We start from the raw sequence: 72,089 nt of genomic DNA, 5'->3' as shown, positions 1-72,089 counted from the left end.
TGCAGTTTCCAAAGTTGGCAAAAAAATTCCTGTATTAAAAGAGAATTTGAATCCAGAGATAGAGAGAGCAATATTCTTGCCCCTTATAAACCATTAGTAAGACTTTATCTAAAATGAAACATGCAGTATAGTTTTGGGCACCTGTTTCAGAATTGGAGAGGATGAAGAAGGGCTAAATAAACTAATAGGCAGCATGGAGGAGCTCAATTATGAATAAAGATTTAAAGAGCTAAATGTATTCCCCCTTGAGAAAAGGCATTTAGTAGGGAAAAAAAAATCACCATTTATAATTACATAAATGGGCCATATAGTGAACCTGGTGCAAAGTTGTTCACCTTAGGGTCATTGATGACAAGGGGGCACTCTGCATCTTGGGGAAAATGTATTTAGATAGAACTATGAAATGAAAGTTTAGACATCTTCAAACAAAAAGTAGAAAAAAGTATAGTAAATGTATAGTACAGAGCTGGTCTGTGTGGCTCTATACCCTGTGGTTGCTTTGATAACCAGTCATTGCAATCACAGATGTAATCAGTACTCAGTTTGAAAGCCTGCCCCTTCTTATCACAAGGAATTAATGAGGTACTAACTAATGAATGAATGGTCAGGTTTAAACTCCATATGTAGAAAAATGCTTCACAGTGTCTCTGGCCACAGATTATACAATTTTCATGTACAATTTTCCTTTAGATTTAGGCTGGTCATACATTATACAATGTTCTTGTAAGTTTTTCCTTTAGATTTACCAAAACCATATAATTTGAGGTCAAATCTGAACACTTTCAGGTTGTTTGCACTCAGGCTGGCCCTTGCACTACATAGTTGAAGGTAAATCTAAAGAAATTTGAATAAGAAAATTGTATAATGTATGGCCAGCTTTAGAGATGAGAGAATGTGGAATACACTGCCACAGAAGTTAGTTCTAGCAAACCTAATTGTATATATATATATTTTTTTATATATATATATATATATATATAAAGCTGGATGAGCTTCTAAATGCATTGGACATAACTGTTGAATAATATTTATAAGTAATAACAGCAGAGATTGTTGCTTTAAGGATTATCTAGGGGATATTTAGGGGAGCAGAAAGGACTTTTCTTTTTCCATGCTGGAGAAAATTGGACCATGTTTAACGTTTTTGCCTTCTTCCGGATCAAATGTGGATTTGGGGTTCTGTATAGGAAAGGTTTTCAATGTATGTCTTTACTCATTTTTTTCTGATGGTTTAATCTGACTGACTTGCATCTTTTTTCAAGAAAACCAACCATGTATTTTATAAATTGTAGACATTTGTGGTTATTTGCCATTACAGCAAGGTGGTGGCTACACTTCTGTATCAGTGGAGACTTCTTTGCTGATTCACTTCTGTGAATCAAATTCTCTTGCAAATCCCCATTTTTATTTATGGATTGTCTTCATATTTGATAGTCATTTCTTTAGCATGTGTGCGCTATTCTTTTTTAATATGCATGTCGCTTGGTTCATAGCTGTACCAGCTTTAGAAATACATGTTCAGGGTGTGCTCCCCCAACTTTTTGCTTGTTTATTATAAATTCTCTTGCATGCCATGTTTATGACTCTTTTAAAATGAGTTAGCTAACATCAATAAAGCCTTGTGTATACATCTAAGAATTTTCACTAAGGAAACTACGATAGATTATAAACTGCATATTTTACATGCTGGATTTAACCTGATGCCACCTCTCACCGGTCAACAGTCACAGAAGTACAAAAAGATGAACAATGAAAAAATGAGTATTCATTGGTTGCAGAGGTTTACTGCTCTAAGCATATTAGTTTTAGATTTATTAAATCAGGGATAGGCAACCCTTGAGAGGTGGAGGTCTACCTGAATAACATGGAAAAGATAAAAGATCCCTAAGGTGTAGCATGCATTTTTTCTTTTTTAAGAATTCCTTTAAGTGCTGCGCAAACTGTTGACGCTATATAATAATATGCTGTATAATAATAATAATATTAGTAATAACTTATCAGCACCCCAATAAGAAGTAAAGTGTGAAGAGTTCGGGGGTCAGTACTATGTATTGCAGAGTTCAGGGGTCAATGGTAAGTAAAACAATGTTCAGGTGCCAATATTGTATAATGCAGAGTCCAGACATCAGGAGTAAGTAACGCAGAGTGCTGAGGTCAGAAGTAAGTAACACACAGTGCAGGAGTCAGGAGTAAGTAACCCAGAGGACAGAGGTCTGTAGTATTTAGTGCAGAGGTCAGGTGTAATGGAGAGTGCCAAAATCAGAAGGAATTAGCGCATAGTGATGGAGTTAGAAGTAAAAAACCCAGAATGCAGAAGCCAGCAATATGTAATTCAGACTGCAAGGATCAGTACTACATTAAGCATAGTTCAGAGGTCAGTACTACATAATGCATAGTGCAGAGGTCAGTACTACATAATGCATAGTGCAGAGGTTAGTACTACATAACACACTGTTCAGAGATTAGGAGTAACTAACAACACAATCCCCAGCAGAACGAGGGAAATCCTCCCAGTTCTCCCTTTAACTGTGTCAAATGACATACCAGAGCTGAGGAATAACCTAGGAACTTCAGCTCTGCAATGCCTATTGTCACTCTAATTGAAGATCTGAGAGGTGGCTACCACTTCTGAAGGATGGATCGCATGGCAGGGTCCGGATCTACCCATCACATGGCAGGTAGATTGCAACTGACCCGTTGCTGACCTTTGTATTAAATAATCCTGATAGTGATAATAAAAAAATGAACTTTGTCATCTCCACTTTTGTGCAATTTAATGAAAACATAAACGAATAATCGGTACATTCATTTCAGTCAACAACAGCAAATTTTGCCAAGACACCAATATATACAGTATACTGCATCATTTTTGTTTTTATTAATGATTTACCTGTATATGCATCGTTGTTTGAAAAATCCATCAGAAAAAAAACCCATGAGGGATTCACACATGCTGTTTTGAAGTGCAGCCCAGGTCAGGAGGTAATGCCAAAATTCCAATTCTTTGGCAGCTATTTAAATCTTATTAGAATTAATCGACATATGCTTTGGGTTCTGACAATGTACAGTTAGATGAGCACTAGCCTTAGATTAAATTGAAACATATATATAATGGAATAAATCATTGATGATAACTATCAGTTTGTCATTTTTTTTTTTGTCAAATAGGTTTAAAAGAGGAGAAAAACAAAAGAGGTAAATACATCAACAAACTATAAAAGTATTTACTACCTACCATATGCCAAATGAATACTATATGCAGCAAAACTCCACCATCAAACATTTTGAGAATGTTTCAAAATGTTACTTATTTGCGGAAACCTTCTAACCCTCCATTTTCCAAGCAATTCTTTTAGTGTTATCAATATTAAAAAGTTACCAAGTCTTTCCCTGGGGCTTGGTAAGTATACAATCCTTCCAAAAGTGCAGTTTATATATCACCCCAACAGGCCACTTATCCACTGCACAATCCTATTCCACATCCTCTTAACTTTTCTATGTAATATAACATATGATTTAGATTGGGAGAGGGAGCACTAAATGTCATATGATGTGAGTTGCTCTCACCCTTTCATTCCCAATATGTTGAAATAAAAATGAAATTGATTGATTTTAAAGCACACTTTTCTAAGATCCATTCCCACAATTGTTTTCACAACTTGTTATAGCTGTTCTCTATCAATCTCCCTAGGTCTCCCACTTAAAAGAAAGTATTTTTTCCTTTTCTTTTTATATTGCCTTAGAATAAAATCTTTATAATGTCTAAACCTTTTTGATGATTAAAACTAATTATTAACCACTTTACCACCGGAGGATTTTGCTGTCTTACGTCCAGGCCACTTTTTGCAATTCGGCACTGTGCGAATTTAACTGACAGTTGCGCAGTCGTGCGACGCCGTACCCAAACGAAATTTACGTCCTTTTTTTCCCCCTAACAGAGCTTTCTTTTAGTGGTATTTGATCACCTGTGCGATTTTTACTTTTTGCGCTATAAACAAAAAAAGTGAGTACATTTTGAAAAAATAACAATATTTTTCACATTTTTTATATGAAATCCCCCCCCCCCAAAAAAAAAATGTAAAAATCAAAATTTTTGGCCAATTTGTTTTCTGCTACCTATGTTTGGTAAAAAAAATCATAATAAGCGTATTTTGATTGGTTTGCGTAAATGTTATTGCGTTTACTAACTAAGGGAAAGATTTCTGTAATTTTTGTTTTTTTTTAACGAGTAATGGCGGCAATCTGCGATTTTTTTGCGGGACTGCGACATTGCGGCGGACATATCGGACCCTTGACTGACATTTTTGACTTTTTTGGGGGTACCAGTGACATTACTACAGTAATCAGTGCTATAAATATGCACTGTTACTGTAAAAATGACACTGGCAGGGAAGGGGTTCATTTTATTGGAGAGGGAGGGGTTAATGTATGCCTGGTGCTTACTGACGTGTGTGGGGGGAGGTGACTGAGTGACACAGGGACAGATCGCAGGTTCATCTATGCTGAACCCTGCAATCTGACCCTGCCTGTCACTTAGGAGATCCGCCCCCTTTGTTTACACAAGCGGGCGGATCTCCAGACTCGATTCCCCGACGATCGGGGAAGAACGGCGGCGATCGCCGCTGCTCCTCCCCTGGCCCGACTCCCGCTGTGACTGAATACAGCGGGAGCAAGCCTCCGGCGGCGCGCGCGCGCCGCCCACAAGGCGAGGAGTCCAGCGACGTAGGTCTACATCGCTGGACGGGAACGAGCCACTTTGCCGCAGTACGGTCAACGTGACCGGTCGGCAAGTGGTTAAGTCATACACAACCCTAATAGGGAGTTTTTTTTTCCCAAGTCCCGCTTCAACTGGAAGATGTTCCAAGATAAGACTTAGTTTATTCTGGCTATTTTGACACTCAGTATACTTAAATATTCCCCTATTTGCCTAAAAAAATAAAAATGATCATAAACAGTGTGTTTTTTTAGTGTCACAAATGGAATAGGCTCTCTATTCTCCTTCAAAAGTTTCAGAAATGAGTAATAACCTCACATTCCCCATCCATCAAAAATATTATAATTACATTCTTCTTGGTACTATCCATGGGTTCTCTCTAATAGGGAGGCAATGTGAGTTCTCAAACTTATAGTCCAAATGTTTACAAAACAACTTCCGAGACTTTAGTGCTGGTTCACACTGCAGCGGCACGACTTCGGGGGTGACCTGTGAAGTCGCATGCACCGCGACTACTGCACGACTTGCACGGACTTCATAAAATGAATGTCTATGCAAGTCGCTCCAGGTCGCCCCGAAGTAGTACAGGACCCATTTTCTAAGTTTGAGCGACTTGTGTCGCTCCTATTAGAACGGTTCCTGTACCAGTCAATGGACCGCGACAGTGCGTGACCTGTCAGGTTGACCAAGTCGCCTGACAAGTCGTACTAGTATGAATGGACACTTAGAGTATCTGCAAAAAAATGTCAATCCCCAAATATTCCTGCGGAATTCATTTTGTTTTTTTTTCTGTAGTACAATTTCCAAAGAAACTCTCTCAGATAGTTATTGCCCCAACTCCAAAATATTAAAACTACCATTATTTAGGAGGCAAGCTAAAGCAGTTTATTTCGATGCTACCATAATAAAGAATAAAATATTTGGGAGTCCCAACCCACTCCATCTAAAATGTAATGCTAATCTATTTATTCTGCTTATTTTCTTTTCCCATAAGGAACATTCAATTTTCTTATGAACCCCTGAGCCTCTAAATGCCATTTCGCAAATGTTTTGCTATAGTGGACATCATGATTTTAAAATTACCATTAAACAATAATACTGTATAGGTTGATAAGTGACAGAAAAGGAAGGGAGGGGGAGGCACATCTAAGTGTAGTATTAAAATGCAGGGTTTATTGCATACGATTTAAAACACTTACAAGAGGTAAGGTTATACACACTTTCATGAAATTATCATCAATCTCGGGGCTAAAGCTGTCCAGCAAATCCATCAGGGGACTTAGGTGCGCCTCCCCCTTCCTTCCTTTTCTGTCATTTCTTACAGAGCCTTTGGACACACTCTTGGGATGGCTGGCACCTAATTTATTCATCATATTAGTATTTCTCCTGGACCTATGGACTTTTTGCATACATTTTATGGATTCAATTTATCCATGCTATTGTGGTATCCATTAACCACTTGTTGTGCACCAGATAATCTTTGCCTTTATGGGTTGATAAGAAGACACATTTTCTGGGTCCATGCCTGGTTTCAAAATGAATGGTAATTTAGTATTTTGTTTTCTCTAAAATTCTGAATTATATCAATCAGGTCCCAAAGTCTTAAAGTCTGGAAGGTATTAGGTATGTTATCTACTTCCTGTAAATCAAATTATTTAACTTATCTAACAGGAAGTCATCTAAATGTAATTGTCACCGTGATCACATAGGACACGCCCAATCACGGAGGCCCTGTACCATGTAATAGCTGTGGCCAGTAACAGCAATCACAATGGTAAACAATGGCATCATGAATGGATGCCAAACAAAGATAGAAAGAAATGCTTATACAGTGAACATCACTGTAATAGATGATCATAGTGTTAAAAAATCACCCTCCCCACAGCAGTACAATGTCACTATGGTGACACTGCACTGCTCTAGTGACCATATGTTAAAAAAAAAATGTTTTTGCATACTGTCAGCAGATCAGGTGCAGTGTCACTATGATAACATTGAACTGCTGTGCCAGTGATCATGTACAATGGCTCTGATATCACTGTATGTCAGTGGCAAAAGCTATTATCTCTGATCATCACCACAGCAGTACAATGTCACCAGAACAGTGCTGCCAGTCAGTGTCCCTAATTACTGCTGTCCACTCAGTGTCCCTAATCACCACAGCACCACTCACAGTGTCCCTGATCACTGTCAGACCAGTCATATTGCCCATGATCCCCTTCACACCAGTCATATTGTCCCTGATCTCCGCTACACCAGTCATATTGTCCCTAATCACTGCTACACCATTTACAGTGTCCCTGATCACCGCCTCACCAGTCATGCTGCCCCTAATCATCACCATACCGGTTAAAGTGTCACTGATCACCACCACACCAAACATAATGTCCCTGTCACCAGACCAGTGTATGTCAGCAACAGTGTTTCTAATCACTGTCACACCAGTCACATTGTCACCACACCAGTGTAGCCCAGCAACTGTGTCCCTGATTGTCATTACACCAGTCCCATTGTCACCAGACCAGTGTAAGTTAGCAGCAGTGTTCCTGATTGTTGACACACTAGTCCCTAATGTCCCCAGACCAATGAAAACCAAAAACAGCGTTCCTGATCACTGCCACACCAGTACCGCATTGCCTCTGCCTGCTGCCTATGCTAACCTTGGCTTGTATATTGACTGACTGGTTTATTGACCACATTTCTGCCTGTTGCTTGGACGGATCTCCTGTGGACAACTACACCTCTGGAACCACAGTACCTCTTTTGCTCTTCCTTTATTTAGGCTCCTGTACTTTCTGGCAAGTAAATATGGCATTCCTGGGGACAGCCGTTAACCAGTAGGCTAGGCTTGCTTAGCTTTTAGGGGGACTGCTATAGGTGATGCCACACTAAGCTACATTCCTTTACCCTTCATACACACGTGGCCATTACAGTACATAGTCTTTGAAATAATTGGTTGATTTGTGTGATACACAAGATGCAATGTCCTGTTACATATTTAGTGCAAATAGTGAACTTGCACAGTTGGTATTGCACAATTGGTATCCCTATACTCAGGAGGAGGAGGAGGAGCATAATGTGTTTTGGCTACGCCCATGCTAAAAAATATCTTATTAAGCTGACAACTTTGTGTAAAAAAAACACATTTGCATTTTCTTTCTGCATTTTCCAAAAACTTGTGGCAAAAAAATAAGTCCTCAAAAGAGTCACCATCCCTTGGGAGGTTTGCTTTCCAAAATGTTGTAAATTTGTGTGTGTTTCCACTGTCCTGTTGCTCCAGGGCTTCCAAAAATGTAATAGGTAATCAGAAAATTAAATGTGAGATTTATGCATAATTTATACTCCTTAAAGCCTAAAGGTGCTCCTTGTTTTTTGGACTCCTCTATGCATCTAAGCTGTGAAAAATGGACATAAACAATTTCAAAAACCCCACCATGCTTCCTATGAATTACCTTGGGATGTATACTTTCCAAAAAGGTGTAATTTGAGGGGTATTTGTCTTGTTATGGAAATTTTAGGGCCTCAAAAAATGAGAGGCAGTCAGTACATCAGGAGTGATCAATTATCATCTATACCATAGATTGTAGGCTCTATAACTTTCATATAGTCTGAGTCTACATAATATACACTGATTTGGGTTATTTTTGCCAAAGAAATGTAGCATAATACATTTTGGCCTAAATTTTATAACAGAAACTTAGAAGTATGTGTTGGGGTTTTTTTTTTTTTCAAAATTTTTTATATTTTATCTCTTATATAACAAAAAGCAAAAACCCAGTTGTGATTAAATACCTCCAAAAGATAGCTATATCTGTCTCAAAAATAGCAAAAGTTAAATTTGTGTACAGTTTTGCATGAATGAGTAATTGTCATTCAAAGTGTGTCAGAGCTGAAAATTGAAAAATGGCCTCGGCAGAAAGGGGGTGAAAGTGTCTGATCTTGAGTAAAACCTGGTGAAATTTATTATGATCAGTTGTTCTACTGCACTTTGAACTTATCATTTTGCTCCTTGCACTGTTTTTTGACTTAGACGTTTATAGGAATAAATCAAATATGCATATTAACCATTTCCTAAGTCTTTCAGTTTTAAAAAAATATTTCACTGTTTTGCTTGCTATCTAAACTTTCTGGAGGTTCAAGAGAGACATCGCCAATTTCTGGCAAAAGTTATCATACAGTTGTCACAGAGAGAATCAAGTCTTTAGCTTGTTTGTCACACTGATTGCAAAGCTGTGCGCTGGCCTTATGCAAAACCTCTTGTTATGAGAAATTTAGTTTACAGGAAAATATTATTTCCAGATAAGCAGCTTGTGAAATCTGAAAAAAGATTTAATTTCTGTTTAATTTAATTTTGTTAACAATTCTAAAAAATAAAAATGTTACAGATGCAGATCTGGTCCTTTGGGACTAATAAAAAGCTATCAGTTTACCATTTGTTTAAAACTATGATTGCAGTTATACGTGCTCATTGTTTAGTGTTTCAGCTAATGTTGGCATTTAATAAGGACTCTGTAGAACATTCTAGGAAAAGTCTTCCTATGCTCTGAATGACAATAGAGGCAGACATATGAAAAGTGTTAGGTTTATAAATATTCACTGAAGCAAACCCCCTTAAATAAAGGTGTATATGTATGTGCTGTATCTCCAATTTTTCCTACAAACCATACTATTTTTACCCAGTGTGGTAGCTATTGAAAGTAGTGTGGTAATAATGATTCCACCTTAGTTAAATGTAATGACAAATGTTACTTCAGTTTGTGTCTGAGCATAGTCTTTCTTAGTAGAAACATTAACATTATTCACAATATATGATGTGTATGTATGGAAATATAATACTTTTACTGAGCATAAGCTGGCAGAACATTTAAACTTATAGCTTTAATTATAAAGAGAAAATATTTGATTGGTTCCAGTCCAGTATGTTAGTTCATATGTGGGTGTAACAGCAACATACAAGTACTAGAGAAATAACTTTAGAATAAATGAATTACAAATCAGTTGGATTTCATATTAGCTCATGTGAAAAAAATGAAACAGTAAAAACTTAAAATAAAACCTTGAATTAAATATGTCTAGCTGGAAATACATATAAATATCACAAGCCGACTGTTGGGTTTCAGATCGAAGCAATCTGGCGGAGCCCGAAAATGTGCATCATCCGACCCCCTTATGCGACCCCCCTCATCATTTTTCTGATCTCTGCTATCCCACCCACATCACCTAGGATGGCAAGGTGGGTGTCACTGGGTAGAGGGGAGATAGATCAGTGGACATCCTTTTTCTGATCTCCTCTAACTAGAAAAAAACCTCAGGAGTGTTGTGTATTACCTCTCACTTCTGGTTTCAGCTTATTTTCCTCCCATTTTACTGCAGCCGAAGAAGAAAATACTGAAGCATGATCTGTTCAGCTTCAGTGGAGTGCAGGGGAGACATTAGGGGTTGAATAGACTCCTAAACGGATGTTTCCTTAAAGAGAACTATTGGTTTTGGTCAATAAAAACCGGCTACCGGCTGGACCGGCTATAAAAATAAAAATGAAAAATTCTTAATGCTTGACGTGTTGGGTATCTTTTTACTTTGCACAACCTCATCTTTTGATACTTTATCAAACATTTGGGTAATATAATGCATTTGTGTGCACTAAGAATGTACTTTAGTGTATATTTTGAAGAAAATGTTAATATCATGTGACCTAAAAATTGAAATGACAACCATTTTATTCTGCTGGGTCTCTGTTTTCAGAAAATATCTAATGTTTGGAGGTTTTAACCAATCTTTTTAATTTTAACTAATCTAAAATCATCATATATACCAGTGGTCTCTGACCTGTGGCCCAGGGGCCAGATGTAGCCCTTGGGGAACTATTTCTCCCATTGATAGGAGACATTATTCAGCCGCAGGACACCAACAATGGGGCACCATTTCTCCCACTGACACCAATAATGAAGCACTATTCCTCCCTTTGAGCAACGGGGTACTATTCCAACCTCCTAATACTAAATGTGACTATGTTTACCCCCACTGATGCTAGGAAAATTTCCACTCCTGCTGGCCACAGTCCGGCCCCCTAAAGTCTGTAGACCAATAAACTGGCCCTTTGTTTAGAAAGTTTGGAGACCCCTGATATATACTGTACATTCTTGTACATGGTCTGCTACAGAGTAACAAGCAGCACTAACGATGCTAATAACTTTAATTATGTTTAGTCGATTTAAAAAAATTGTCATTAAAAGCTCAGTTCCTAGAAAGTGATATTTCAAATATCTATGTGAAGACTATCATCTTTTAGGCAGCTAGAGATATTCATGAGCCTTAGAATATGATTGGCCAATGTATCAGTAGTGTAAAAAAAAAACTTTGATGTTTGTTGTTCACTATTTGTCACTGATTCTGATAACAACAGAAAAGCTGTAAAAAAATGTAATTTTTTTGTTTTAAGACCTAATGCCCCCTAACAAGGATTCAAAAGTAACTTCTTTATATATAAAAATTGACAAATAGTGCCTTGAAAAGATATTCATACCCCTTGAAATTTTCCACATTTTGTCATGTTACAACCACAAATGTAAATGTATTTTATTGGGATTTTTTGTAGACCAACACAAAGTGGCACATAATTGTGAAGTGGAAGGAAAACGATAAATAGTTTTTTTTTCAACATTTTTTACAAATAAATATGTGAAAAGTATGTCGTGCATTTGTATTCAGCCCCCTTGAGTCAACACTCAAGGAGGCCTCCATCAGCTACCAGTATGCCTCTACCAGCTTTGCACATTTAGAGAGTGAAATTGTTGCCCATTCTTTTTTGCAAAATAGCTCAAGCTCTGTCAGATTGGATGGAGAGCATCTGTGAACAGCAATTGTTAAGTCTTGCCACAGATTCAATTGGATTTAGATCTGGACTTTGACTGGGCCACTCTAACACATGAATATGCTTTGATCTAAACCAAACCATTGTAGCTCTGACTGTATGTTTAGGGTCGTTGTCCTGCTGGAAGGTAAACCTCTGCCCCAGTTTCAAGTTTTTCTTGCAGACTCTAACAGGTTTTCTTCTGTATTTGGCTCCATCCATCTTCCCATCATCTCTGACCAGCTTCCCTGTCCCTGCTGAACAAAAGCATCCCTACAGCATGTGACTGCCACCACCATGGTGTGTTCAGGGTGATGTGCGGTGTTAGTTTTCCGCCACACATAGTGTTTTGCTTTTAGGCCAAAAAGTTTGATTTTGGTCTTAGCTGTACAGAGCACCTTCCTCCACATGTTTGCTGTGTCCCCCACATGGCTTCTTGCAAACTGCAAAAAGGACTTATTATGGCTTTCTTTCAACAATGGCTTTCTTCTTGCCACTCTTCCATAAAGGACATACTGTATTTGTGGAGTGCACAACTAATAGTTGCCCTGTGGACAGATTCTCCTTGAGCTGTGGATCTCTGCAGCTCCTCCAGAGTTACCATGGGCCTCTTGGCTGCTTCTCTAATTAATGCTGTCCTTGCCCTGCCTGTCAGTTTAGGTGGACAGCCATGTCTTGGTAGGTTTGCAGTTGTGCCATACTCTTTTTGGATGATGGACTGAACAGTGCTCCATGAGATGTTCAAAGCGTGGGATATTTTTTTTAAAACCTAACCCTGTATTAACCACTTCAATACTAGGCACCTGCACCCCCTTCCTGCCCAGACCAATTTTCAGCTTTCATCGTTGTCACACTTTGAATTACAATTGCGCTGTCATGCAACACTGTACCCCTGTTATATTTTTATCACTTTTTTCCACAAATAGAGTTTTTTTGGGGGGGGGGGGGGTTAAACCACTAGATTTTTTTATTTTTTGCTAAACAATTTAAGAAAAGACCATCATTTTTGAAAAAAAAAAAAAGAAGCTTTTCTTCATTTCTGTTATATAATTTTTTTAAATAACAACGTTTTCTCCTTCACTGACAGGCACTGATAAGGCTGCACTAACGGGCACTGATGAGGTGGCACTGATAAGGTGGCATTGATGAGCACTGATGAGGAGGCACTAATATGCAGCACTGATGGGCACTGATAGGCGGCACTGTTATGCCGCACTGATGGGCACTGATACGTGGCACTGATGGGGACTGATAGGCGGCACTAATAGGCAATGATGGACACTGATGGAGGGCACTGATGGGCACTAATATATATTCACTGATAGGCAGAACTGATGATGCATTACTGAAGGGGCACCGATTGGCATCTGTGATGGGCACTGATTGGCATATGATGGTCATTGATTGACATCTGGAGTGGGCACCTCTGTTGGGGGCTGCGCTGATAATCAATGCGCTGATTATCAGTGCAGACCCCCCCCCCCGTCAGGAGAGCCGCTGATCGGCTCCCCTTTACTTCTCTCGCATTGTCAGCGTGAACTACGGAAAGCCTGGTTACCAATCTGATCAGCTGTGATTGGTAACAGCTGATCACGTGGTAAAGAGCCTACGTCATAGGCTCTTTACTGAAATCAGACATGTGTTTCGCTCTGATCCCTCGGGGGCGCGCATGAGCAGCTTATCCTGCTGAATGTCATATGACATCCAGTCAGGATAACTGATCACCTACCCAGTCATCATTCTGCTATAGGCCTGGCAGGAAGGGGACTCTCCACAACTTTATCCCTGACCTGTCTAGTATGTTCCTTGGCCATCATGATGCTATTTGTTCACTAAGGTTTTTTTTAACAAACCTCTGAGGGCTTCACAGAACAGCTGTATTTATACTGAGATTAAATTACACATAGGTAGACTCTTTTTACCAAATGGGTGACTTCTCAAGGAAATTGGTTCCATTAGATTTTAGTTAGGGGTATCAGAGTAAAGGGGGCTGAATACAAATGCAACCCACACTTTTCAGATACTTACTGTATTTGTAAAAAAATTTGAAAACTATTTATCATTTTCCTTTCACTTCACAATTGTGTGCCACTTTGTGTTGGTCTATCACATAAAATCCCAATAAAATGTATTTAGGTTTTTGATTGTAACATGACAAAATGTGGAAAATTTCAAGGAGTATGAATACTTTTTAAGGCACTGTATGTTGGATTTGGCTATGTATGATAGACAGCAGTTTATTCACTTCTCAATATCCAGTTATAGACTAAGGCTGCTAAAAATACAATTTTGGCATGATTAGGCAACAATCACGATGTCTATGAGAGACATTTGATTGAAACCAAAACCAGTGGATTTTGGTGGAAAAGCTCAACTATTAGTCCCAGGAATCACTGCTGCACTTAAAACCATCCATGTTCATAGAATAAAAGTGTACCAGTCTCTTTAATGTTTGGGAACCCAAGATATCTTTAGGCAATTCAGTAGTTTCATAATATTCAACCATTGCCAGATTTCTTTGAATGGCGTGTTTAAGATGAGATCCATCAATTCTTTTGCTGTTTTTTATTTCCCATATTGCTCACAGTACGTGCTTGCGGTATTTTCCAAAATTGTAGCTTGGGGATACGCTGATGCTGTAATGGTAGTACAATAGTGGTAGTTCAATACAGTATATGACTATTTCTGCATTTAATTATCCTCTGTTTGTTTTGGACATTTTCAATTAATGTTTCAATGCCTTAGCGATGTCAGCTTTTTAATTCATCTGTTTCTAATTATAAAATGGCTTGTTAACACATCAGTAGTAAGGAAGCGCCAACAGGCAAAGATCACATATTATTTCATTTTTTATTTGGGCTGGTTTGACCCAGAGTTTTGTATTAGTGCTCCTTTCATTCATATGCACACCCATATTGTTCTCTCATATTTCAAATCTGGATTTTGCCAAGTCCTAATAAAAAACAGTTTATGAGCTAGCAAAGCATATCATGGAAAGTACAAGAAAAAAAAAAAAAAAAAAAAAAATATATATATATATATAAATATATATATATATATATATATATATATATATATATAACATGCCTTCCAACCAGTTTGGTGTTAAAATTGATGTGTTTGAGTTTAAAGCTTTCCACAGTTTTTCAGCCCTGTCGGTACGCAACATTTACCATCCTGTGTATTTTAATTCAGAATTTTTCAGACAAATACCAACTTTGTTTAAGTTAAATAGAACTGACCTGATTTTAAGTTCAACTTGGCACTGGTATTGTTCTTGGCTGGAAAATTGTACAGCAGTACTGTTTATGAAGTGTTATTTAGTGCCACCCTGGAATTCTATTATAATACTGGTGTCCTATGTGTTCCTGTGTTTTCCTCAGGAGAGCCAAATATTTTTTAATAAAAGTCTTGTGGAATAATTACTTTTGTGTCTTCTACTGTAGCTACTATTATTAACCTTCCTACTACTGTTTGTAGAAGTAATTATTACTATAATTGTTATGTGTAACATCATAATAATCACTAGTTCTATATTGATTATACACTATATTACCAAAAGTATTGGGGCCCCTGCTTTTACATGCACATGCATTTTGACCACTTTGTGCAAACGGACGTACCTGTACGTCAGCTTGAAGAAGTGGTTGTACCGGGGTGATGCCTGCAGCTAGAGGTATCACATGGGTATTGTTTTTTAGAGCCGGCGGTTGGGTTTCTGGTGATAGCAACCGATGCGGCTCAGCAGCCGTCAGCCGTTATCCCAGCAAGTGGGAGGGGACATGGAGGGGACACCCCCCCCTTCTGCCGCATTCCACTGCTCTGCCCGGGTCTCCCATCCCACTGGGAGACCCGAGCAACCAGCCGGCATGTCCACCAGCTGGTTAGAGTCCCGAACAAAGCCGTATTCAGCTTTAATTGGGTCTCTGATCATGTAATCCGGAAGCGACCTTACAACGTCACTTCCGGTTTACTCGGCTGCCAACGGCACCGATTTAAAAAAATTGTCGATTTCAACCTTTTGAATACTTTGAAGTGTAGTGGAGGGGTGCTGGGTATTTTAGACCCCAGATCCCTCCATAAAGAGTACCTGTCACTGCCTATTACTGTCACAAGGGATGTTTACATACTTGTGACAGCAATAAAAGTGATCAGATTTTTATTTATTTTTTTTTTAAAACCGTGTTAAAAATAAAAAATAAAATAAATAGGAATTTTTTTTTTTTTTTAAAGCGACCTGTCCCCGTGAGCTCGTGCACCAAAGAAAATGCATACGTAAGTCATGCCCGCAAATGTAAACGGTGTTCAAATCACACATGTGAGGTATTGCCGCGATCGTCAGAGTGGGAGAAATAATTCTAATACAAACTTCCTCTGTAACTCTAAACTGGTAACTGTTAGAAATTTTTAAAGCATTGCCTATGGAGATTTTTAAGTACCGTAGTATGTCGCCATTCCACGAGTGTGTGCAATTTTTAACTGTAACATGTTAGGTATCTATTTACTTGGCATGACATTATCTTTCACAATATAATTAAAAATTGCGCTAACTTTACTGTTTAACTTTTTTAAATTCAGTGAAATTTATTTTTTCCCAAAAAAATTGCATTTGAAAGACTGCAGCACAAATACCGCATGACAAAAAATATTGCAACGACAGCCATTTTATTCTCCAGAGATTTTGCTAAATATACAGTATTTATATGTATATACATATAAATATATCTAGCAAAAATTACTGATTTTAGACCCTCCCTTCTAGATTGTAAGCTCTAACGAGCAGGGCCCTCTGATTCCTCCTGTTTTGAATTGTACTGTAACTGTACTGTCTTTCCCCACACTGTAAAGCGCTGCGCAAACTGTTGGCCCTATATAAATCCTGTATGATAATAATAATAATTTTAACTTGTAAACAACATGTGTCAGAAATAGGCTTGGTCCTTAAGTGACTAATGGCATCCTATTCTTAGTTCAGAGGGTTTAATATTGAGTTGACTTACCCTTTGCAGCTATAACAGCTTCAACTCTTCTGCAAAGGCTGTCCACAAGGTTTAGGAGTGTGTCTATGGGAATGTTTGACCATTATTCCAGAAGTGCATTTATGAGGTCATGTACTGACGTGGATGAGAAGGTGTCGCAGTGTCCACTCTAAACCATCCTAAAGGTGTTCGGGTTTAGGTCAGGACGGGCCAGTCTAGTTCCTCCACCCCAAAATCTCTTATCCACATCAGTGCCTGACCTCACAAATGCGCCTCTGGAAGAATGGTCAAACATTTCCATAGACATACTTCTAAACATTGTGGGTTGGGTAGCCTTCCCAGGAGGGTTGAAGCTCTTATAGCTGCAAAGGGTAGGCCAACTCAATATTGAACCCTATGGACAAAGACTGGGATGCTATTAAAGTTCATGTGCGTGTAAAATCAGGTGTCCCAATACTTTTGGTAATTTAATGTATGTTTCAGCTGCTTCTAGTTCCATTGCTAATGAATGTCCTTTTTTAAAAATGAAAAATATATGAAAGAAAAATGCTAAGGGATCACCAAAGTATGGTGCCTTCCTTCCAGAACATGTTGCATCTGGTGATCTACTCAGAAAGAACAGATGTAAGTAGTAATTTTTGACTTTTTTTTATTAAAACCAGTATAATTGCTGCAGATCTCAGTGACTTTTCATGGGTTTAATTGGTTCCTTGACAATAGTTATATTACCACTTATCTTAAATTGATAGGTGAAAGTGCATTACTTTACTCATAAACACATCACAAAATCTGACTATTTAGACTGGTCATATGAAAAAAAGAAACAGACCAACTTCTTAACTTTATCCAAGGAAGTTAAACATGGTCTGCTCCTGAAAAGCTTGGTCAAAACAAAGTAGAGAAATTCTTCCAAGCCTTACCCCTTCCCTGAATTTTAGAACCCTCTTTAACTAATCTTAAACGACATATCTCAATAAAGGAAATACAATCTGCATACAATTCCTTAAAGAATTACAAGGCTCCAGTAACTGATGTCCAAAAAAAATTTGTGGACATTTTGGGCCACACCCTGCCAAAATATATAACATTTAAAAGATAAAATACTCATATGAATCCACATTCCTTACTGGCTCATATTGCAATGATTCCAAAACAAAGTAAAGGTGCACACACATTGACATTTTTTTGGCTAATAAGATAAGCCTGAGATGATATAAATAAAGTAATAAAACTATTTATCCCATGACCTCTCATAAATTGAAGGGCCTTCTTTAAGAACTTGATATCCATCCACAAGACTTTTGATAGTAAAACTTAGGTTGCTTTTTTGTGTGAACAAAATGGGGTTTCAAATAGAACTTTATTAAAATTAACTCTTTATTATTGAAAGATCCAACAGTGCTTGTTTGTATTGTTCCAGAAGCTGTTCCTCAAAGAGGGTAATGTTAGGAACATGAAATATGCTCCTGTGTCTGTCACAGCCTCAAAGCTCCTACTGGTGGTTAATTGCTGCTACTGCACCTTTCCCAGATCTGTCATAGCGTCATATGCTATTTCTTCGGAGTATGTGGATACCACATTGTTGCTTCTGATGCAGCCAGTTGGAACTGGAGAAACCAGCCAGGCTCATTCCACCTTCCATTGACCCCTTTTTTTCCCTGACTACCATTACGGGGAGTTGATAAGTATATAGGAAGCACTAATGAGCTATGCATTTACTTGGTTTTGGCTGCTTGGAGGGCATGATGGGGTAGTCTAATTTAATGGATGCTTTTGCCTTGGACTGTTGCATTATCTAAAGAAGTTGTTGCCAGTGGTTTTTTTTTTGGAACACATAACTGCCTGTGTTAGGGAGGTTAATTGAGGTAAAGGTAAACTACTTGATGAATGTTCTTCATACGCACAGTACATGATACAGACCTCATTTTCTCCTCTGGACCACAGGGACTGGCTTTATATCTGCTCTTTACAGTAAGTCTTCAAGCTGCATGTTGTTACCTTGGATATATAAGGACTTCTCTTTCTTTGGAGTTCCTTTATGTGGCTATTTACTGCTTCAAACGTGAGGAACCATGCATACGTATCCATTTATAAGTGATGGACTTTGAATGTCCACTAGCCACACTCCTCCTCTGGATTGCATCGTTATAGCCACTTTGGATTATCACCGTATACGTAATGACCTTTTTTTATCCTTTGATTTCAGCAAGGTCACTTTTCACCACAAGGCATATTTTAAGAAACATATTTGTCTCTTTAGCAGCCTATCCAACTTTATTTTTCCTTGCTATTTGTATATCTCCGATATACATTATTATTCCAGAATTGTCAAAAAAGTATATTATTGGGGGACATGATGGGTGGAGCCTTTATGATTCACCAGTTAATGTTTGTCATGTGTCTTTATTCTTCATTTTATTTGAGAGATGGGCCAATAAAGGTTATTGTAAAGACATCTGTCAGGGATTATTTATTTTGTTGAGAATATGGAATATTACACTTATAATGACTGACGTGGAATTACACTTCTTGTAATTTTGGTTTAAAGGTTTTTGTGGATGGGTCCTACTCCATAACATTAAGGACTATCAGACCTGGTAGGATACAATTTTCTGATACTTTAGCTGACAGATGTTGATGGTGCACTGGTGTGTGACAGTTTATATTAGTGTGGCTGCCATCAGGGCTGTAGATGGCTTTTTCCTCACACACACTATCTATGTGAGGAGAAGGAATGATAATGGCTGCAATATGCAGCCTGTGTTTACATTTCTGATCACAGTTATTGGCCACAACAGAGATCACATTGGTGACCTGCTGAGTCCAAAGGAAGCATAGACTTAAAATGAATGGAAGACACAAACATATATTAGAAAATATACTCATTATTTCTTTTTTTTTTTTACTCATTTTTTTAATTTTTCACAGGTAAAGCAATGGATTACAATTTCATTATCCAATTAAAGCATCAGGACCAATGGCAACTGGGAAGATAATGCAAGCAATTGACTTAACTGTACACAAAGCACGTGGATTGTGCTATTGGATCCTATTTCCTTAAGGTCCTTATTTTGCTGCATCCTGGAAAGACTTTGGAAACAATGGGAAACTATGTCCTGTTTGTTTGGATTTCTGCAATCTCCCTGGGATCATTATTAATTAGCGCAGACAGTAAAAAGAGCAACGCTTTCCTCACTGAATCAGATCCAGACCGGTGTATGCGGCACCACTATGTGGATTCTATAAATCACCCACAGCACAAATGCACTGCAAAGGTATGTCTAAGTTTGCTTCAATCCTGTTTTATTAAAAGATTGGCTGTTTATGACTTTGCTTTGCAAATAGTGTAAGCCTGTGCAATATGTACCTGTAAATAAATGACTGTATTTATTGCACTAGAATTTTGTTCAAGCGTCAGCAGATCTGTAGCTTTCCTTTAATGGAAAATGCCTAATGGCTCGCACACGATCTGAAAATCAGACAAAAAATACCACTTTCAAAGTGATCGTAGGATAATCTGATTGTTAGTACAGAGCTTTTGAGAGACGATCAAGACAGTTCATCCGATATTATACGATCTGACAAGTACGAAAATGTTTCTCGTATGATTCCAGATTGTACGATTTTCATTTACTTAGTACAGTTGTTGTTCAAAAATACAATACAAATACACTACAACACATTACATCACTTCCAATTTTTTATTCTGCTACAAGAATTTTTATGACTTTAGCAAACTCTTCATTCTCGATATGCCACTAGCATGCACAGAAAGCAGGTGATCTGTCATCTGATTTTCAGATTGTGTGTATGGGCCATAAGAGCCTCTTTTAAAAGGCTTTGGGCTTGTGTTGATGGACAAATCCTTTGTTTCTTTAGGAGTATTTTCCTTGCATTAAGGAAAAATTTTAGTTGCTTCTCGGATCATTTAGAGTTAACATACAGGTGCAGTTGGTCCACAGTTGTCCACCTTCTGACCTGCATTTGACCTTCCTTACTGCATCAGACAAAGCTTTTGGGGAAAGAAACTCCTAGCAAAAAGTTCTGGCGCTACTCCAAAATTGGAAAGTCCTGGGATGTCCCTTCACGGAGAGTGCACAAAGGCATATATAAAGAGTTATGTGTTGGTATATGTATTTGAATGGCAACACTGTTCGCCCAATCCCAAATGCAAGACAGCATGAAAAATGAACTTAAAAGAAAATAAGGGATGGCGCTCAGATGTGCATATAGCTGGTAATGAACCCCAGTGCAGACTTGGGTGAATAGTCTCATGAAAACTTTATTAGCATTGATCCAATGGTTAAAACATGGTATGGGTTAAGCAGAAACAGTCCTACCGCCCCTTGAAGCCTCTGAACCTTCTTACCGATGGTATAAGGAGATCCTTTGGGACCCGGTGACTACTGTGGGGAACTGGCTGGCAGATGGAAGGGCAGATTCGGTCGCAGGCAGGAAGGCTCAAACGATCTGGAATGTGGCCCCTTTTTCAGACCGGAGCCTCTGTGTTAAACTCCCTCGGCGCCTAGTGTGAGCATTTGGAGTCGCACTTCGATGACGTCACTGCGTGGGACCGGAAATCCGCTGACGGCCGGCTACGGAGTCACCCGGAGGTCGAGGAGGACGGGGGACTGACTTGATTCACTTCTGCAGAGCCTCCCGGTCGCCACAACGACATGTTTCGCTACGATAGTAGCTTTGTCAAGTTTAACACAGAGGCTCCGGTCTGAAGAAGCGGCCACATACCAGACCGTTTGAGCCTTCCTGCCTGCGACCGAATCTGCCCTTCCATCTGCCAGCCAGTTCCCCACAGTAGTCAACGGGTCCCAAAGGATCTCCTTATACCATTGGTGAGAAGGTTCAGAGGCTTCAAGGGGCGGTAGGACTGTTTCTGCCTAACCCATACCATGTTTTAACCATTGGATCAATGCTAATAAAGTTTTCATGAGACTATTCACCCAAGTCTGCACTGGGGTTCATTAACAGCTATATGCACATCTGAGCGCCATCTCTTATTTTCTTCTAAGTTCATTTTGGGGAAAGAAGCAACTTCTGAAGGAAACAAAAATTCTTCAAAGCAGATCTTAAAATGTCAAATAATTGCTGAAAGCTGATATTATATGGATTTACTGTTGCTGACCCTTTAAGAAAATGATGTTTGGATGTCTGTCTATGAATTTGGAACCTTCTGATCTACTGACCCAGAATAAGCATGTAACTATTATACACGTTCTGTAACAAACAAATGGCCCCTGCCTACACCTCTAACTTGCCTTCACAGCAAGGAGTACATGAAAGAGCAATGCATGCAAAACAAAACCAAAAGTTTCCATCTCAACTCACCAGCCAGTCTGCAACCCACCAAATTATCCTGTCTACCAATTTGCATTAAAATCAGGGGTTTAGTTAGCAAATATTTGCAAATACATGTGTAAGCTGCAGAACAGCTTCAAGGCACCCCAGTATTATCTGCAGTCCTAACTCTTGTAAATGTATAAGAACCTCTTATTAGAAGCACATGCATTCTAATGGATAGATAGAGGGCAGGTGAGCCTGGAGGTAGCCCACCCCTCCTTCACGGCATGGGGCACATTGGACACCCAGCACATAGCACAATGGCAGAAAAGGTGTCCAGTGTGTCCCTTCACCAATAATACATCAGTAACAAACAACTGGAGGCAGTCCACCCCTCCTAAAAGGCAAGGGGGCACACTGGGCACCCAGCACATAGCACAATGGCAGCAAAGGTGTCCAGTGTGTCCCTTCACCAATATTACGTCAGTAACAAACAACTGGAGGTAGCTCACCCCTCCTAAAAGGCAGAGGGGCAAACTGGACACCCAGCACATAGCACAATAGCAGCAAAGGTGTTCAGTGTATCCCCTCACCACTATTACATCAGTAACAAATAACTGGAGGTAGCCCACTCCTCCTAAAAGGCAAAGCGGCACACTGGACACCTAGCACATAGCACAATGGCAGCAAAGGTGTCCAGTGTGTCCCTTCACCAATATTACATCACTAAAAAACAACTGGAGGTAGCCCATCCCTCCTAAAAGGCAAGGGGGCACACTGGGCACCCAGCACATAGCACAATGGCAGCAAAGGTGTCCAGTGTCTCCCCTCACCAATATTACATCACTAACAAACAACTGGAGGTAGCCCATCCCTCCTAAAAGGCAAAGGGGCACACTGGTCACATAGCACAATGGCAGCGAAGGTGTGCAGTGTATCCCCTCACCAATATTACAACGGTAACAAATAATTGGCCACTGCCCCCAACTATAACTGGCCTTCACAGCAAGGAGAACATTGAAGGGCAACACATGTAAAACAAAACCAAAGTCTGCAACCAACCAAATTATCCTGTCAGTTGGGTAAAACAGGGTTTAGATTAGCACACATTTAGCACACATTTGCAAATACATGTATAAGCTGCAGAGCATCTCCAAGGTACCCCAGTATTATCTGCAATTCTAACTCTTGTAAATTTATAAGAGCCTCCATAGTAGAATCACATGCATTCTAATGGATAGATAGATGGCAGGTGACCCTGGAGGTAGCCCACTCCTCCTTAAAGGCACAGGGCCACACTGGACACCCAGCATACAGCACAATGGCAGCAAAAGTGTCCAGTATGTCCCCTCCCCAATATTACATCAGTAACAAACAACTGGCCCCTGCCTCCTATGACTGGCCTTTTCAGAAAGAAGCACATGGAAGGGTCTGTGACTTAGAAAGTATTAAAACCCTGGATAAGAATGACAGTCAATCTACTAGTATTTTAAAGTGTATGTATAGCCAAACTTTTTTTTTTACTTTTAGACAGAGTAGGGAAGGGTAAAACCGCTATCAGGTTATTTTTGCTGTGCCATGCTGAGGATATTTCTCTTCGCTGCCTGTATTACAGATGCAACAAAAAATGAGAGGAAATCTCCCCAAAGTGAATGTAATTACTTCTTTGAGTGTTGTCATCAAAACAGTTGTCCCTATTGGATAAATTATCCTCACCACTTCCTCTGGTGACAGCTTCAGAATTTTGGATTTCCCATCACTTTTTGTTTCAGTAACAACAGTCATCAGGACAAAGAGAGGTATGACTCGTCATAGAGGGGGAATGCAATAAAAATGTGTCTGTATCCCTATTAGGGAGATTCACTGTCTCTAAGTGTCCTGATCACCAGTGTCACCAGGAATGAAAGCGAGGGTAAATCCACAATTATGAGTTGTCACCAGAACAGGTATACATGAGAAAACTTTCAGTGGAGCATTGGAAAAATATTCTCTCACTTTCTGTTGAGTCTACATGAAAGGAAGTGAAGGGAAATCTGTCTAATAATACACAGATGGCAAAAAAAAAAATACCAATAGCAGTTTGAATCCTCCACTCTATCCAAAATAAAAATAAAAGTTTTGGCTTTAGATACACTTTAGGGAGGGCAGCAGTAGCAGCTCACTATTTATTTTATGTCAGTACAGGTTTGCTTTAAGATATGTAATACAATGTATGACTTTTATTGCTAATCCTTTGCATGAAAATTTGGATATACAGTATAAGAAATATAGCTATTTGTTTTGGCTCTTAAATATGTGCCTTGTAGCCACCAGATTGTAGTTCTAAAATTATAAGGCAAATATTATTTTTTGGCTGAGCATACTCTAGCTAACATAAACAGTATAGAATAGAACTTCCGTAAGCATGTTTTCAAGTGTCCAATAAATGGGTGAATTTCTATCTTGCGGTATAACAGGAAGCTAGTTGATTGCAATCTATGAGTTTAAAGATAGCCATACATGGATGAAAGTTCGGCCAGTTCAGCAGGGAAAGGAATTTTGATCAATGTATGGGTAAGCTGGCTGTATAGAAGTACTACTGATCGACTTCTATACAATCAGCCTGTCTGGTTTTTCCCAAACAATCAGTGCCGCCGGTTCTAGCCTACACTGATTAGTATTTTCTGACAGTGAGGAAGTCTTCCCACTGCCAGCATACAATAACTCAGAGGGAAGGATTTCCCCATCCACATCAAGTGCGTGAATTGGAATTTCTTTTTTTTTTTTACAAACTGGTTGAATGAAAAAAAAAAAAAAAGACTAATATATGGGCTGCTTAAAATGTGTACTTCTTATCTCATACAAAGTCCTAGAAGAGAATTTCAGCAATAAAATGGTAGGCAGGGGAAAGAAAAGTTAAAGTGCTACATTATTACTTACAGGATGCATGAGCACACCGCTGGCAAATAAGTAAGTGGAAAACTGATGTAGCACCCTCTTAGGTAGGTGCTAGGATAGATAAGTGTTAGTGTGTTTTTGATTGGCAGTGTGGCCATAATTTTGTGTAGTTAAAAGCATAGTTTGGTTCACTGTACCCAGTGAGCTGTGATTGATTAGTTAGGTATGAATCATACCTAACTAATCAATCACAGCTCACTGGGTACAGTGAACCAAACTATGATATGTGTGCTCTGCTGCTGCCAGTCTACTGGATAGCCCCCTCTGTATCCAGGTAGGTTCTGGATGATAGGTGTGTAGCTATGCAGATGTCAGCATGAATATTGATACAGCCCCAGCCTATCCCAGTGAGGCAGGATCTGAAGGCGTGCTGGGAGACTGTATTTATTCTGAGAGCACCCAGAGCTCTTGGTCATTTCCCAGAGGAGAGGAGTGAAGACACAAGCTGCAGTGAGGAGGCCTCACTGCACCCTCTTAGGTAGGTGCTAGGATAGATAAGTGTTAGAGTGTGTTTTTGATTGGCAGTGTGGCCATAATTTTGTGTAGGTAAAAGCATAGTTTGGTTCACTGTACCCAGTGAGCTGTGACTGATTAGTTAGGTATGATCTGTGTGCTCTGCTTCTGGCAGTCTACTGAATAGCCCCCTCTGTATCCAGGTAGGTTCTGGATGATAGGTGTGTAGCTATGCAGATGTCAGCATGAATATTGATACAGCCCCAGCCTATCTCAGTGAGGCAGGCTCTGAAGGCATGCTGGGAGACTGTATTTATTTTGAGAGTACCCAGAGCTCTTGGTCATTTCCCAGAGGAGAGGAGTGAAGACACAAGCTGCAGTGAGGAGGCCTCAGTTGAGGCCTCAATACTGAGACCCAGGTGCTTGGAAGAAGTTGACTGAGGGGAGCTCTTTGCCATAGATAGGTCTGGTATCACTGAAAGGCATCACTTGGAAGATTTGTCCTCGGGCCTTGTGAGTACAGATGTTGAAAGATTTTGGAAATCTTGTGCTTTAGCTACCCCCTATAGTCAGCTGTGGGTCTGTTAAAGGGGACACTGACTGGTGTCCTGATGAGCTCTGTCCAAACATTTCTTATTTAAAAGGACTTTGCTCTAATGGCTCTACTACTACTTAAGCTGAAGTCTATTGTGGGTTCAAGCCCAGATGTCATCAGAGTTTGTTCAGAAAGAAAGATTAGGTCCTCAGTTGTACATAGTTCTTTTTTTTTTTGAGTATCCCACCACTTTCCTCATCCCTATCCAAGTTCTCCAAAAATACAACAAAAAAAACATCCCCTAGACTGGTCTTTGGAGAAAGAATGAATAAGCCTGTTGTGAGCCTAGCTGCCGGGCAGAAGTTAGGAAGACCTGGACAGTAATTCCTGCAGCTTCTACAGAAGTAGCACTACACTTATGTAAGGGTTCTATATCTGTATGTGTACAGGTGAAGTTAACCTCTAATTTTTCCTCTATTTAAACTTTGATGAAGTGATTTTATACACTGCACCAGACACTATTGTTAAAACCTCAGTAAATTTAATTTATTTTGATGCACGACAAACATACAACCAAAGTCATAAATAGCTATCTCTAGTGAAAAGAAAAACAAGCAATCCTCCTGATCTTTACATCACTGGGTCTGACCGGGATTACATAAAAAGAAGAAACCTGACAGCCTAAATTCACACACAAACAGTAGTTAGTTCTAGATGTTTGGAACAGCCTACCTGCTGACTTTCTTAAAAACGTTCTTAAAAACTGTGTGCAAGTATGCCTAGGAGAATGTATGCAGTTTTATAGGCCATGGTTGGACACACCAATATTAGTTTGATTAAGCTCTTTTTCCATTTATGCACCTTGTAGGTTGTTAGCTGTAAACAAAAACTGTCTATCCCACAGCATTTTTTCACAAGTACCTAAAACATTTGCACAGTACTGTTATAAAAAAAAAAAAAAATATATATATATATATATATATATATATATATATATATGGTTGGGCTTTACATTTTTTGCTCCTAGTTAAGGTTGTATTATTTTAATTTTTTTATGCTTTTTTATATAATTTTCCAGCCTGTAAGCCTGTTATTTTTCAACTTACTTTAAGAGACCAAGCTGTGCAGGAAGAGTGTCAGTAAGAGGATTAAGACAAACCACTTACCACTGACAGGGGTGTTTACAATGGTCAGCTTGTATTCATTTATTTTAAATCTTTATTCCAAAAGAAAAAAAACATTGCTGTAACTGAATGTCAGCTAACACTTTACATGTATAAGCAGTTTATTGGTCAAGTCCATCTAAATCTGCTAGTCTAGCACTACCCCCCCCCCCCCCCCCCAGACTGACAATGATGCTATGATTACTACTTCATCTAGAATGCAGACACCCTAACACGGGAAATGGGATACAGGCTGAAACACCAGGTGAAATAAAGGAAAAAAAAGAAAATGGATGCAGCTACCACTTCTAAGGACTGTTAAGCTGCAATGTATCACATTTTTGTTTTTGGGTTTGAGGTTAGGAGAATATCTCTCATAGCAACACAGACAACAATAAAATTCTGTTTGAGATTATATACCTTGCCCACTCTACTAGAAAAACTGATCTGAACTGTACCTATATTCTTATTAGGAAATGTACTCCATCCTGTCTGACAGGGATTAGGAGTAAGTAATTCACAGAGTGCATTGATCAGGAGTAAGTATTGCAGAGAGTGTAGGGGTCAGGACGGAGTAAGAAACACACAGAGTACAGGGGTCAGGAGTAAGAAACACACACAGTGTGCAGGGGTCAGGAGTAAGTAATGCAGAGAGTGTAGGGGTCAGGAGTAAGAAACACACAAAGTACTGGGGTCAGGAGTAAGAAACACACAGAGTACAGGGGTCAGGAGTAAGAAACACACAGAGTACAGGGGTCAGGAGTAAGAAACACACAGAGTACAGGGGTCAGGAGTAAGAAACACACAGAGTACAGGGGTCAGGAGTAAAACACACACAGGGTACAGGGGTCAGGAGTAAGTAATGCAGAGAGTGTAGGGGTCAGGAGTAAGAAACACACAAAGTACCGGGGACAGAAGTAAGTAATGCAGAGAGTGTAGGGGTCAGGAGCAATAACCACACAGAGTACAGGGGTCAGGAGTAAACCCCACAGAGAGTGCAGGAGTCAGGAGTAAGAAACACACAGAGTACAGGGGTCAGGAGTAAGTCACACAGGGAGTGCAGGGGTCAGGAGTAAGAAACACACAGAGTACAGGGGTCAGGAGTAAAACACACACAGAGTACAGGGGTCAGGAGTAAGTAATGCAGAGAGTGTAGGGGTCAGGAGTAAGAAACACACAAAGTACCGGGGACAGAAGTAAGTAATGCAGAGAGTGTAGGGGTCAGGAGCAATAACCACACAGAGTACAGGGGTCAGGAGTAAACCCCACAGAGAGTTCAGGGGTCAGGAGTAAGAAACACACAGAGTACAGGGGTCAGGAGTAAGTCACGCAGGGAGTGCAGGGGTCAGGAGTAAGAAACACACAGATTACAGGGGTCAGGAGTAAGCCACGCAGAGAGCGCAGGGGTCAGGAATAAGAAACACACAGAGAACAGGGGCCAGGGGTAGGTCATGCAGGGAGTGCAGGGGTCAGGAGTAAGAAACACACAGATTACAGGGGTCAGGAGTAAGCCACGCAGAGAGCGCAGGGGTCAGGAGTAAGAAACACACAGAGTACAGTGGCCAGGGGTAAGTCACACAGGGAGTGCAGGGGTCAGGAATAAGAAGCACACAGATTACAGGGGTCAGGAGGAAGAAACACACAGAGTACGGGGGTCAGGAGTAAGTAATGCAGAGAGTGTCGGGGTCAGGAATAAGAAACACACAGAGTACAGGGGTCAGGAGTTAGTCACACAGAGGTTGCAGGGGTCAGGAGTAAGTAATGCATAGGCCACTGTAGAGAATACAGCCAGAAATGACCCCCTCCAGCCAGTATGAATCCCTTTCTCTTAGCCCATATCCGCCCCAGTTCAGATCTCACCCAACAGCCCCAATCCCCCCTCTGCCTCCTGTAAAGATCACCTGCCCTCCCCCCTGCAGCCGTAAGGCCTCTTTCACATGGGGCAATTTGATCCATTCTCCATGCAGGCCCATGTCTGTGCATTCCCTTGCGGGCAGTTCCCATTCATGTCTATTGGGATGCAGCAGCTGCACAAACACAGATACTGTGTGTGGGTGCGATGTGTGTCTCCAGACTTACCCAGGGTCCTTTTATTTCAAAAATCAGATTTTCTGTCAGTTTTCTGTATGCTTAAATGTCTCTAAATTGTTTTAAAATTTCAGCTTCATATCAAGTAAAGTCCATTACAGGAACTGAGCCCCCTTTTCTCCAGGTTTGACAACACTATCTTGCTGTGCAGACAAGGACATAAAGGATCACTTTCACCATTGGCAAAATGTTTAAGCATTGTGATATTTCTTTCTTCATGCTTTTAAAGAAAATTTAAACAGGTGAAAAAGTAGTAAAAGTAGTTAAAATATTATTTTAAAGCGGAGTTCCGGCCACAAAATCGACATAATCGATTTTGTGGCCATCCACTTGCTTTTCTTCACCTGAAAAGGAAATGGATAGTTAGGATTTTTATTTTTTTTTACTTACCTTGTTATTGTAGAAAGATATACTCACCTTTCTTCCACTTCCTCCCTCGGCAGCCGCGGCCCGCGCCGTCACTTCCGGTTTGCAATGATTCCTGGGAGCTGAACGTCATCGCTCCCAGGAATCAATGCGACGGCACCGGCCCCGCTCGTCACTTCAGGTGCGATGCCGCATTCCCTGCTAAACAGCTTCTGGGCATGCCCAGAAGCTGTGGAGGAATGCGGCGCTGCACTGGAAGTGACTAGAGGGGCCGGTGCAGGCACATTCTGGGAGAAGAAGACACGGAAGAGGATGCAGAAGAGGATCGCGCTGGCTTCCGCTGCCCACAACAGAGATGGCAACGCTGGAGAAGAAATTTTAAAAGTGAGTATTTCTTCTTGCAGGTAAGTGCGAACCGGGACAGATCAGAGTCTAGCCATTGTGGAATGTACTAGCCCTGACTGTCCCGGGGGTATTTTCATTGAAAATATTTTTTTGTGGCCGGAACTCCACTTTAAGTTTAAGCAGCACTTTACAACTGGAGGGTAGACAGTACAAATAAAATAATCATTAATACAGTAGGAATCAGAGGGCCCTGCTCCTTAGAGCTTACAATCTAAGAGGGAGGGTCAAGAGATACACGAGGTAATAATAGTGGGGGGATGTGCTGATGGAGAAAATAAAGGTACAGTTGTTAGGTGGGGGCCCGATAGGCTTCTCTGAAGAGATATGTTTTCAAGGATCGTCTGAAAGTGGGAAAAGTAGGAGATAGTCAGACAGATTGGGGTAGAGCATTCCAGAGGATGGAAGAGGCTCAAGGTTGCAAGAAACCTGCCAGGAGAAAACAATGGTTATTGCTAGCAGGTATAGCCGCTGGCAGTAATTGCATGCTACAAATTTCCGGGTCAGATATGGGTAAAGGTGAAATATTTTGCACCACATTTACATTATTTATAATTATTGCCCCTTCCTCACCCTGGGAGAATCCCACATTATACACCTTGGGAGAATAAGGAGGAATCCCCCACAGTGAGGAAGGGTCAAAAATTATGAAAATTGTGAGTGTGCTACATAATATTTTGTCTTTAGGTTATCTTACCGAGAGATGTCAGCGTCTGATGTGTTCGCTATCTGGGAGGGCAACACATAATCTGTGCACCAATTCTATGAGACATTAAATATAATGGTACAGGACTTAAAATTTAACAGCTCATTTAGTGATGAGGATATACCATTTTTTGATACGTGTTTCCAAGTGGGTAATTCTATTGTGAGTGATCTGTATCTTAAATATGGAGATTGCAATACATTATTACACTTTTCTCATTTTCAGCCACTGAATGCCTTTAGGTCAATTCTTTGAGTACAGTCTAGGAGAGAATATCCAATAATCTCTGAATTTTCCGCACCACTGATGCAGTATTTTAGAAAAGGTAGAACTATATACAACAAGCTAGTGAGGTTGGCTTACCAACCTGGGACTACACCTCCAGTATTATCATGTTTGAGATCTAAGTATACTGGGTCCTTTACTATGCTACATACATTGTAATACCATGGTTAAGGGAGAAACATTTAGTCATCCCCTTTAGAAGTTACTTCTTAAACATTGGGAGGTAAAATGGATACTCAATCTTAGAATTGTTCAGCCATATAGTAGAAATGTAGGTTTTGCCTTACATTGGTTTTCGTAGAGTGTAATGTATTATATTATAGGCAACTATTATTTTTGGTCTTTTTTTTTTTTTTTTTTTTAGTCATCCTGTATGTATGTTATACTTTGTGATCAGCCTATTGATGAAATGTTCAACAGCTGAGGAGACAGTTGAGGACGCCTGCAATCATTGTGTTGTACATTGACAGTGCAGCTGTGAAGACATTATATATAAACGCATACATGCATTAATAAAGCGCTAAAAATAGTGCCACCCCAAAACATTTTGGAAACAATAAACTAAAAATAAATTCATATGCTAAGGGGTTTCCCCCCAAAAATATATGTAAACAAAATTAGTTCTTATAAAAAGTGATTTTAGTGCAAAATGAATAGTCCCAAAATCAACATATATGAACTTCAATCTTCTTCATCAAATAGTGCATGCAAAGATTCTCCACTCTGTCACCAAAACCAAAACCTCCACCCCCTATATGCACTCACCATATAGATTAAATATTATGGCATGTAGGTAACTAATCCTGTATCATAAGGCAATCCTCAGCAGTCCAAACCCCATGTTACAAAGAGGATCTTCCTAAGTGAAAAAGCTTATCCCCTGGTCACATGATCATCCAGCACTGGGTCCTTCTCCTCACTGTTTACTTCCTGGGAGGGTCCTTCTTCCTGTTACCATTGGCCGGCCAGTGGAGGGGTTCTGTTGGAATCCTTTGCCAATATATGTGAAAGCCATACTGTCTCACCAAAGCTCTTCTGTAAAGTACGGTCCATACCTCTTCTGTAAAGTGCGGTCCATAACTAAAAAAAAAACCTGGTTGATCCTGCCAGTTTCTACACTCCCCCCTGTACACTGACCTTGGTGTATCATGGCTGCTGAGCCCTGATATCGTGGTCAGTGTACCTGCTTCCATCACTTGCATCTCTCCTGTCTGCTGTCCCATGTCCTCCTCCCCTCTCCCTGCCTGTCAGCTCCTGTGTGTGAGCCGTGTCCTCCCCTTTCCTCCTCTGCTGCTATACATTGTAAAAAAAAAAGATCTGTCCTTTGTAGAATCCCCTCTGTTATAGCCTTTGTTTTATAAAAATGATACGACACAATACCTTATTGAAGACCGCCACTGACCGGTCCAAGGCTCTCCTCCTCTTTCCCGGCTGATGTCAGAGACAACCTCAGCCCCTCCCTCTGCAGTCCTTGGTGTGGGGCAGGAGAGCGGACATCAGCTGACTGCACAGCGGTGCTTCAAAATAGGTATTGCGCCACATTATTTTTATAAAACAAAGGCACTGAGCAATATAACAGGTTATAATAGAAGGGATTCTACTAAGAACCCATAATGGCTTAACCATTCTCTTTTAGCAACACATTTATTTTATGCCTCATTTGGTGCCCAAGAGTGGTATGTTATGTTGCAGTGCTAGTACCTTGGTTCCTATGTCAATTTAGAGCAAAGATAGGGGCGTTCTTTGTGCTAAAACGTGACAGGCTGGCACCATAATGACGCTGCTCCTAAATTCCCACACTGGAGAAACATGTTTTAGCCCCAGGTAAATAATATAGCAACAGCCTTGTTGTGGTTGTAGTAAAAAAAGGTATTGTTAGTAGTAAAAGCAGTTAAAGTGAATATTTACTTTTGAGGAACATAAATCTATGACTAAATGTATTGGAAATATTTGATTTTAATGCTGATAACTCCTTATAGTATGTTTTGGAACTTACTGAAGTATCTAGTGAAAGTATCATTGCAAATGTTGTAGCCCTTTAGACTTTTAGCACCACTAAACCTTTCTGTTTAGTGTAATCATTTTTGTGGACTTCTAAAGAGTTTGACAGTGTTTATGATAATGTGTTTAACAATTGGGTTTACTGTTGGTTAGGACTTCAAATTCTTAGTTTTGTGTGTTCTCAATGTCTCCGCCTTTTTCTATTCTGTTTATCTATCCAAATTGTAGAATTCCCCTAAATTCCTACAAACACCCTGGGTACTCTTGTAAAGGTTAGGCTTGAACATAAAACACTGCACATAACATAGAGGGTTTATTCTGCCAAAAAGCTGAAATAAGTTTATTCCTTTAAAGACAGCAGAATGGAAAACCATAGCCATGGCACAAGTGCTAGACAATATACATACAGTTGTGCTCATAAATTTTCATACCCTGGCAGAATTCATGATTTCTTTTTTCATTTTTCAGAGAATATGAATTATAACACATGGTTAGTGTTTGGCTGAAGCCATTTATTATCACTCAACTGTGTTTACTTTTTTAAATCATAATGACAACAGAAACTACCCAAATGTCCCTGATCAAAAGTTTACATACCCCAGTTCTTAATACCGTGTATTGCCCCCTTTAACATCAATGACAGCTTGAAGTCTTTTGTGGTATTTGTGGATGAAGTTCTTTATCTTCTCACATGGTAAAGCTGCCCATTCTTTCTGGAAAAAAGCCTCCAGTTACTGTAAATTCTTGGGCTGTCTTGCGTGAACTACACATTTGGGATCTCCCCAGAGTGGCTCAATGATATTGAGGTCAGGAGACTGAGATGGCCACTCCAGAACCTTCACTTTATTCTGCTGTAGCCAATGACAGGTCAACTTGGCTTTGTGTTTAGGATCATTGTCATGTTGGAATGTCCAAGTACGTCCCATGCGCAGCTTCCGGGCTGATGAATGCAAATTTTCCTCCAGTATTTTTTGATAACATACTGCATTCATCTTGCCATCAATTCTGACCAAATTTATTGTGCCTTTGTAGCTCACACATTCCCAAAACATCAGTGATCCACATCAGTGGTGGGATTCAAAAATTTTAGTAACCATTTCCGACTTTCCCAGCAGAATGACCAGCGTGCCCCCTTTCAATGCACAGTGACCAGCGTTCCCCCTTTCAATGCAGAGAGACCAGCGTGCCCCCCTTTCAATGCACAGTGACCAGCGTGCCCCCCTTTCAATGCACAGTGACCAGTGTACATGCCCCCTTCAATGCACAGTGACCAGAGTGCCCCCTTTCAATGCAGAGAGACCAGCGTGCCCCCTTTCAATGCAGTGACCAGTGTACATGCCCCCTTTAATGCACAGTGACCAGCGTGCCCCCCTTTCAATGCAGAGAGACCAGCGTGCCCCTTTCAATGCAGTGACCAGTGTACATGCCCCCTTTAATGCACAGTGACCAGCGTGTCCCCCTTTCAATGCAGAGAGACCAGCGTGCCCCCCTTTCAATGCACAGTGACCACAGCATTGCCCCCAATGATTGCAGAGTGCCAGCCACAGCATTGCCCCCAATGATTGCAGAGTGCCAGCCACAGCATTGCCCCCAATGATTGCAGAGTGCCAGCCACAGCATTGCCCCCAATGATTGCAGAGTGCCAGCCACAGCATTGCTCCCAAATTGCAGAGTGCCAGCCACAGCATTGCCCCCAATGATTGCAGAGTGCCAGCCACAGCATTGCTCCCAAATTGCAGAGTGCCAGCCACAGCATTGCCCCCAATGATTGCAGAGTGCCAGCCACAGCATTGCCCCCAATGATTGCAGAGTGCCAGCCACAGCATTGCCCCCAATGATTGCAGAGTGCCAGCCAGAGTATTGCCCCCAATTGCAGAGCGCCAGCCACAGCATTGCCCCCAATTGCAGAGTGCCAGCCCCAGCATTGCCCCAAATTGCAGAGCGCCAGCCAGAGTATTGCCCCCAATTGCAGAGCGCCAGCCAGAGTATTGCCCCCAATTGCAGAGCGCCAGCCACAGCATTGCCCCCAATTGCAGAGCACCAGCCACAGCATTGCCCCAAATTGCAGAGTGCCAGCCACAACATTGCCCCCAATTGCAGAGTGCCAGCCAGAGTATTGCCCCCAATTGCAGAGTGCCAGCCAGAGTATTGCCCCCAATTGCAGAGTGCCAGCCACAACATTGCCCCCAATTGCAGAGTGCCAGCCACAGCATTGCCCCAAATTGCAGAGTGCCAGCCAGAGTATTGCCCCCAATTGCAGAGTGCCAGCCAGAGTATTGCCCCCAATTGCAGAGTGCCAGCCAGAGTATTGCCCCCAATTGCAGAGTGCCAGCCAGAGTATTGCCCCCAATTGCAGAGTGCCAGCCAGAGTATTGCCCCCAATTGCAGAGTGCCAGCTAGAGTATTGCCCCCAATTGCAGAGTGCCAGCTAGAGTATTGCCCCCAATTGCAGAGTGCCAGCCACAACATTGCCCCCAATTGCAGAGTGCCAGCCAGAGTATTGCCCCCAATTGCAGAGTGCCAGCCACAGCATTGCCCCAAATTGCAGAGTGCCAGCCACAACATTGCCCCCAATTGCAGAGTGCCAGCCAGAGTATTGCCCCCAATTGCAGAGTGCCAGCCAGAGTATTGCCCCCAATTGCAGAGTGCCAGCCAGAGTATTGCCCCCAATTGCAGAGTGCCAGCCACAGCATTGCCCCAAATTGCAGAGTGCCAGCCACAGCATTGCCCCAAATTGCAGAGTGCCAGCCACAACATTGCCCCCAATTGCAGAGTGCCAGCCAGAGTATTGCCCCCAATTGCAGAGTGCCAGCCACAACATTGCCCCCAATTGCAGAGTGCCAGCCACAGCATTGCCCCAAATTGCAGAGTGCCAGCCAGAGTATTGCCCCCAATTGCAGAGTGCCAGCCAGAGTATTGCCCCCAATTGCAGAGTGCCAGCCAGAGTATTGCCCCCAATTGCAGAGTGCCAGCCAGAGTATTGCCCCCAATTGCAGAGTGCCAGCCAGAGTATTGCCCCCAATTGCAGAGTGCCAGCCAGAGTATTGCCCCCAATTGCAGAGTGCCAGCTAGAGTATTGCCCCCAATTGCAGAGTGCCAGCTAGAGTATTGCCCCCAATTGCAGAGTGCCAGCCACAACATTGCCCCCAATTGCAGAGTGCCAGCCAGAGTATTGCCCCCAATTGCAGAGTGCCAGCCACAGCATTGCCCCAAATTGCAGAGTGCCAGCCACAACATTGCCCCCAATTGCAGAGTGCCAGCCACAACATTGCCCCCAATTGCAGAGTGCCAGCCAGAGTATTGCCCCCAATTGCAGAGTGCCAGCCACAGCATTGCCCCAAATTGCAGAGTGCCAGCCACAACATTGCCCCCAATTGCAGAGTGCCAGCCAGAGTATTGCCCCCAATTGCAGAGTGCCAGCCAGAGTATTGCCCCCAATTGCAGAGTGCCAGCCAGAGTATTGCCCCCAATTGCAGAGTGCCAGCCACAGCATTGCCCCAAATTGCAGAGTGCCAGCCACAGCATTGCCCCAAATTGCAGAGTGCCAGCCAGAGTATTGCCCCCAATTGCAGAGTGCCAGCCACAACATTGCCCCCCAATTGCAGAGTGCCAGCGATCCCCCCCCCCGCGAGACCCATGCACTTACCTCATGGACGGTCTCGCAGTCGGCTCCCCGCGTCTCCGAGTCCTCCCGCGGCGCCTCCTCCTCATCCAATGGCACGGTGTTTGCCTTTCAGCCAATCAGGAAGCGGGAGGACCCGCTCCCTGATTGGCCAGGAGGAGGATCATGTGACAATAGCTAATTCTCATTCGCTATTGTCACAGAATGGGCGGGGAGGAGCGCACTGCTCCGCCCCCCGGCCGCCACGTCTGTCCGAGCGCGGGACATTCAATTGTCCTGCGCTTCCTCAGACGCGCAGAGGGATTCAGCCGGTTCTGCGAACTTGCAGAAAGTTAGCAACCGGTTCTATGGAACCGGTGCGAACCGGCTGAATCCCACCACTGATCCACATCCATGTTTCACAGTAGGAATGGTGTACCTTTCATCATAGGCCTTCTTGACTACTCTCCAAATGTAGCATTTATGGTTGTGGCCAAAAAGCTAAATTTTGGTCTCAACTCAACGCTCTTGTGCCAGAAGTTTTGAGGCTTGTCTCTGTGCTGTTGGGCGTACTTTGTGGCATTTGCGTAGTAATGGCTTTCTTCTGGCGACTCAACCATGCAGCCCATCTTTCTTTAAGTGCCTCCTTATTGTGCATCTTGAAACAGCCACACATGTTTTCAGAGAGTCCTGTGTTTCACCTGAAGTTATTTGTGGGTTTTTCTTTGCATTCTGAACGATTTTCCTGGCAGTTGTGGCTGAAATTTTAGTTGATCTACCTGACCGTAGTTTGGTTTCAACAGAACCCCTCATTTTAAACTTTTTGATTAGAGTTTGAACACTGCTGATTAGCAATCTCAATTCCTTGGATATCTTTTTATATCCCTTTCCTGTTTTATACAGTTCAACTACCTATTCCCGCAGATTCTTTGACAATTATTTTGCTTTCCCCATGACTCAGAATTCAGAAACGTCATTGCAGCACTGGATGAAAGATGCAAGGGTCTGTCAGGAGTCCAGAACTCATTAACCTTTTATACACACACTATAATTACAAGGAAACAGATCACAGGTAAGGATGGTTACCTTTACTAGCCATTCAAACCCCTTTGTGTCAACTTGTGTGCATGTTATCAGGCCAAAATCACCAGGGTATGTAAACTTTTGATCAGGGTAATTTGGGTAGTTTCTGTTGTCATTATGATTTTAAAAAGAGTAAACACAGTTGATTAATAATAAATGGGTTTAGCCAAGCACTAACCATGAGAAAAGAAAAGTTTTGTGTTATCATTCATATTCTCGGAAAAATGGCCAAGAAATCATAAATTCTGCCAAGGTATGTAAACTTATGAGCACAACTGTATATCAAGTTCGGCTCCAGAGTTTTTTGTTTTCCACATACATGTAACAATCTTAATTTTTAGAAAATGTGTACCCCAGCTAAATGAAAGCTTGGAAGTGGTTTGCCAACATCCCTGTAAACTGAACAGACAGAATGGGGGTCCCCCTAGGGCAGTTATGGCGAACCCTGGCACCCCAGATGTTTGGGAACTACATTTCCCATGATGCTCATGCACTCTGCAGTGTAGTTGAGCATCATGGGAAATGTAGTTCCAAAACATCTGGGGTGCCAAGGTTTGCCATCACTGCCCTAGGGTGTGGGACTTTACCGGCAAACACACTTCCACAAGTAGGTAAAAATTAAATCATTTTATTAACAAAATTTAAAAATAGATCTTACATAGATCTAAAATGTCATATTAATTGTACAGAGAATATATGCATGGGTGTAATTTCAAGGAGATAGAGAAAATGGTGATGCATATACTCAATGGTATATGGTGACTTCTTGAAGGAAATCCTCCCACCCAAGAAGTCACCATATACCATTGAGTATATGCATCACCATTTTCTCTATCTCCTTGAAATTACACCCATACATATATTCTCTGTACAATTAATATGACATTTTAGATCTATGTAGGATCTATTTTTAAATTTTGTTAATAAAATGATTTAACTTTTACCTACTTGTGGAAGTGTGTTTGCCGGTAAGGTCCCACACCCTAGGGGGACCCCCCATTCTGTCTGTTCAATCTTAATTTTTGGCAATAAAAATAATTAAACCCCAGAAAATATAATAAAATTAATTTTAGTGCAAAACCACACCACATAATACCCATTTTGGTTTAAATATAAAAGATGAGGTTGCATCAAGTAAATAGATACCAAACAATCCAAACAACAAGCCAAAAACCTAGGTGCCCAAAAATCCCCATAGGTGACGCTTTAAAAACCTTTACAGCTCATCAGTTTAGAGCTAACTAGTAGCTCTTGTGCTAGAATTATTGTTCTCACTCTGACATTCGCGGCGATATGCCATACGTATGGTGTGACTGTAGTTTACATATGCATGCACACCATGGGCTCTGTTTGCGTTTGCACAGGTGTACGGGGCTATGGGGGTTTCAGCTATTTGCTTTTATTTTTATATATTTTATTATAATTTGATTTTTAATGTTTTTTACTTGATTGCTATGACAAAGGGGTTAAACCCTTATGTGATAGCATTCGGCAGGTGACAGATACTCTTTATGGAGACATTATTAGGGGTCTAATAGACCCCCAACCCCTCACTTGCCCTTCACACGGTCTAGCCAAGCACAGATCGGCTTGGTTAGATGTGTCCCCTTGCTGTGTTGCCCAGGAAAGGGTGCATCACTTCTGGTTTCACTGTTTGCATATGAGATTGAGGCATGGGTTTGCTTTGGTCTCACTGCAATTCCTTTCTTCCAGCGTGCCGGATGTGTTCCCGGGCACCGTTGAGCACGGAACAGTCTGGGAACGACGGGAGAAGGGGGGCCACCGGCGGGAGGGCCCCCGCTGCTGGCTGTGTGAAAGGGATCGGCAGCTAAAGAGCTACTGCACCCATCAGCTTGTGAGTCACATAGTACGCACAAAGAGCTGAATTGGATATAATACAAGATCAAGATTTAAAAACCACAACTCCCTCTCGCAGTACACAACTGGGAACATACATTCAAAGTGTATCTAATGACAAAACTTGGGAAATGTTCACATGGAGACACTGACAATCTTCTCACTTCTTAGAGATTTCCTCTCACTTATTGTTGTGTCTAGGTGACAGAAAATAAAGGAAAACCTCCAAGACAGGACAGAGATAGAGAAAAAATCTGACCAAGACATTTCCTAATTCTCTATTCTGTCCAAAATGAGAAAAAATATATATTCTTATTGGTTTAATGCTGTTACAAATGCAAACTCTCCAACTTTTCTGAATGAAATAAAACCTGGGGGCCCCATGTGTCTAGAATATGTCCCACAGCAGAGTGCTTACATGTTTAGTCCATCACCGAGTTTTGGATCTATGCAGCCACTGTACTGACTGCATACTTCCAATGGTGGCATCAAAATAAGGAGGCCAAATGATCTAGCGGTGAGGGACACAGAATTTTATAAGATAAGTGTCCATTGACCACCAGTGGCAGTGGAAACCTTTATGCTGCCACTGACCATTAGTGATTTAACGGGAGATTATTTACTACCATTGAGCATGTTTCCATTTATTATTTTGTGACTCTTGCAAGGACAATGGGGTTGATTTACTAAAACTGGAGAGTGCAAAATAGGGTGCAGCTCTGCATAGAAACCAATCAGCTTTCAGTCTTTTTGGTAAAAACTCAACTGAACAAGCCGAAGTTAAGGCGGTCATACATTATACAATCTTCTTGTGCAATTGTCTTTAGATTTACCAAAACCATATAATATAAGGTCAAACCTAAACGCTTTCAATTTGTATGCAATCAGGCAGGCCCTTGGACCTCATTGGTGAAGGTAAATCTAAAGGAAATTTAATAAAAAAAATTGTATAATATATGGCCTGCCTCAGTAGCTGATTGGCTGTCATGCATAGCTGCATCAGATTTTGCCCTCTCCAGTTTTAGTAAATCAATCCCAATGACAGCTAAAAGATCTACACTGGAAGTGCAATTATTCTTTTAAATGAAAAAAATCCTAAATTGTGATTATTTCTAGAAAAGCATTACTAATTCTACTAAATGCATTGCTGTCATTTATAGAATAAGATGTATTGTGGCTATAGTTGTGTATTAAAAAAATCTAATATATTATCTTTAACTTCAGATTAATTACACAGCTAGAACTCAGAGGGTAATAAAATGTCAGTGACTAACTTTGATGTATACTCAGGAATATTTTGGCTCACAATATTATTTAAGCTATTATTTACTATTAACATCTGTTGACCAAATGCATCCGCATTTTATGCATCAAAATGATTTTAAAAATGGTTGTGACACACCACAAATTGATAAAATTGACGTTAACACATAACTGAATACAGATGTCATACAGTCTCTTGCCATAGTTCAGCTTCAAAAATTCTGTTTACAATGTTTACTATATAAAAGAGAGGCCTTACTAGGATAAAAGGTGTTTAAATGCCAAAACTGTGTGGTGAAATGTTTCTGGAACATACTTCTTTGATTTGGCATTAAATGCATATTATAGGACAGGCAATTAAATTATTTATTACTTAGGCAAGCAACAATATTCACAACTATGCAACAATTTTGGGGGATGTCCACCAAACACTGACATTCTTATAACCCCATTACACATTCTTTATATTTCACCACCTTTTGCAGAACATTTGCTGGTGTATACCTAGTTCAGAGGCAGGTTTGAATTTTGGGTGATTTAGGCTGAATCAGCTGAAATTCAATTTGTGGGTGTCCCAGATAGCACCACCTGATTTGACAAATGTCAACTGGATAAGTAGCTGGGTGGAAAACTGTCATCTGCATTTAATCACCAGAGCCAACTGTCAGAATACTAAAGCTGGCAGGGATGGACCTGCACTATTTAGTGTGGATAGAGGATTCCACTGACTGAACAACAGAAATTTAGGCTTGTATGGCCATCTTTAGGTGAAGACTCTAAAGTGTAAAACTACCTATGGTCTGTTTCCAGTCTATTTAGTTGATATAATACTTTCATGTTCCCTGTGGTCCCTGGCATACCAGCCATACAGGATAGTATCCTCTAGCTACATAAGCTTAGTCTTTACAGTACCTAATCTAGGGTGCTCACTCATATCACCTAGATGGATGTAGCATCGATCCAATGCTGCATTTGTCCCTGCCTGCTCTACACCAAGAATTAAGTGATCAAAGATCACTGGTTGCTCAGTTCTTGGACTTCATTGAGCAGAGAATGGTGACTGCCAGCCATCGCTCTGTGCTCTGCCCCTTCAGAGCCCATGGGAGTGCCAAGTTGTTCTCTATAGTCCCTGGAATACCAGCCATCCAGGAAAGTATCCCCTTGCTACAAATGTTTAGTCTTTACAATACCTTATCTAGGGTGTTAAGATCTTCTCTAATCCACCTGTTCAACTTTCTATTCTTCCTCCAATATTATATTTGTAAATGGTTTGTTGATTTTAAAAAGTATTTTACCCCAACATTTCATATTCCTGATATGTGACTCTTGTACCATGTACAGTACTTGTGTTAAAAAGTGTCCTATTATCTTTGCATTGCTTCCTTTGTGAGAAATACGTGGTAATCATGCCAGTTCCACTGCTTTCCTATTTCAAACTGGCCACACTAGGCATGAGACAATATCCATCTCATCGTGGCCAGCAGATCCATTCCCTGTTGTCAGCTAATGTCACAAAGCTGGTCCAGGCTCTGCAGGGATTTCGAGAATAATGTCGGGATCCACCCACATGCTTGGCCAGCAGCTGGCTCAGCCTCTCAACTTGCTGCTGAGAGCCTGAGCCAGCCGCTCCTGTCCCCTGCACAACTTGGCACTCCCATGAGCGCTGGAGGGGCAGAGCACAGAGCAGTGACTGACTGTCACCATTCTCTGCTCACTGAAGTGCAAGAACTGAGCGACCAGTGGTCTTTGGTCACTCAGTTCTTGGTGTAGAACAGGCGAGGGACAAATGTAGCATTGGATCAATAATGCCTCCACCTATGTTTATTTATTTTTTTAAATTCCACACTTTTAATATCAATACCTAACCTTAGCCTAACACCAAACCTTCACCATAAAACATAACCTAAAAATGTGAAAAGAAAGGTGGTGGACAATATGTAAATATGAAATTCTGACTTTCCTGATCTACATACTGATACAATGTTATTGACTCAACATATGAGGGTGGATTTACTAAAGGCAAATAGAATGTTCACATTGCAAGGAAAGTTGCACTTCTCAAGGAATTTGCCCAAGTTCTGCTGGCTTTTATCATCCAATTATGTGCAAGCAAAAATGCTGTTTTTTTTAAATTTTCCTTGCACATGATTGAGCATTCTTCAGAAAGTGTAACTTTACTTAATTGGCTAAGCTCTGTGGCAAATTCCTTAGCCAAGTGAACACCATGTTGAAAATACACATAGTTTTTCTCCTCCTGAAAGGGGATTTTTAAGGCAATCAAAGAAAAAAGAAGCAAAAAGATCTAAAATAAAATTCAAGTATTTATTAAGAACTGGTTAAAATGATATTTAGTGCAAACATTGAATAGCCTCATAAACTAATCCTGATCATATGGTCAAACCAAGGTAGAAGCTTGGTTGATCATATGAAGGTGAAACAACATACAAATGCTCGATCAAAGACAAAATTGTGACAAAAAAGGAAAGAAGGGGAAAGACATGGCTCCCACCATATAAACTATTAAAAACTAGATAAAAACTATGTGTATTTTCAATGTTCTATGGGATGATGGCAACTATGGGTCACTCACCATCTGGGACAACTTTTCTAGTGAACACCATGTTTGCCTTTAGTAATGCAATCCCATCTAGGATAATTTACAGGTTTAATTTAACCCTAGGGTTCTCATACGTGGTTATAACACTAGCCCTATAGTAGCCAATAATCTTACACTAAATTATGTCCTGAAAAGCTATACCTTAATGGACCTCTAAGGGGTCAACACAGTGAGCTACCAGTTTTGTGCCAAAGACTCCAGTGCTTTAAGGGGACTAAAAAAATAGTTCTAATTTCCTCTTAGAAACTTAATGTGTTTTATTCACTAATTATTCCATAAGTTGGACTAATTAATTAAATAATTAATTATAACAGTACTACACTTGTAGTGCTACTCCCAAAGGAACCGCTGGTAGATTCAGGTCCTCTGCTCTTCTCTTGGCCCTAAACAGAGCCCCACTCCTGCTGACACCACCAAAGTACTCTGACCCAGGAGTCTCCCGGCAGTTGCACAATACACAGCAACTATGATAAAAGAAACAGCCAGGTTTTATTGGTGGCAATAAAGAACAAATGGTAAAGCAATTCAATAAGGTTCAAGGCTGAGACTGCCACTTGTCTAAACACAGCACGTCTTGTTCTGATGTGCGTCTCCTGGGATCTTCTGCTCTTATCAGATTACCAAGTGAGACGTAAATTGATATCAAGGAATTAAGCTGGCTAGCTCAATTGTAGGCCCTCAGTCAGGAGAGTCTAGGTTTAAACTTCAAAAATCGTTTGGACCTCCTGCATACCAGTACCTCTAAAAGATAGGCTCTGGGTGTAAACAGTCTGAAGGTTGGTTCTTCTGCCAGCTTAGTTGGTGCCCTTTAAGTTGGCTTGCATAACAAGGTGCTATCCCTTTAAGATGTGGAATGAACAGGATAGTTCCCTTTAGGAGGCAAGGTTGTGGGCACAGGGCACTTTATGAGATAGGGTTGTTGGTATGGGGCTCTTTTGGATGTAAATTTGTTAGCCAAAGCCACTTTAGGAGGAGGTATAAAACGGTAAGCATAGTTCACTTTAAGAGTTGAGTTTGAACTTGGGCAGCAAAAGCTCCCTCTTGAAATTCCCTAAGCAAACATAGCTGCAGCCGCAGGGAAAGGATTCTACCTTGCAGGGAGCAAAGAATTAACTCAGTTCAGCAACCTGAGGGGAAGTAATTACGATGACAAACAAGGGATGGCAGCTTGTGACTGTAATGGACAGCAGTGTACTTGCCTCTAATATAGCCAATGTTGGAGGATATTTGTACCCCTAACAGGCCGGGCTGATAACAAGAACTGTTTGCAACTAATAGCAAGGATGTGTGGGTCAGCGACTCTCTTACCAGTCCTTTTTCGACAATCCAGAAAGGTGACATTTGTTCTGTGATGGGGGGGCCACTTTAGCTCAAGGTGCGGCAGTGGTGCATGTGACTTATGCACTCCTGCAGCTTAAAAGGTCCCCCCGAGCAGTCTCCTTCATGTGGTATTTTGCTTAACTATCCCTTCCTGAGCTCTCTCAGGCTAGTCTGTACTCTCTGGCCCAATCTGGTGGCTCGACATACACTCTCCCAACCTCCTTCAACTTGCCAAGCCTTTCTCTAACCTTTCTCCAACCTCCCTGTGTCTTCCAAGGCTTTTTTTATAGGCTCCCACACCTTGGTGATGGCCCATGGATTCTGTAGTTTAACTTCAGCTTAACTGTGAGAAAAGTTTTGTTTCCAGCCTACAATTCCTAGAAGTCTCTGAACACCTGTATTAGGGCTGTGATGAGAAAAAGTGCTGAACACCTCCATCTTGTGGATAAATACAAATCTGCATGCACAGTAACAATGCAAAATGTTGCACACTATTAGAATCAGATATCTCTAGGTTATAAGCTAGACAGTAAAGAAGTAGAAATTGCATAAATTCCACCTCAATTTTAACTCTACATGGGTCTTTTTCTCAGAGGTGGATATTTGATAGTGGACAAAAGAAAAATAAACCAATAAGTCTACATTTTTACCGGCCTTTGTGGTTTTATTTTATACTTCCTGATGTCAGTGTTTGCTAAGGAAGCGGCAGAGGTCTTCAACCGCTGCATCCTTACCAACCACCAGCAACACCTAGCCCCTTCACACATGGCTGGGAATGCATAGATCCCAACTGTCCCTGATTTCAAGGGACTGTCCCTGATTTGGAACAATGTCCCTCTTTCCTCCTCATTTGTCCCTCATTTTGGTCTTATCTATTTAGTTGTATAGAAAATGCACTATTTATCTTTCAAAAAAGTGTTTCCCAGTGCTAAACCTTTCATCTAGTTTCTAAATTGCTGCATTTTTAAATTTCATAAGCCAGTAAAAAGAATAGTAGTGGTAAAAAAAAAAACACTTGTGGGTTTAACTAATCTCTTTTTTTTTTATAACTCTCCTTTGAGGTGGCATCCTGAGGGTGTCCTTTGCCTACATGCTTTTGTTAAAGAGGAAGTAAACCCTCCTCTGACACTTGTACCTATAGGTAAGCCTATATTAAGGCTTACCTATAGGTACTGTAAATATCTCCTAAACTTGCACCGTTTAGGAGATATTTACATTTGATGCAGCCAGTGACATCACTGGCGCATGCGCTCTGAAGGAACGGCCGATCGTGCCGTTCCTTCAGAGCCCTGTGCCGTGACCGTCGGCTCCCGCGCGCGTGCGCGGGAGTGACGTCACCGCGGCTCCGGCCAATCAGATGGCCGGATGCCACGATCCCGGAAGACGGGCGACTGTACATGTCGCCCGTCATAGAGGTAAGAGAGCGGCGCGGCGAGGGCTCGTTCTAAGGTAAGTATTTGATAATGAGCTAGTATGCGATGCATACTAGCTCATTATGTCTTTCTCTTTCAGGATGTAAAGAAAAAAAAAAAAAACGTTTCTCGGTTTACAACCTCTTTAATAGGTGTCCCTCATTCCCATCTCAAAAAGTTGGGAGGTATGGGAATGCCCAGCCATGTAAGCAAAGGGGCATGGAAATGTCATGACATCATTGCCTAAACATGACCTTGGTCAAAGTTTTAAAAACTGACAATTTTTATTGATTTTTCAAGAATTAGAACAAAGGAAAAAAGTACAATTAGATTGACATAAGCCACAAAAGGTGTCAATTTACAGGATGTACAACCATGAGGTCCAGTTAGGAAGGCCAAATCCTGAGGGAAAAACACGTATCACTCATCAATAACAAGCGTAATGATTATTGCTCAAGACCGTTGTAAGTCAACCAAGTTCCGACTACACTGCTCCATGTAACCCTTCAGCAGTTTCCAACATATGAGACACACAACAGGAGAAGACAAGAAAAAGAAGAATAAATAATAATAATAATAATAATAGGAAAAAAGGGAGGGAGGGAAGAGAAACTAAGAGGCTAGAAGAAGGAAGAGGTAGATGAAAGGGAGAGGGCAGTAGAGAGCATCCACCTGTGTCAGTCTCCAGCAATCGGCCAGTCATATCGCCATAAAGTCGGGGAGACGGAGGTCAGGGGCGTTTCCAGTATATCCCATTACTTCTATACCCAGTTATGAGCTTCAAGAGAGTCAGTTAGTGAAGCAGTCAGGTACTCCATCCTCTTCACATCTCGGATCCAGGAGGGCAGTTCCAACAGTGAGGGAGGTTCCCGCTTTTTCCATTTGAGAGCAACTAAGCATCGTGCAGCAGTCATTACATGTGCAAGGAGTTTTTTTTAGCCAATTTTGAAAAGGAGGCGGGTGGGAGACCTAGGAGGAAAGTTTTGGGATGAAAAGGCACCCAGGATCTAAAGATGGAGTGGAGGAGGGAATGGACCATTCGCCAATAAGGACCTTGGTCAAAGTTTTGCAATGATGTTACATAGACGAGGTGAATAAGGGCAGTATGGGATGGCACTAGAAGCAGAGATAGGGTGCAGTCTCTAAGTCATGTTAAAGGTAGGAGGATCTGAATAGTACAGTAGGGTGCTTTAACCTTCCTAGCGGTATTCCCGAGTGTGACTCGGGGTTAGATTTTAGAGCCAAAAGCGGTAACCCCGAGTCACACTCGGGGTAGCGCTAGAAAGATCGCTGGATCCTGGTAGAGGTTTTACTTACCTTTTCTCCGGGATCCAGCGAAGACTGCGGGCGGTATGCGGCGGCGGAGCTTACTCCCGATCGTCTGCGAGCCCCGGCTTCCGTCTCCGGCGACGTGACGTCCGCCGGGGGGCGGAACCGGGGGCAAATTCAAATGTAAAACACACCAAACACACTGATACCGTTCAAAATAAAAAAAAAAATCACATTACATTGCCCCCCAGTGCCCTTTCCTGCAGTTTTACTGTACTTTTTATGTAAAAAAATATATATATATATATATATATATATATATATATATATATTTATATATACACACACACATATATATATATATATATATATACATACGTATATATATATATATATATATATATACACGTATATATACATATATACATAATTCTTGTGAATGAGCAGCCCAAACCAACTGTATACATATATATATATATATATATATATATACATATATACGTATATATATATATATATATATATATATATATATATAATATATATAATAAATGCATACAGTTGGTTTGGGCTGCTCATTCACAAGAATTACATGCAAAATAATGGTACCGCATTCAGCACCTAAAATCCAAAAGAATCATACCGCCAGGGAGGTTAAGCAGAGGAGAGGCACATTGCAGGGGCACACATTAAAAGGAACAGAATGGGGAGGTTGAGCTGAAAGTGAAAGACACACGCAGTATGGGGTGAGGTATTGGACAGGAAAGAAATATTATTATTATACAGGATTTATATAGTGCCAACGGTTTGCTCGGCACTTTACAACGTGAGGCCAGACAGTAAAGTTACAATACAATTTAACCACTTTAGCCCCAGCCCTATTTCGGACACTTTTTGTTTACAAGTTAAAACCAGTATTTTTTCCTAGAAAACTACTTAGAACCCCCAAACATTATATATATTTTTTTAGCAAAGACTCTGGAGAATAAAATGATGGCCATTGCAAAATTTTTTGTCACGCGGTATTTGCGCAGCGGTCTTTAAAACGCCATTTTTTGGGAAAAATTTTGAAAAATCACATTTCACTGCATTTAAAAAATACTAAACAGTAAAGTTAGCCCATTTTTTTTGTATATTGTGAAAGATGATGTCACGCCGAGTAAATAGATACCCAACATGACATGACGCGACAAACTACGGTCAATAGAGATCTCAATCTGCGACGCTTTAAATTTATTTAACGGTTACCAGTTTATAGTTAGAGTGTAGCTCTTTTTTTTTAATTATTGCCCACGCTCTGGCGATCGCGGCGATACCTCACATGTGTGGGTTGAACAGCGATTTCATTCGCGGCTCGACTTGCGTATACGTTTTTTTGGGCGCGAGCTAACGGTGACGGGGTCGGCTAAATTTTTTTTTTTTTCCTATTTATTTTTTCTTTTTTTTTTAACTTTATTACAGGTTTTTAAAAAAAAAATCTGATCACTTTTATTGCTGTCACAAGCAATGTAAACATCCCTTGTGACACCAATATGTAGTGACAGGTACACTTTATGGAGGGATCGAGGGTCTAAAAGACCCTAGACCCTTCCACTACACTTCCCTGTATGCAAAACGCTGAAAACGGCATTTTTGCATACAGCCGTTTTTCAAATTTGCCGCCTTTTGCAGCACAGTAACCCGGACGTGACGTCATGGACGCCGCCTCCGGGTTACGTCATCGGAGACCCGATCGATGCCGTTTCCGGCATTCATCGGGACTCCCTCGTTCGCCGGTTGGGTGCTCGGGGCTCCCGGTGGGACGGAAGCCCCGAGCAAAGCCACGGAAGGCGGCGGGAGGGGGGGGAAGTCCCCTCCCGCCCCCGGGTAACGATCGAGCGGCTCCCGAGCCGCATCGGTTGTTACCGACGGAAAGCCGACCGTCGGCTTCAAACCACGGTACTGGGATGATGTCTCTAGCTAGAGGCATCATCCCGGTATAAGCCCGCAAAGTTTACCGACGTAGCCCTACGTCGATATGCGGTAAGTGGTTAATACAGAAGGAATCAGAGGGCCCTGCTTGTTAGAGCTTACAATATGCAGTATAAGCAGTACACAGTTTGATACATAATATCATTTTAGTATTGGATAATACTATTTTGGATAATCTTTACTTTGGTGTGCACTTTGTCTGCTGATAATTAGTCTTGCTTTTGTTTATAGTAGAAACAACAGCATTATTGTGATCACATACTATTATGGACAGTTTACATATTTTCAGTTAGGGGTCCAAATGTAGGGGTTCCAAAAGAGAATGTGTTGCTTGTCTATCAAATATATTGGTCAGCAGACCCCCCTACATTTACACAACCAGGGACATACAGTTTGCAAATAACTGTTTTTTTTTTAAGAGGTTAACACAGGGGTATTATCAATAAATTATTGAACATCATTGAATCTCTTTAAGTTTCTGATTCTGACCCCCTCATTTTACAGATTGCCTACATACTGTATATGTTCACTCTTTGATATTGTATTGTATTGTGACCTTTTATTTGACTTTTTTTTTTTTTTTTACATTTCTTTAACTAATTCTGTTTCTGTGTGAACTTATGCTTCTGTAAAGACCAAAATTAGAATCCATTTTGGTTTATATTAAAGATTATATATATTTGTGCTTCGTCCATTCTATTCATGTTATTATCAGCCAAGGCTGTGACCGTTTCACTATATTTTATACACAAAAACAGTTTCTGCTCAGTCAGCAGAGAGTATATTTATGTAAGTTTGCATATGTCTACTGATTCATCTTCCAAGATTTATAATTTCTGCATTTAAAAGCCTTCCCAGTGGTATGGGAATGCGGCTTGATGTATACATAGGATGAAAATTGCCTGTAAGGGCTAGTGACAGACTGCATCATTTTTTATTTATATTTTAGAACCACTGTAAACAGCCAGTCTGCCACAGCTACGTACTAGTTTTAAGGGATCAAAGAGTATATACATGTATACTTTAATGTGAGAGTCCTGGAACTAAAATGTTTGAGAGTTTCTGCAATTAGAGCCTTCACAATCAAATGTGCATTGCTATGTTAAATCCCCTTTAACCAGTTCTGGACCAGAAGGTTTCCCCCCTTAATGACCAGGCCATTTTTTGAGATACAGCACTGCATTACTTTAACTAACAATTGCGCGGTCGTACGACGCTGTACCCAAATAAAATTTGTGTCCTATTTTTCCCCCCACAAATAGAGCTTTCTTTTGGTGGTATTTAAACACATCTGAGATTTTTCTTGTTTGGGCTATAAGCAAAAAAAGAGCGACAATTCTGAAAAAAAACAATATTTTTCACTTTCTGCTATATAACATTCCCAATAAAAAAATAAATAAATAAAATGTTTTCATAATTTTAGGCCAATTTGTATTCTGCTACATATTTTTGGTAAAAAAAAATCCCAATAAGAGTATGTTCATTGGTTTGCACAAAAGTTATTGCACAAACTAGGGGAAAGATTTATGTAATTTTTATTTATTTATTTTTTTACTACTAATGGCGGCAATCTGCGATTTTTAGCGGGTCTGCGACATTGGGGCAGACAGATTGGACCCCTAACTGACATTTTTGACACTTGTGGGGGGACCAGTGACATTACTACATTAATCAATGCTAAAAATATGCACTGTTACTGTACTAATGACACTGGCAGGGAAGGGGATAACACAATGGGCGATCAAAGGGTTAACTGTGTCCCTAAGAGGTGCTTTCTAACTGTCTGGGGGTGGGCTTGCTGAATGAACACAGAGACCTGTGCTCCTAAATAGGAGGAACACAGGAGCCCTGTGTTTATTGCTGACAGAACAGGGGTCTGGCGTGTTTACAATGGCAGACTGCCATTCTGTCTCCACGGGGAGCGATAGCGGGTGCCCGGTGGCAATCACGGCAGCCGGCCCTGCAAATCAGCTTCCCCTCTAGCGAATGGGTGCCGCTGTATATGTATGGTGGCTGGTCAGCAATTGGTTACCTTTGTATGCTTGCTGACCACCTGACTCACATGCTTTCACCATGTTTGCCCAACATTTTTACCCAACTTCCAAGGCCATTACTAGGCTAAATGGTTGTGTCATATTCCTCTGATAAATTTGCCATAGAGCAATAGTGCAAAGTAAATATTAAGTGCTGCAAGAGAGTTGTTAGACTTTCATCATGTGGTATGTTGTTTTTTCTAAGGGCCAAGAGTATAAAGTGAAACCTACATTGTGCAAGCCATTTATCCGATCGCTAACCTAGCACTAAAACTGGTACTTAGCTCCCACTTGAACCCTAAAACATAATATAACCCCTGAATCAAAGCTTTTGGTTATTTTATAGATTTAAAGAGAAATAACCTGTTTTGGACAACTTTTAGTTTAGCAGATATATTTTGCCTGCACCTTAACAGTAAACCTATTAGTTCATGATAAAATGGCATCTGGACCCTAACTTTTACACTTATCAGAACATAATTCCTAATCTTTTCCCTGTTAGTAGTTAAACCAATATGGGTGCAAATACCTTATCTTTGGTAAAACCATACGAGATCTCACATTGAGATCTTACAATGCTCTGCCATTACAGATTAGGACGATTTGGAAAACATTTAGGAAACATAAACTACTGTTGGTAAATCCCACTTCTGGAATTTTCATCATGTTTAAAGTGATTGGAAAAAATATGTTATACTTGCCTGCTCTGTGCAGAGGATTTGCACAGAGTGGCCCAAGTCCTCCTCTTCTAGGGTCCTTCTTCACTGCTCCTGGCCCCTCCCTCATGTTGAGTGCCCCCACAGCAAGCAGCTTGCTATGGGGGCACCCAAGCCAAGTCACAGCTCCCTGTGTCCATTCAGACATGGAGCTGTGACCCGACCCCACCCCCCTCTCTCTAATAATTGGCTGTCTGACTGATTGAAATCAGTGGGAACTAATGGCGCTGCTGCTGTGTTTCAGCCAATCAGGAGGGAGAGCCCAGATGGCCAAGGGACTTTTAGACATTGCTGAATAGAGAGGGGGCTCAGGTAAGTATTAGGGGGGCTGCTTCACACAGAAGGCTTTTTATCTTAATGCACAGAATGCATTAAGATAAAAAAACCTTCTGCCTTTACAACACCTTTTAGAACCTGGCAAAGAATTCATCTTCCAATATCCATAGAACTCTCTATTGGTTTGGTTTGGCCCTGTCAGGAACCATAAACCATACAGAGACAGAAAGTGCAGTTAAAATGACACCTTTAATGAAATGGAAAAAATAACACAGTTCAGAACTGTAGTCAAAAAACAGAATCCAGAAAGTTTATGGAAAAAAAAAAACAGAATCCAGGGCTTGGATGCCAGAGCGGGTAATCAGACGAGCCGTTGTCAGGAAACCAGAAGTCAGCATAGACAGGAGCGAAAATCAGGAGCAGGAATCAAAAGGGAAGTCAGCCAGGCCAAGTCATACACAGGAGCATAGGAAGGAACACACTTAGAGATCATAGACCACGCAAAGGCAAGGAGGAAATGCCATAAGCTGCTTAAATATAAAAATAGGCTGGTTGTAGCCTGGACTAATGAGGCAGGTTAATGGGGACCAGGTGAGTCACAGGGTAATGTGTGGCTGTTAATTAACTGATATCTGAGCAGCTTCTGAGAACTGAAACAAAAGAGCTGCTCGTTAAGTAGCAGGAGCCCAGCCCTGATAGGCCCTTAAAATGAACTGACCTTCACTCTTTTAGGACTCACAGACACGGGCACATTCCTCTTTACAGCGTAAACATACTGATGTATTTTGGTGCAGGGGCCCCTGGTGCTGAATATAGCTGCCCATAGACATGAATTGGTGTAGGAGGATGTACGCAAGTATGTGGTACTGCTTGCGTAAAGTGATAGTACATACATAGGTCTCAGAACTCAGTCTGCATTCGGGACCTTAAGTCTGTACACATGTGCCACTTTTCTCAAATAGCATGAACATACCTTCATACAGCTTGCTACACTCATTCATGTCTATGGGGGGCTGAAAGCAGTATAAGGGGCTTCAGGGCACTAGGATTAGCTAGTGTGTATCAGCTGATAGGAGGAATGCACCTGCATGCACGAGCCCTTAACCTAAGAATAATGCTTTTACATGATGTGCAATCACATGATGGTATCAACAAGAGCAACTCTTAGCCTTCCTAAATGCCTATGGAGTCCCTTGAGATCCTAGGTCCAGGCTGTACATGGGCCTGCAATGCATTGTACCTGTGATCAGTGGATTACCGGTGCAATGTCAGGCTCTTTAGACACTTACTCAAGCTTTCTGTTAGAAAGTTGGTGGAAGAGTCATTGGAGGATGAGGCTTCTTATCAGCACCCCCGTAGTTCACTGACAACTACAAGATGCCTGCCACGGTGGAAGACAGGACTTGTAGTTTATTAATCAACAGATCTCTGTGAATGGATGACACGGCTGTGTGGTTTGAGTCCCACACAGTTATGCCGATTTTAAAATGTGAAAGTGACTGTGGGGGAGAGGATTAGAAGGTCCTGGAGCATGTTGTCTGTTACACCCTAAATATGGATGTAACATGTAATATGTTCCAAACTTGAGCTTATGCTTTGAACCCCGCCCCTTTGCATTGCTAAGCTTCACCACTTGTCAGACTTAGATAGGCAGAAAAGGCTCTACTATTTGCATGTTAAATAGCAGGGTGGGGGGTTTAGTATCAGACAGGGCAGGCATAAATCTCAACTTGGGCAGAAGACGAGGCCTCATATACAGCTTGAGCCTAGGATATAAGGTGCTTTTCTGGAACATAGGGATTGATATGGAAACTAACATGGCAATTTACTTTGGCACTATTGGCTTTGTTACCTCAGAAACATTTTAGGACAGCTGAAGTTATTTTAAATGAGAATATTATTGAAATTGAGAATACTAACAGTCTGCTACAAATCAACCCTTCATTACCATACTTACCATTAAAGAATTAAAGTTGTACTGAAACAATGACATGCTTAGGAAACAAGAACATGTAAAAGTTTCCAAATTAAATTCCATAGCTGGAGAGCAAAACCGTTCAGCTATGAAGAATATTGTCTTAGGCTGCAGCTTTTTTTGTAAAACAGCAGTTTTTTCATGAAATCAGTAAAGTAATACCAATGTGCAATAATTAGTTTTGTCATAAACATCCAGCTCTCTTCCAGCAAGACATAAAATATTTGTGAAGGAGACGCATGCAAAAAAGTACTTTTAAGTCCTACAAGATCCTTTTTATACCGCTAATTATGTGTATTCTTGTCCGATTGTATCAAAGGATTAGTGTTTTTGTAAAAGCTGAAATGAGACAATTAAAGTGTAATTCTTTGTGGGTTTAGAGGGAATCCCCAGAACAATTTAAACTAAACAATACTGAGGAAAAGACATAGAAAAAGGTTGCAATTGTAATTACTGACTCCAAGCAGCTGTGTAAATCAATGTCTTATATTATACAGCATTAAAGTTTTCCAATAGAGGTGAATAAATTGTATAAAAACCAAAGACATTTACAAACTGGGGTGGCCGGCACCACATCCAAGTCCAGTCAATCACAACTACCCATTATATTTTTAACAGAGATGGATGTAAGCTAATTTTCAAGCATGCAAATCAGGATATTGGTGGTTGAAAGTCATTCATCCAGACTATATAGATCTCCTCTCCTTTTAACGATATAAGCTATTATCATACTCATCTGTAGAACAATGAATTGAAAGGCCACTTTTTTAGAAACTGATTAAAAAACAACTAACTCAACTTTGTAGATCCAATCTTAAAGAACCTATAATAAATCAATGTAACGCTCTTCCATGGTGTCTGCAAAAGGGATGCAACTCAAAAATTTATTTATTTAAAGACTCAGTACCTTAAACAAGTAAACTGCTAACAAATATTACATTTGCTAATTTACAATATTGAAATATTATTAATGATCATAATAATAGTAATAGTAGTAATGTGCAGTGAGTGGCTGAAGAGATGCTCAAGTAGGTTAGAGTCACACGAGGAGTGGACTAGGAGCTTTTGGCCTGGAAGGCAAACAAAACCAAATGGCTTTTTCATGGTAGTGACTAAAGGCATTTCACTCTACCAAGTGTGCCGCAGTGCCCCTGTCATTAGTGGCCATGGTTAAAGGTGGACGATGTCTGTAACACACATTTTAACAGTATGGATGCTAAAGAAATGATAATAGATGATAAATTGTTAATATGGAAGTATTTTTATGAGCTAAAAATGATAACTACTGTTCTGGGAATTGATATGGACTCAACCCAATAAAATAAATAAAATATCATGGTATCATTGCAAAAAAATTTTTTTTTCTTTAGAAAATAGGGACAAGACACTTCAGTTTTATATTCTCCTAGCATTGACTTCCTTTGCAGCCTCTGGTCACATAACATCTTAGAGTCGCAAAATAGGTAGATATGAAAAGATGGCAGGTCTGAAAAAGGGTCAGGTGGTTATATAACACCAAGTAACTGTCAAAGACCTGCTTTGATGGAGGTCCGAATGAGGCATTATCTCCACTCATGTCCACCAGCCCAAAATATATAATTTGTACTGACCCAGGGGACAATTGCCCCACTGCCCCCATCTCAGTCCTCCCCTGCTTTAAATCACCACTCCTAGCACACACCCAAAATTCCCCCCCAGAACATTTCTTACCCCCTGCTGCTGCCTAAATTCCCCCTTGCAAGACAAATCTCTCCCCCCCCCCCATCTTCTTACATGATACCACAGTGCCCAGGGCAGCTGCTTCCTAAATTCCTCCTTCCAACACAAATCTTTCCCCCTCAATCTCCTCACATGATACCACAGTGCCCAGGGCAGACACCCCTTGTCCCAGCCCTGGTGCTGGGTCTTCCTCAGCAAATGGCAAATGGTCCCAATTACAAGTGTGAATGGGGCCTAACACAAGTACAACAATGTATCAGCACTTCAACACTTCTGGTAGCTTAAGACCCTGTTCACACTGGGGCGACCTGTCAGGCGACCTGGTCGCCTGACAGGTCGCCGTAGGTCGTCTGGCATAGAGAAGCTGTGGACCCGTTCTAATAGGAGCGACACAAGTCGCTCCGACTTAGAAAAAGGGTCTGGAGCTTCTTTGGGGCGACCTGCATTGACTTCAATGTTATGAAGTCTGTGCCGGCCGCTCTGAGGTCACGGTGCGAGCAGCGCGCCGTGACCTGCGAGGTCACCCTGGGAAGTCGGATCGCCCCAGTGTGAACGGGGCCTTAAACATTTAGGACCAGGTCAGGCTCACTTTATGAGATGTAGCTTGTCATAGTTCACTTCAAAACACAGCTTAGACATATTTAAATCTAAAAATGTAGTGTTTGTAATGAAATAGGTGGGACGTTTCCTGCAATAAGCTTGAGAGGATAGATTTTCTGTTATCATTGCTTTAACTATAAACCAACACATAAAAAGAGTCAGGCAAGCTGGTTCATATGATTTAAATTGATAAGCCATTTCTATGCTGTTTGAAATTCTTATCTATCTTTCCACCATTAATAAGATATGTAAAGGTGGTGCATGGTTTTCCATAGGACAAGCCCATTATTTTAATGAAAATTGTTTCCTGGAATATTATCTTCTCCTGACAGAAATAGAGCACACATTGATTACAAAGGTTAACTTTAACATGGATTGTTTAAAAAAAAAAAAAATAAAAAATAATAGTTTTATTACCAGTAGAGAGGTTTTTACAATAAAAGCCGCCTGCATTTCCATTTGCTTTGTGTTTATATGAAGATCCACACTGAAACCCAATTAGAGATGGCAGGTGGCTTACTGTACTTACCATGTGTTTATATCTGAATCCTTGACATGTTTTTGTGAATGCTCCTACCATCTATGTAAGAATTGCTTTGCTTCTTAGACCACTTGTCCTATGACTTGGGACTGCAAAGTTGCATGACAAGTCGTACCCCATGATTTCCAATGAGTACCATATATATCTGTGTCACTTCAAGTCACAGTGACTTCAAAGTAGTCCCTGCACTACTTTAGTCCGAGTCCATAGACCTCAAGATTACACAGGCATTGCTTCAACTTGCCTCAAAGACCTGCAGCAAAGTCATGTCAAAGTCGTGCGACTTTCAGGTCGTACAAGTGTGAAAGGGGCCTAAGTTATACATTTCTCAGCCCTATCTTGCAGTAATTTTCCCGTCCTCTATTTGTAAATCACATCTCATTCGCAGAAGTTGAAGTCACAGCGGAGTTGTACAGAAAGGGTGGGTATAGTCGGGCACTATTGATGAGCGCCTGTCACAGCTCTCTCTGTTCTACTAACCCTGCCATGCCGTTATATTACAACAGTGGTGGTTGGAGGAAGGGGCGCTCGAGGAATAGGATTGCAAGGAATCCAGGAGCCAGCACATGGGACACATTGGATTAGTAGAGTCATGTCCCTTGTGCTGATTTTGTTTTATTTTTTTTTAATTTGTGTAAACTTTGGCTTTAAGCTCGATTCACACTAGTCCGACTCCACAGTCACGTGACATTCAGTGCAACTTTGGAGTCCGACTTTGATACAACTTTTTACACTCTGTAGCATTGAAGTTGTATCAAAGTCGGACCAAAGTAATGCAGGAACTTTTTCTAAAGTCAGACAGACTTGTGTAGTATCAGTTAAAACCGCTCTCATAGGCAAACATTGAATTTCACATGTCATTTGACTTAGGGTCTCACAGGATGCGTCCTATGACGCATCAGTGTGAATCAAGTCTAAAGAAGTGATGTGCACCACTTTCAGTAACCTTAAAATAATCTAAAGAAAAAAATCTCAAATAACCTAAAATAAATAAACATATAGAGTATATACATATTGTATATTTATTAGAGGTACTTACCTAGAGCTATTAATTTATGCAGCTCTTTACATATGTATTATACATTCACATGAGTCCCTGCTCTCAAGGAGCTTACAATCTAAGGTCCCTAACTCACATTCATAAATACACATACACATGCTAGGGTCAGTTAACCTGCCGGTGTGTCTTTGGAGTGTTGGAGGATACCCATGCAGGCACAGGGAGAACATGCAAACTCCAGACAGGTAGTGCCATGTTTGGGATGTGAACCAACAACCCTAGTGCTGTCAGGTGGAAGTGCTAACCATTTAGCCATTGTGCTATGTCTGTGTGTATTTATTAGTAAAGCCTGACTAGGGACTACAATTTTTTTTTTTTCTATAAATTTCTCACACCCTATTAAAAAAAAAGAATAGCTCTGCAAATCATACCTTCAGTTACATCTAATGAATTTCTGTGGCAGTTTTGCTACACATTTTTGCAAAAGGGTACCAAAGCTGCCACATATTCAGACAAAACAGCAGGTTCAAAGGTATATTATACTGAACCAAGTACGTGCAGTCAGGGGAGGCACAGCTTCGGTTACCTGGGGTCACAGAGACCCCACATTTGGGAAGTAGGTCCCTAAAGTCTTACCCTACCACTGGCCACCACTGGGGCTCCTAGCACCTATGATTCCGGAGATAAGGGGCTCCTTGCGCAGCCTGTCAGAAGCTACATACAGCATTGTCATTTTAAATAAAAGCTAGTACTGAGAGGAAGAGCTCACAGTGCCAGTAAAGCACCATTGGTCCTAGCTGTCCAATAAAAATGATGCAGTGGAGGCTCTCCTCTTACTGCAGTGTCATATTGTTTTTAAGGTAATTTACTATACTTTCAAAAACTGTACTTAAGCAGGTGGCTTAACGGGCAAATTACTGAAGTTTGAAGTTATAACTTCAACTCAGTAATTTCACAGTAAATAGATAAATAATAAATTATTATGCTATAACTTTGAGCATAATAATATATTATTTTGCTTGATTAAAAAAGTACCTTTTAGACACATGCTCCCTTCCAGCCCAGCCCTCTTAACTACAAGGAAAAAACATGGGTTTATGGGTATAAGGTTTACTTATAATTCCATGTTTTTTTTTTTTTTCACACAGTTTAGAGGGAGAATCTGCTGCTGCTGAAAAGGTACTTTTTTAATCAAGCAAAATAATATATTATTATGCTCAATGTTATAGCATAATAATGTATTATTTATATATTTACTGTGAAATTACTGAGTTGAAGTTATAACTTCAAACTTCAGTGATTTGCCCGTTAAGCCACCTGCTTAAGTACAGTTTTTGAAAGTATAGTAAATTACCTTAAAAAAATATATAATATTTATTTGTATATTACTTACTTATGGTAATTAAACCACTTGCTCCCAGGCCAATTCTGACACTTCTCTCCTACATGTAAAAATCATATTTTTTTTGCTAAAAAATGAGTCAGAACCCCCAAACATTATATATATATATATATATATATATATATATATATATATATATATATATATATATTTTAACAGACACCATAGGGAATAAAATTGTGGTCATTGCAACATTTTATGTCACACGGTATTTGTGCAGCAATTTTTCAAATGCAAAAAAACGGTTTTATTAATAAAAAAAAAAAAAAACACTAGTTAGCCTGATTTTTTTTGTATAATGTGAAGGATGATGTTACACCGAGTATATGGATACCTAACACGTCCCACTTTATAATGGCGCAGACTTGTGGAATGGTGTCAAACTTCAGTACTTAAAAATCTCCAAAGGCGACGCTTTAACATTTTTAAAGGTTACATGTTTAGAGTTACAGAGGAGGTCTAGAGTTAAAATTATTTCTCTCGATCTAACATTTTCGGCGATACCTTACATGTGTTGTTTGAACGCCGTTTACATATGCTAAAACAAGTCCTTATGCTGGTTAAATTAGTGAACTATGAGAACTAATTAAGGTGCTATATATAATCTATATAATCAGAGAATGGTTCAGGTTCTATTATTTTATTATATAGATTATATATGGTACTTTCATTGGTTTTCATAGTTTACTAATTTAACCAACATAAGGACTTGTTTTAAAAAAATCAGGACTGTTGGTAGCTACATAGAGTGTAATTTTTATTTTTTATTTCTGCATTCTGTAACAGCCCTGTACTTAACCAGTGAAATTTCAGCATTTACAGGGCTGTTACAGAATGCAAAAATAAAATATAATCTGCTGTCCAATAAATTCCTTTCACCAGACGCCTATTTGTCTGGGAGAATCTAATTGACTGACTGTGTCCTGATGCGCGGGTTTTTAAGTGTAAGCCAATTTGCTGAGGATAAAGATGAAATTTTTCCTCTCACAGCGCTCGGCTACGCTGTGAGGGTTTAGGTCCCTTTCACACTTATGCGACCGCATTAACCGCAATTTTTTTGCCACAATTTTACCGTGATTTTAACTGGACTTGAAGCAACGCTTATGTCTATGGACCTCAAAATGCCTTAAAATCAGTCTAAAGTAGTGCAGGGACTACTTTGAAGTAGTTGCGACAGATATGAACGATACTCATTGGAAATCATGGAGTGCCCCAAGTCACAGGACAAGTCGCACCAGTGCGAAAGGGGCCTCATTCACTAGATGGGGATGTAGGGTTTATTCGCTAAATAATGTGGGGGTTGTATCTGGCTCTAAAACTAGCCAGTGCCTCACCAGCCACTGACCTAACTGCAGGTCCCTGCACTGAACCTCAACAGTATATTAAGTCTGCCAACAACAGATACGCTAAATGTACTACACTTGCAGGTGCATCAACTACGATTTCATTATTATTATTTTCCACCAGGAGGCCATCATATGGCGTTCTGGGCTTTAAGTGGAGATATCTGAATAATACCTGCAGCTTCAGGCATCATTGGGATATTTTTTTTCCGCAGGCGATTCCCTGCAATGTAAAAGCCATCATAATGATTCAGACTGTTGATTGCTTTTACAGGTGGCTCCGGCTCACCTGTGTGATTGGCGACCCAGAGAATGAAACCAACTATGGCAGTGGATTACCATAGAGCTGGCCGTGGACCAAATAGTCCCCGACTATCTCTATGACCTTCGGATGCTGGAAGCGACATCATGACATCACTTCTGACAACTGCAGATGTAAACACTGCTCTTTTTTTTCCCCTGAAAACTTGAGATTGTTTTTTTTTTTTAATCTCAGGCTTTTCAGCATAGAGGAGAGATGTGGGGACTTATAGACCCCAGATCTCTTTGTAAAGAGGACCTGTCATGCCCTATTCCTATTGCAAGTGGTGTTTACATTCCTTGTAATAGGAATAAAAATTATCAAAAAAAAATAATTAAAGGAAAAGTGTAAAAATAAAAAAATAAAAATAAAATAAACAATATAAAAAAAAAAAAAGTAAAGCGCCCCATCTCCTCGTGCTTGCAGCATATTTAAACAGCGTTCAAACCACACATGTGCGGTATTTCCGCAAACATTAAAGCGAGAGCAATAATTCTGTCAGGATACCTCTTCTGTAACTATAAACTGGTAACCTGTAAACATTTTTTAAAGCGTAGCCAAAGGAGATTTTAAATACCAAAGTTTGGCGCCATTCTACGAGTGTGACGTGTTAGGTATCTATTTACTCAATGCAACATCATCTTTCACATTATGCAAAAAAATCAGGCTAACTTTAGTGTTTTTTTTCTTCATAAAAGTGTTTTTTCCCCCCAAAAAAGGGTGCAAATACCACATGACATAAAAAATGGCAACAATCGCCATTTTATTCCCTAGGGTCTCTGCTAAAAAAATTTAGAAATATAATGTTTGGGATGGCAAATGGTTAAATGTCCCCTGCGTCTTGAATTATTTTCCTGAAACTTACATAATGGTCAGTGAGTGCTTTTAAAACAACACTTGAAGGGTATGTTTACTGGTGGTTTATAGGGCACCTGTACTTCTGATGACATTCAAGAGCATGTAAACCCTAAAAATGATATTGCTCTTTTTTTAGTCTGCTTGTTTATTATACCATGTAAAGCTTTTTGTTGTAACTGTTTGATGAGTGCTGTTGATCCTTACCGAAATCCAAGGCTGTCCCGTGTCCTGTGCACTCTGCATTAATGCAAGCAGTTTTATCAGCCCTGCCCAGTTCACTTCTGTGGACTACAGAACACAGAGTAATAGAAAAGAGGAGACAGGGAGGCTTTCCTTAGTAGTCCCTAACACACTTTCTGTCCAATAGTGACAATGTTGCTCCTACATGCAGTAAATAATTGTTGTCACCCTGAAACAGGAAGTATGTTTAGACAGAATCACTAGGTAAAATAAAGGAAAAAAAAATGTAGCCACCAAATCTAAGGACTGGCAAGGTGGAAAATGTTATATATTTGTTCTTGAGTTGAGATTTCCTTCAACCAGTTCAGGACACAGGATGGCATCCACCCACGCATCCTAAAAGAATTGAGTGCCGTAATTTCGAAGCCTTTGTTTCTAATTTTTAGGGACTCGTTAAGGACTGGAAAAGTACCACTTGATTGGCATAGGGCCAATGTGGTGCCTATATTTAAAAAGGGATCAAAGTCTTTGCCAAGTAACTATAGACCTGTTAGTTTAACTTCTATAGTCGGGAAGATATTGGAGAGTTTAACCACTTACCGCATACTAACATACCCGTACGTCGGGTAACTTTGCGGGGTTATACCGGGATGATGCCTCTAGCTTTTTTAAGTGTTTTAGCAAGATTAATATTAATATCTTTATCACAAATATTTTTATTACATTCATTTTAATTTTTTGTCTATTAAAGGTTGTACCCCAGATTGAAAATACTTTTTTCTTTTGCAATTTTTAAACACATTTTTTTATGCTGTGGCCCTCGTAGTAGCCCCGTGAATAGCTGCTTCGTAAATGATGTAAATAAGCCGCCCTCTATACTCACCTATAGTAATACAGGGAGTAGCAAGATGGCCTCCATTCGGCAACGAACACGGAGCACCAAGATGGCTGACGGCAGTCAATCTGTTGCCATGACAAGGGCTGGCTATAAGAAGACCGGGAGTGCGCCATGGTGACGCCGCTCCAGCAGACGTCGATGACGAAACGCGTAGGGCGGGTCCATTGCGTCACAGCGTCACTTCCGGTTTGAGACTCCACCGCCGTGGAACGCGGAAGCTTCCCGGCGATTGCAACTGATGCGAGGCAGCTACCACGGCTTCTCATAGTGAGTGGATGCTACGTTCTTTTGTATTCAGTTTATGATTGATACTTCACAAGGCTCCCCCTTTCTTTCTCCCCATATGGACACTCGTCAATCGGTGCTTGGCTGATTGTGGAGGGGGACCTTTGAAGATTCATCTTGCCTAATTTCCGTTTAGGGCAGGTTGTATATACAGCACGACACCTAGTGGTTACACAGGTGATTGCAGCTGATTGCTCATTTTACTTTATTTCATCTTGATTTATTCACACGGGATTATTCCCTGATCTCACTCTATTTCACTTTTATGGTTTTTACTGGCATGTTGCACCTTTGTCAGTAACAGTGTCAGGAATAGTCACCACCAATTTTTGATTATTCTATTTCCACAGTGGATTGATTTAATTACTTGTACACCTTAATAAAAAAAACACTGTCTATGTTATTTATTTATTTATTGCACTTCAGCACTTTCTGGGTTTATCTATCACACACCTGGAGAATTTACCTTTTTATTTGTACCCACTTGATACACAGTATATATAATAATTTTTTAACCCTTAGGGTTTTTTGGGACACACCCTCTCATTTATCATTGATTATAAGAGATTGCACTTTATTACTATTTAATTATTTATTTGCACAAGGTAGCGCCGTTTACAACCTTCCTCTGCACTTCACATATATCTTAACCCCTTTTGGGGTTTGGTTGTTGGCTGCTTACACCTGTGAGTCCTTCACGCCTCACCGCACACTCCATAGCGCTGGTCAAATTCTGCTTTTACATAGTACCTGAGTATTTGTGAGTAGCTATTACTACCTGAGTGTCTGTGTGTACCTATTACTACCTGAGTGTCTGTGAGTACCTATTACTACCTGAGTGTTGGGAGTACCTATTACTACCTGAGTGTTGGGAGTACCTATTACTACCTGAGTGTCTGTGAGTACCTATTACTACCTGAGTGTCTGGGAGTACCTATTACTACCTGAGTTTTGGGAGTACCTATTACTACCTGAGTGTTGGGAGTACCTATTACTACCTGAGTGTCTGTGAGTACCTATTACTACCTGAGTGTCTGTGAGTACCTATTACTACCTGAGTGTTGGGAGTACCTATTACTACCTGAGTGTTGGGAGAAACTATTACTACCTGAGTATCTGTGAGTACCTATTACTACCCGAGTATCTGTGAGTACCTATTACTACCTGAGTGTCTGTGAGTACCTAGTACTACCTGAGTGTCTGTGAGTACCTAGTACTACCTGAGTATCTGGGAGTACCTATTACTACCTGAGTGTCTGGGAGTACCTATTACTACCTGAGTGTTGGGAGTACCTATTACTACCTGAGTGTCTGTGAGTACCTATTACTACCTGAGTGTCTGGGAGTACCTATTACTACCTGCATGTCTGGGAGTACCTATTACTACCTGAGTGTCTGGGAGTACCTATTACTACCTGAGTGTCTGTGAGTAGCTATTACTACCTGAGTGTCTGTGAGTACCTATTACTACCTGAGTGTCTGGGAGTACCTATTACTACCTGAGTGTCTGGGAGTACCTATTACTACCTGAGGGCCTGTGAGTACCTATTACTACCTGTGCGACTGACCGGGCTGTGTGTCTGTGAGTGTTGAGTGACTGACCGGGCTGTGTGTCTGTGAGTGTTGTGTGACTGTGAGTGTTGTGCGACTGACTGGGCTGTGCGAATGAGTGTTGGGCAACTGAGAGTGTTGTGCGACTGACCGGGCTGTGCAAATGACCGAGCTGTGCGACTGAGTGTTGGGCAACTGAGAGTGTTGTGCGACTGACCGGGCTGTGCGACTGTGAGTGTGGTGCGACTGAACCGGGCTGTGAGACTGTGAGTGTGATGCAACTGTGAGTGTGTGCGACTGTGAGTGTTGTGCGACTGACCGGGTGGTGCAACTGGGAGTGTTGTGCGACTGACCGGGTTGTGAGATTGTGAGTGTTGTGCAACTGAGTGTCAAGTGAGGGGAGCGGAGTACCAGAGGGTGAGAAGGTAGAGTTAGGAAGCCAGGAAATAGCCACATAGGATAGACTTAAATTACTGAATCCCCATTAGATTAGATTAGTAGGTACAATGCCCGGCGGGTGTGGAGATGCGACTCGGTGTACATCTTGTAATATGTATGCGTTCCTCGGACATGTGATCAAGGGCGAATACAAATGCGCAAAATGTAAGCAAGGTGCTTCCCTGGAAGCTCAGGTCCTGAATCTAGGGAAGCAGCTGGCAACACTGAGACGAATGTCCATACTGGAGGAGAGCCAGGATCGTACCAGTCAGGTGCAGGCAGGGGTCTGCACAGAGGTGGGCGGAGTATCGGAGGTGCAGGCATCAGAGCAGAGTAGAGGGGTGACAGTTAGGAGGGGTAGAAGGGGACAAGGCAAGGAGGCTGATCCTGGGCTGGAGCACCCCAATAGATACGCCCCATTGTGTGATGTTGGGGAAACCAGTCAGGGACCAGCATTGCTGGAGCAGAGCGACGCCCCTAGCTGCCAGGGGAAGAACTCCTCCAGTGAGGCCGGGAGAAAGGGAAAGGAAAGACAGGTGCTGGTGGTAGGGGACTCAATTATTAGAAGGACAGACGAATGTCCATACTGGAGGAGAGCCAGGATCGTACCAGTCAGGTGCAGGCAGGGGTCTGCACAGAGGTGGGCGGAGTATCGGAGGTGCAGGCATCAGAGCAGAGTAGAGGGGTGACAGTTAGGAGGGGTAGAAGGGGACAAGGCAAGGAGGCTGATCCTGGGCTGGAGCACCCCAATAGATACGCCCCGTTGTGTGATGTTGGGGAAACCAGTCAGGGACCAGCATTGCTGGAGCAGAGCGACGCCCCTAGCTGCCAGGGGAAGAACTCCTCCAGTGAGGCCGGGAGAAAGGGAAAGGAAAGACAGGTGCTGGTGGTAGGGGAATCAATTATTAGAAGGACAGACAGTGTAATCTGTGACAAAGACCGTGTGTGCCGAACAGTCTGTTGTTTGCCGGGCGCTCGGGTTTGGCACATCGCGGATCAGGTGGACAGATTATTGGGTGGGGCTGGGGAAGACCCAGCTGTCATGGTACACGTGGGTACCAATGACATAGGTAGAGGAAGATGGAGAGTCCTAAACAATTTCAGGGACTTAGGCGCTAAGTTGAGGAGTAGGACCTCCAAGGTAGTATTTTCCGAAATACTACCTGTACCTCGAGCCTTGGGCGGGTGTGGAAAGTGGGGTCCCCCAGGGTTCTGTCCTGGGACCAATCCTGTTTAATTTATTCATAAATGATCTAGAGGAGGGGGTATCTAGTACAATCTCAGTATTTGCGGATGATACTAAACTAAGCTTGCCAATATCTTCCATGCGGGATGTGGAAACCTTACAAGCGGACCTGAACAAAATAACGGGGTGGGCAACTACATGGCAGATGAGGTTTAATGTTGAAAAATGTACAGTAATGCACTTGGGGGCCAGAAACCAGAAAGCAAGCTACTCACTAGGGGGGAACCTCTGGGTGAGTCTAGGATGGAAAAAGACTTGGGGGTACTGGTAGACAACAGGCTTGGCAGTGGCATGCAATGCCAAGCCGCTGCAAGCAAAGCCAACAGAATACTGGGATGTATAAAAAAGGGGATTCACTCCAGAAATAAAGAGATTATTCTCCCTCTCTACAAGACTCTAGTCCGGCCACATCTGGAGTATGCTGTCCAGTTCTGGGCACCGGTCCTCAGGAAGGATGTGCTGGTATTGGAAAGAGTCCAGAGAAGGGCAACAAAAATAATTAGGGGACATCAGCTATGAGGAAAGACTACAAGCACTGAACCTATTCTCTCTGGAGAAGAGACGATTGAGGGGGGATATGATATCAATGTACAAATACTGTACTGGCGACCCTAGCATAAGGAACAAACTATTCAGAGTAAGGGAATACAATAAGACGCGTGGCCACTCACTAAAACTAGAGGAAAGGCGGTTTAACCTTAAAATGCGTAAGGGGTTCTTCACTGTAAGAGCGGTAAGGATGTGGAATTCTCTTCCACAAGCAGTCGTATCAGCAGGGAGCATTGATAGTTTCAAAAAACTATTAGATGGGCACCTTAGAGACCACAACATACAGGGGTATACAATGTACGGTTAAAAGCAAACACACACACACATCATGGGTTGAACTGGATGGACTGATGTCTTTTTTCAACCTCACTAACTATGTAACTATATATGTAAGAATTCAGAGAGTAGTGGTTAATGATTCTTACTCTGAATGGTCTAAAGTTATCGGTGGTGTACCCCAAGGTTTAGTGTTGGGACCCTTACTTTTTAATATCTTTATAAATTATATAGGGTCTGGGATTAAAAGTAGCATTTCAGTCTTTGCAGATGATACCAAGCTTTGCAGTGGAATAACTTCTTTACAGGATGTCTCCAACTTACAAGCTGACCTCAATGCACTTTTTTTTTTTTTCATTGGGAAACTATGTGGCAAATGAGGTTTAATGTTGATAAATGTAAAGTTATGCACTTGGGGGCTAAGAATATGCATGCATCATACATACTAGGTGGAGGAGAACTGAGGGAACCCATAGCGGAGAAGGATCTGGGTGTTCTGGTAGATCATACGCTTAATAATAGCATGCAATGCCAAGCTGCTGTTTTCCAAAGCAAGCAAAGTCCTTTTTTGTATTAACAGAGGCATGGACTCCAGAGAGAGAGATATAATTTTGTCCCTGTACAAATCATTAGTAAGACCTCATCTGGAATATGCAGTTCAGTTTTGGGCACCAGTTCTTAAGAAGGATGTCGGGGAACTGGAGAAAGTGCAGAGAAGGGCAACGAAACTGATAAGAGGCATTGAGGAGCTCAGCTATGAGAAAAAATTTGAGTAACTGAATTTATTCTCTCTTGAGAAGAGGAGATTGAGGGGGGATATGATCAACATGTATAAATACATAAGGGGTCCATATAGTGAACTTGGTGTTGAGTTGTTCACTTTAAAGTCACCACAGAGGACAAGCGGGGAACTCTTTACGTCTAGAGGAAAACAGATTTCGTCTCTAAATATGGAAAGGTTTCTTCACTGTAAGAGCTGTGAAAATGTGGAATAGACTCCCTCCAGAGGTGGTTCTGGCTAGCTCACTAGATTGCTTTAAAAAAGGACTGGATTCTTTCCTAGGTGTACATAATATAAATAGGTACTAACATTTTTTTTTGGTAAAGTTGATCCAGGGAATATCCAATTGCCTCTTGGGGGATCATGGAGGAATTTTTTTCCCCTGCTGTAGCAAATTGGATCATGCTTTGCTGGGGTTTATTTTCGCCTTCCTCTGGATCAACAGCAGGTATAGGATTGCACAGTATTGTATGGTTGGGTTTTCAATACTGTTTTTTTTTTTTTTTTTTGGTTGAACTGGATGGACTTGTGTCTTTTTTCAACCTGACTAACTATGTAACTATATACGTAGTAGGTTAAACACAAGCTAATGGCTACTACTGCAGCTTTTATTTGTTTTTGAGCTGCTATTTCTCAGCTGATACAGCCCAAGAAGAGTATCCAACCAAGCATGGTCTGTGCTTGGTTAGTTGCAGGAGGGCAGGAGAGACACCAGGGAATCTAATAGACCCCTAATATCTCCATAAAGAGTACCTGTCACCTGATCAATGCTATCACCTGGGAAATTGTTAATTGTGATAGCTAAATGTAAAAAAAAGTTTTAAAAATTGTGAAAATGTATATAAAAAAAATAAATAAAAATTGTAAAACCCCGTTGCCCTGCACACACCCGCAAATGTAAATGCAGCATAGAGTGTACACATGTATAAAAACCAAGAGTATACCACACATGTGAGGCATCGCTGTGAGCTTGGAGTGAGTGCAGTCCTTCTACCACCACAGCTCACAGTTAGCTCTAAACTGATGAGCTATAAAGGCTTTTAAAGTGTTACCTATGGAAATGTTTGAGTATTATAGTTTTTTGTGATATGACGAGAGCCCACTATTTTAAGACTTGACATTTTTGGTACCTATTTACTCGATGCAACCTTTTTTTTGATATTTTATCAAAAAAGTGGGTATTACTGTATACTGTGAGTGTTTGCACTAAAATTAATTTTATTATATTTTTTCCTGAAAATATGCTTTTTATAAACAGTTGGACTAATATTGCGTGACATAAAAAACTGCAACTACTATGTTTTTATTCTACAGAGCCTCTGCTTTCAGAAAACATACAATGTTCTGGGTGTTTAAGTAATGTTTATTCCCGAAAATGCTGATTTTTTATGTGTGCAAAAAATGAAAAAATTGCTCTAGTGTCGAAGTGGTTAAAGTGGTTGTAAACCTCAGACATGAAATATGAACAAAGCATATCCCTCTATAGTGTGTATTTGTCCCAATTAAGAGCACCAAATGTAATTTCTGTCTGCTGCTTTGTTCCTCTACTATCAGCATGAATCAATTTGACAAATGAAAAAAAGTTACAGGGGGCTCCAGCTCCAGAAGATTGACAGCCTTAGCTCTCTTCCTGAGTGCTGTGTGAAGGGGGTGTGTCCCTTCCCTCCAATCAGCTCTCAGAGCTCTCCTCACTGAGCTCTGCAGAGTGTAATTTTAGCACTCTGCCCCTTTTTTCTGTCAAACCAGGCAAGCTTGATAAAATCTGGACTTTGAACGGATGTAGAGAAGAGAAGACTGCAGATAAAACAGGCACAACTTATGTAGAAGGATTTGTTTAATCTCTGTGTATTACCTAAGGCCAGGCAATTCACTGGGTAAGGGTTTACAGCCCCCTCTTCAAAAAAGCAAATGGCCAGGGCAGTGCAGCAGAGTAACCTATGCACCTGAGGTTTGTAGATAGCCTTTGAATCAAAGTACAATTGTCCTTTCAGTTCCTCTAATCTGTTTAGATGTTTAAACATTATATCTGTTTCTTTTTTTTCCTGCAGATGGTGTTGCTTGCTCGTTGTGAAGGACGCTGCAGTCAAACTTCTCGTTCTGACCCTCTTGTCTCCTTCAGCACTGTTTTAAAGCAGCCCTTTCGCTCCACGTGCCATTGCTGCAGACCTCAGACTTCCAAGTTAAAAGCCATCCGCCTACGCTGTTCTGGAGGCCTTCGTCTTACAGCCACATATCGTTATATTCTCTCTTGTCACTGCGAGGAATGCAATTCTTAGAGACTAATTACAAACAAAGACAACTGGATTGGGAAATTGTAAAGATGGACAGACAATACCCACAATATGTAAAATATATTTTTATTGTTTGTTGAAATTATTAAGTGAATTAAATATAAGCAACACATTCAATATTGTCAGCCAGTCTGAAAATAAAAAGTGGGCAATATTCACACTCCAGAGCCATTTCTGATGATCTGCTACTCCTCTTGATTTTATTCCAAGATATGCTAAAATTATTTATTTAAAGTATTGAAAGATGTATACAGTAAATATCTATATCTATATATATATATATTTAACAATTAATGTTATATGTATGCTGCAACTCTGTGCATTTGTGTATATATATATATATATCTATATATATATATATATATATATATATATATAGATATATATATATATATATCTATATATATATATATAGATATATATATAGATAGATATATATATATACAAATGCACAGAGTTGCAGCATACATATAACATTATTTGTTAAATTAGGACTATATGCAATGATATACGTTATTCTGTCTGTCTATAGCATTTACATACAGTTTTTTATTTTTTTAGTCCCACCTTGTAACATCATTGTATTACTTGTTGATCCTATCAGTAGATGTGTTATTTTCCCATTTCCTGTAACACTCCAAACTGCCCAGTAAAGGTTTCATTTATAGTGGTTGGCATAAACCAAATAACACTTACATAGTTACATAGTTAATCAGGTTGAAAAAAGACACCAAAGTCCATCTGGCTCAACCAATAACGAAATAAAAACCAGTAAATAAAACACAACCATACTAATCAAACACTACGCAGCACTGATAGGGATGTTAACAGTGGTCAGATTTATTCATATGGTAGTTATCTTTTTACCAAAGAAGAAATAAAGAAAAGGTGTAACTGCTTATACAATGTTAGTTGGAGTTGGGCTTTAATTTGTCTCTAATTTAAAATCCATTTAAATCTACATTAGCCTACCCTGTCCAGAGAGACAACACTCCAGTGTGATTTCATGACAGTGGTGATCCCCCTATAAGAGGAAGTCGATCTACTGGCAGGCTCAACAGGTAATAAAACTAGGTAACTAGGGGAGACTGAAAAATTCAAAGATTGCTGTGATAATGATAATATAAACTTCATTATACACTGTTTAAAAAAATTGATATGGACTGGGTAATGTGTTAGAAAGGAATGGATGCCACATTGTTTGATGGAAACTAAAATTATCAACCTACAGAGGGCTGATTTCAAAGGCCCCCCCGGAAATCAAAGTGAAAAAAATGATGCAGCAGGCAAGTACATTTTGCTGAAATTTCATTGCAGCAACTCAAAATGGTACTGATTAGTTTGTATGGCTCTCATGTGCTTGTATACATGCCTGACAACGTTGGAGCATGCTCCTAATGAGACGATGGATGGTGTCCTGGGGTATTTCCTCCCAGATCTGGACCAGGGCATCACTGAGTTCTTGAACAGACTGAAATGCATCGGATGGACCAAAGCATAATGTTCCAGAGGTGTTCTTTTGGATTTAGGTCAGGCGAGCACGGGGACCATTCAATAGTATCAATTCCTTTAATCCTCCAGGAACTGGCTGCCTACTCTCACCACAGGAGGCTTGGCATTGTCGTGCACAAGGAGGAACCCAGGACCCACTGCACCAGCATAG

General features: G+C 40.8%; 1 protein-coding gene across 1 annotated transcript; it reads left to right on the top strand.

The window, feature by feature from the left end:
• Window positions 1–19,475: 19,475 nt before the first annotated feature.
• Window positions 19,476–70,568, top strand: NDP (norrin cystine knot growth factor NDP). The gene is made up of 2 exons (XM_082244408.1): window positions 19,476–19,818; window positions 70,184–70,568. The coding sequence occupies exons 1-2, from the start codon at window positions 19,645–19,647 to the stop codon at window positions 70,409–70,411; spliced, it is 402 nt and encodes a 133-aa protein (XP_082100534.1). The 5' UTR covers window positions 19,476–19,644; the 3' UTR covers window positions 70,412–70,568.
• The last annotated feature ends 1,521 nt before the right edge of the window (window positions 70,569–72,089 follow it).

This window comes from Pelophylax lessonae (assembly GCF_965119305.1).
Source record: "Pelophylax lessonae genome assembly, chromosome: 2".
In the NCBI taxonomy this organism is placed as follows: Eukaryota; Metazoa; Chordata; class Amphibia; order Anura; family Ranidae; genus Pelophylax; species Pelophylax lessonae.
Note: the sequence above shows the minus strand (reverse complement) of the source record. Positions and strands in the feature narration are given on the sequence as shown.

Excerpts from the sequence above, each read along its gene's own strand:
- NDP (XM_082244408.1), top strand. The coding sequence starts at position 19,645 with ATGGGAAACTATGTCCTGTTTGTTTGGATTTCTGCAATCTCCCTGGGA. Across the intron at positions 19,819-70,183 it reads AGCACAAATGCACTGCAAAG|ATGGTGTTGCTTGCTCGTTG; the intron begins GTATGTCTAAGT and ends TTTTTCCTGCAG.